Source organism: Leopardus geoffroyi, chromosome B1, assembly GCF_018350155.1.
Source record: "Leopardus geoffroyi isolate Oge1 chromosome B1, O.geoffroyi_Oge1_pat1.0, whole genome shotgun sequence".
NCBI lineage: Eukaryota > Metazoa > Chordata > Mammalia > Carnivora > Felidae > Leopardus > Leopardus geoffroyi.
The window spans coordinates 107582422-107654510 of record NC_059327.1 but is presented as its reverse complement, the minus strand read 5'-3'; the positions used below and the strand labels follow the sequence as shown (position 1 = coordinate 107654510).

At 34.8% G+C, this 72089-nt stretch overlaps 1 long non-coding RNA gene across 1 annotated transcript; it reads right to left on the bottom strand.

Moving 5' to 3' along the window:
- Positions 1–12587: 12587 nt before the first annotated feature.
- LOC123583121 lies at positions 12588–25405 on the bottom strand. The gene is made up of 3 exons (XR_006704739.1): positions 25292–25405; positions 15340–15343; positions 12588–12600 (listed from the first exon to the last, which is right to left on the bottom strand). It is a non-coding gene; the product is annotated as an uncharacterized LOC123583121 (long non-coding RNA).
- Between the last annotated feature and the right edge of the window lie 46684 nt (positions 25406–72089).

The window sequence follows — 72089 nt, the reverse complement described above, 5'->3', positions numbered from 1 at the left end:
CCATAATACCTAAACCTTTTACAATCATTTTATTATGTATTTGTATTAACCAGGTATATTTTTTAAATAAGTATTCATTGCCAATTAATTTTACTTCTGCTATATTTCCTCATTATTATTCTTTCATGATGCAAAAACTTTCTCTTCTACAAAATTTCATTACATTTCAAGTTATACAATTTATTTAGGCTAAAATATGCAACATTTATACTACATTTAAAGCACTGCTAAATGTCCTTACATATTTATAAGGTACACTCAACATGGAAGAATGGGTTTTATCTTATATTCTGGTGTGAAATGTGAGGTATTAAAAATTTAAATATGTTTGAGAATGAAATAAAATATGTTCCATATTATGGATGGGTTTATTCAAGAAATACTTTTTATCTTAAAATATATATAAAAATAAATCCGTTTACTTGTTTAATTTTCTAGCTCTTTTCTGTTAAGAAATTCGGTGCTATTTGATCTTTAAATGTGAGTGAATTTGTGGAATTAATTAACTGAAATCATTATTGCACTCAAACGTTATAGAGCACTTTCCCATATAATTATCTCATTGACCTTATTTGATATGATATAGTAATCTAGCTCTTGTAACCTTCATGGGAGAATTTTGAATTTTTTTTTTTTTACTATTTTACCATAAATGATGAGGATAGAAAAGAAGTTTGAGGAAACAAAACAACAACAACAAAAAACAGTCATTTTGTTCTGATCTGGAATTATTAAACAGAGTATATGTTAGCATTAACAAATTTTGTCTCACTAAGCAAATAAAGTGTGTGGGAGATGTTGTTTCTGCACTGCAAATGTCCTGTCAGCATTTCAATTTTTTGTCCCTTTCAGACTGACTTAAAACTACCCCCTTTCAGTGCCTCTTTCCCTGAGGGTGTTCGCTGCCTCTGCAATCTGGTATGCCCATGTCACATGGAAGTGCCAATGAATTATAATGCCCCTGGTAGCAGCTCTAATCAGTGACTGATAGGAATTGACAGTATATATCACAGGCCCCTTGCATGACTTAACTCAGCTGTGTGCTCTAAACGGAGTCCCTTTGCTTCAAAGCAGGATTTGTGAACAAAGCATTTGTTCACAGTAGTAACTTGCTTAATAAGGCACCCTGTATTGGCTTCTAGTCCTTCATTTCTCCTGTTCCCTCCTATTGTTTCCTGGGAACACCTTATAAATAAACCAATTTTATGAAAATCCTCATATCACAGTCTTCTCCTGGGGAAACCCCAAATAATTCAAATCAGTTAAACCAATAAAAAACTATGGGGCGCCTGGGTGGCTCCGTCGGTTAAGCATCTGACTTTGGCTCAGGTCATGATCTCACAGCTTGTGAGTTCGAGCCCCGCGTTGGGCTCTGTGCTGACAGCTTGGAGCCTGGAGCCTGCTTCAGTTCTCTGTCTCCCTCTCTCTCTGCCCCTACCCTGCTTGTGCTCTCTGTCTCTCATAAATGAATAAATGTTAAAAAAAATAAATAAATAAATAAAAAAAAACAATAAAAAAATACATCCAAATTTCTGTCAAATAGACCTTAATAATAAATAAACCATGGAGAAATAGGATTGCTTCTTATTTAAGAATACTGGAAGACTTAGATCAGCAAAACATGCCCAACTTCTACTATCTGTCAGAGAAAGCACTGAAAGAATCCTGGTCAGAGGAGGAGATTCCCTCATGAGTCTCTTGATTTGCTGGAAGCTAAGAATTTATTCCACTCATCACTTTTCCCTTTTTGAAGAAGTGACTAAAGATAAAAGCTAGCCATAAGCAGTTAATACAATCTGCTATAATTTTTACTCTAGGAAATGAAATATTAAGACATGATCATCCCCTGAAAAAATCCCGTTCTTGTCTTGATTCAGTAGATTAGTTTAAAGTGGCTGGGTGGAATTATTATTTTTTTTAATTAAAAAAATATATTTATTTATTTACGTATTTATGTATTTATTGGGAGAGAGGGAGAGAGAGAGAGAGTGAACAGGGGAGGGGCAGAGAGAGAGGGAGACACAGGATCCAAAGCAAGCTCCAGGCTCTGAGATGTCAGCAGAGATCCTGACATGGGGCTTGAACTCAGGAACCGCAAGATCTGCCCTGAGCCGAAGTTGAACACTTAAAATGTCTGAGCCACCCAGGCACCCCTAAATGTTTATATTTAATTTTTGAGAGAGAACACAAGCAGGGGAAGGGCAGAGAGAGGGGGGCAGAGGATTCTAAGTGGGCTCTGCACTGACAGCAGTGAGCTCAATGTGGGGTTCCAACTCAGGAACCAAGAGATCATGACCTGAGCCAAAGTCAGATGCTCAACCAAATGAGTCGCCCAAGTGCCCTGAGGTGGAATTCTTAATTTTCAGTTTAATGCAAACAATGTTTTGTCTTGAAGTAGAAATTTTTCTTTCTCAGTAAAAAGGACCTCTAACCCAACAAAGCCCTAAGTTTTTAGGAGTAAAATGAAAACGAGAGACTTTTGGGTACTAGGGAAAAGAAGCCATGTCTTCTTCCAAGCCTTTGGTTCCCAGACCTGTGTGTTCTGGCTTTTATGGGACAAATAATACCATATATTGGTTGCTAGTTCAGGGCTTTTATAGTACCCAGGATGTGCTTCGGTAAAATGTCATTCAACTAATTCTGTTTCTGAATCTGTAGTAGCTAATTGCATAATTTTAGCTGCCATTTTTTTAAAGGGTGACGGACCATTGGTGCGTATGAGCCTCTTTCTTTGGCTATACTCTTTAGAAGCAGTATCACAGAGAAGCATGATGACAAATAATGGATAGACTCAGTAATTGCAGGAATAGTACTGGGAGAAGAATTGTAAGCAATGCATAACAAAAGTTTATTTCGGTGAGAAGGTGTTCTCTATCTATCGAAACTATCTCCAAGCAGCAGGGAGATTGTAGATTTTCTTGCCCCACCTCTAGAGACTCTATCAATAAACAATCTGAGTCTAGATAGATTTAGACAGTTTATTACTCTTAGCATGAATGGGAGCAAAGGCTTCATGTTTATATCCTTTTCCCTTGCCCCTCAAGTCTCACACATTTGAATCAGAATGAGCCCACTTGAATGCTATGCACAAAGATCTTTGTTAAATCCAGAGAACAATGAGCTTTAAAGGGGACTGAGAAAAACAGCCTGATATTTGCCCTGGAGGAAGTCTTTTATATTTGTTTTGTTGGCTAGGAAGCAAGTCTGCCCTCTGACCCAGAAGAAAATGCTATCTTTAGCTTTCAAGGGTATTTGCTGTGGAAATATCCTTGAAAGATATTCTTGAAGAACAGTTGCCATGCTATGAAGCATTTCCTTCAACACCCTCCAAGATGGAGTCCAATGTAATTATCCTATTGCTAGGCTCTGGTAAATTGTGTCATACAAGATGATTACTTTTGGTTTCTGTTTTTTGAAAGTTGGGCCATCAGCAATCAAAGGACCAGAAATCATGATGTGCAGAAGCCTGTATTGTTAGCCCATGCATTATTTCAATTTCAGTCCTGCCACTGTCACCACTTTGTCAATGATCATATTGAGGAACACTGGGGTGGGGAAAGAGACCAACTGATATCAAAGAGTTTGAATCATATTTCTCACCTTATTATTATTAAGAGCCTCATCTGCAGGGCATGTCCTTTGCTGGTCATCCTTATACCTTGTTCCCGTTAGTAAAGGCCCATCTTTACCCTTCTTTCTCAGTGCCTATTGTCACTGTTCCCTCAGTCTTGTTCTTCCAACACCCTTGCCGTCTAGGCTAAACATTAGTGACTGTCCATGGATTTAAGTGGATCCATAGTTCTGGTCAACTCTAATTATAAACAACCAGGTATATATTTCACAGTCCTGCTCATTCTGCTTTAGGATCATCACTGAGCAGGGGGATAATGTTCCTGAAGTCTACATGCATGGTGTCAGCATTCCTCAGACATTTGTACATAGGAAGCCACATGAGGCCAATAGGGATGGTTGAGGGAAAGGTGGCAATGCAAAGGCAGTGGGTATTATCTGTGCTTCAGGCACTTGACTATGCCAACAGAATCTACTTTAATCTGTGTTTTACTTTCACATAGTATTGGAGTGCTGCTGTATATACTCCATATTTTAGCTTGATGAGTCAGTTCATGGGGTGAAGCTCAGATTGCATGGCTTTTTGGCAACACAAGTTCAGAAGCTTAGTTTTTACCTGGCTCAACATCAAACGTGGGACTCTCAGGAAGAGAATAGTTATCTGGAGAATTCTATTTTATTGTAGCTTTCCAGAAGCTCTGTGCACCAAACACACATACTACAGAAAATACAAGGGACATTATATCTGTTGAGTTATTAAGTCAGCTTGACAGAGTTCTGCATTGCTATCAGGGCCTGCTGAAGAATGTTCTCTTGCTTTGGGCTCCAGTAAAAACTGGCAACAGTAGTCTTTTTCTAAGATCTCCAAAAGATTGTCACAGGAAATCTAGGACACAATGCCCAACCTAAATAATCCCATCATCCTTTCTCTTCCTCTATATCTGAACAGAAAAATAAGTGGAAAATTTTGAATAGCCTGAAGCCAGGAATCACTCCATATGGGCTTAATCCTTTTTTAATTTGGAAAATTTATGAGGGCATAAAAACTTTTATCACTGAAATTCCTATTAATGTATAACTACTAACTTTGAGACACTTTGGGAAATATAGAATAACAGAAATGGATATTTTTATTGCTATGTAGAATTATTCTGTGAGGAAACACCTGTAAGCAATTATCCATCTGGTATTTGATACCAGTGGATATCAATCCAGTGGTTTATTAGAATAATTTGTAGAAAATTGCCTTTGCCCATGCCCCAGCACAAATGAGTATGATTATATAAATACAAAGGTGAAAGCCGGGTTATAAAAAAAATTATACATATATTTAATATTTATACTTAATGAAACTATCATTTATTGAAGTGTGTGAACAGTTGCTAAAATAAATGTGAATTTTAAATCTTCAAATAATATTTTCCCCCTTGATAAAATACATAATTTTTCAATGGAAGTGAATGCTCTGATGCAAATATTACAGTGATTCTTTTCCATGGCTCACAGAAAAAAAAAAATAACAACTATTCATGATATTCAAAGCCACTGGTAAGTCTTTCTTTATATTCTCTTTTAACAGTTTATGGGTCATCGGAACACAACATTCAGAGGTCTGTGAGACTGCCTTAATGATAACTGCTCATGTGCTTAGTGTTTCAGAATCCCTATGAATACAGAAATCAATTATGTGAACAGATGCAACCAAGTTACTAGGTTTTATGCTCACTGGGACATCACAAACACTTAAATTTGATAAAGTTAATCCACAAATATGTACTTTTATACACAACAATAAGTTAATATACATTCATGAAAATGCAAATATAGAAGTCAAAGCTTGGAAAGTGATTAAGATTGCTTTTTAGCAAATTGAGACAATAATTTCAGTTCCATGCAAGATTGTTTCTACAGATGGAAACAGCACTGAAGCAAAAATAGGTTCTTATTTTTCCCAACCACATAGGTTTTGTTCATGTGAACCCTGCGTATTCCCATTAGTAAGAAAAGTAAAAGCAAAAAATATTCTGTAATCAAGTCCTTTAAAAATTATATGCAATAGAGCAAAATCTATGATTTATGTTATCAAAATGTTAAGTAAAACTAAATTTCTAAAAAACTAGATTATTAAACAAGTGGTTTTTTTTTTTAATTTTTTTAGCGTTTATTTATTTTTTTGAGATAGAGAGAGACAGAGCATGAACAGGGGAGGGCCAGAGAGAGGGCGACACAGAATCTGAAACAGGCTCCAGGCTCTGAGCTCTTAGCACAGAGCCCAACGCGAGGCTCGAACTCACAGACTGCGAGATCATGACCTGAGCCGAAGTCGGCCGCTTAACCAACTGAGCCACCCAGGCGCCCCTAAACAAGTGTTTTTAATTTGTAATTAAAAGAACATAAAACATATAATCACATTCTACTGAATCTGATTAATATGATTCACTAAAATATTCCTAAGGAGAAATGGTAGAAGTAAAAAAAAATACTAAAAATGGCATTATCTTTATTAATTTTAATACTCTCGAAGTACCTTTATTTTATCTCCTTAATATTTTTTTATTGTTTTTAAATGTTTATTTTTGACATAGATAGAGACAGAGTGCAAGCAGGAGAGGGGTAGAGAGAGAGAATCTGAAGCGGTCCAGGCTCCGAGCTGTCAGTACAGAGCCTAACACAGGGCTCGAACTCACAAACTGCAAAATCATGACCTGAGCTGAAGTCGGACACTTAGCTGACTGAGACACCCAGGCACCCTTGTTATCTCCTTAGTACTCATGCATAATTTCAGTTGACTGAAATGAAAAGAAAAAATGAGAAAGCTATTATAGCTATTATATAAATAATACAAGAAATACAACTTTATTGTCAGGTGTTATCAATAAAACAATGCAATTAGAATATGTAAAGTTATTGAATCAAACAGCATGTTAACTGAAATTTTTCTAATATTCCAGATTCTAAACAACTTATCTATAAAACTTACTAGAGTTCACTAAAATAGACAAAAAAATGCTCTTAAATATCTCTCAGCCAGTCTTCTCTCCACCTTACAGAGTCAAAATGCTGTGAGACATTCCTTGCAATATTTTAAAAATTTTTCTTATCTGACACAATGGGTCTAAGATATATTTGTTAAATCATTCTGAGGTCTCAAGAAGGATCTTCTATCTGTATACCTGGGTGTATTTTACTCTTTTACTATTATTATTTATTATTATTATTATTACTACTAATATTGTTAATTAATATCCAAGTTAACATATAGTATAATAATGATTTCATGAATAGAATTTAGCGATTTATAACTTACAGTTATATAACATCAGTGCTCATCCCAACAAGTGTCCTCCTTAATGTCCCTCACCCCTTTAGCCCATTCCCCCACCCAACACCTCATAAGCAATCCTCAGTTTTTTTTCTGTATTTAAGAGTCTCTTATGGTTTGTCTCCCTCTCTGTTTTTATATTATTTTTGCTTCCCTTCCTTTATGTTCATCGGTTTTATATCTTAAATTCCTCAAATGAGTGAAGTCATATGATATTTGTCTTTCTCGGACTTATTTCGCTTAGCATATACACTCTAGTTCCATCCACATTGTTGCAAATGGCAAGATTTCATTCTTTTTGATCACCGAGTAATATTCCATTGTATTATATACCACATCTTCTTTATCTATTCATCAGTCGATGGACATTAGGGTTTTTTTCATACTTTGGCTATTGTCCATAGCACTGCTATGAACATTGGGGTGAATGTGCACTTTTGAAACAGCACTTCTGTATCTTTTAGATAAATACCTGGTGTGCAATTGCTGGTCATAGGGTAGTTCTACTTTTAATTCTTTGAACTCCTACTGTTTTCCAGAGTGGCTGCTGAACCAGTTTGCATTCCCTCTAGCAGTGCAAAAGGGTTCTTCTGTCTCTGCATCCTCACCAACATCTGTTGTTGCCTGAGTTGTTAATTTTAGCCATTCTGACTGGTATGAAGTGGTATCTCATTGTGGTTGTGATTTGTATTTACCTGATGGTAAGTGTTGTTGAGCATTTTTTCGTGTGTCTGGTAGCCATCTGGATGTCTTCTTTGGATAAGTGTCTATTCATGTCTTTTGCCCATTTCTTCACTGGATTCTTTGTTTTTTGGGTGTAGAGTTTGGTATGTTCTTTACAGGTTTTGGATACTAACCCTTTCTCTGATATGTCATTTGCTAATATCTTCTCCCATTCATTGGTTGTCTTTTAGTTTTGCTGATCGTTACCTTCACTGGGCAGAAACTTTTTGTTTTGATGAGGTCCCAATAGTTCATTTTTGCTTTTGTCTCCCTTGTGTCTGGAGACATGTCAAGTAAGAAGTTGCTGTGGCTGAGACCAAAGAGGTTGTTGCCTGTTTTCTCCTCTAGGGTTTTGATGGCTACCTGTCTTAGATTTAGGTCTTTCATCCATTTTGGATTTATTTTTGTGTATGGTGTAAGAAAGTGGTCCAGGTTTATTCTTCTGCATGTCGCTGGCCAGTTTTCCAAACATCATTTGCTGAAGAGACTTTTTTCCACTGGACATTTTTTCATGCTTTGTCAAAGATTAGTTGGCCATACATTTGTGGGTTCATTATTGGGTTGTCTATTCCATTCCATTGGTCTATGTGTCTGTTTTTGTGCCAGTCCATACTGTCTTGGTGATTACAGCTTTGTAATACAGCTTGAAGTCCGGGATTGTGATGCCTCCAGATTTGGTTTTCTGTTTAGGAGTTTTTTGGCTATTTGGGTCTTTTCTGATTCCATACAAGTTTTAGGATTGTTTTTTCTAGCTCTGTGAAGAATACTGGCATTATTTTGATAGGGATTACATTGAATATGTAGATTGCTTTGGGTACTATCGAGATTTTAACAATATTTTTTCTTCCAATCCATGAGCATGGAATGTTTTTCCATTTTTTGGTGTCTTCTTCAATTTTTTTAATAAGTTTTCTATAGTTTTCAGTGTATAGATTTTTCACGTCTTTGGTTAGGTTTATTCCTAGGTGTTTTATGGTTTTTGGTGCAATTGTAAATGGGATCAATTTCTTGATTTCTCTTTCTGCTGCTTCCTTATTGGTGTATAGAAATGCCACAGATTTCTGTACATTGATTTTATATGCTGTGACTTTGCTGAATTCATGTATCAGTTATAGAAGTTTTTTTGGTGAAGTCTTTTGGGTTTTCCACATAGAGTATCATGTCTTCTGCAAGAGTGAAAGTTTGACTTCCTTCTTGGTGATTTGGATGCCTATTATTTATTTGTGTTGTCTGATTGCTGAAGCTCAGACTTCCAACACTATGTTGAATAACTGTGGCAAGAGTGGACATCCCGGTTTTGTTCCTGACCTTAGGGGGAAAGGCTCTCAGTTTTTCCTCATTGAGGATGATATTAGCAGTGGGTCTTTTGTATTTCGTTTTTATAATCTTTAGGTATGATCCTTCTATCCCTACTTTCTTGAGGGTTTTTATCAAGAAAGGATACTGTATTTTGTTAAATGCTTTTTCTGCATCTATTGACAGGATAATATGGTTCTTATCCTTTCTTTTATTTATGTGATGTATCACACTGATTGATTTTCAGATATCAAACTAGCCCTGTATCCCAGGACTAAATCTCACTTGATTGTGGTGAATAATTCTCTTAATGTATTTTTGGATCCGGGTGGCTAGTATCTTGTTGAGAATTTTTGCATCCATATTCATCAGGGAAATTGGTCTGTAGTTCCCCTTTTTAGTGGGGTTTTTGTCTGGTTTTGGAATCAAGGTAATGTGGCCTTGTAGAATGAATTTGGAAGTTTTCCTTCCATTTCTATTGTTTAGAACAGCTTCAAAAGAATAAGTATCAACTCTTCTTTAAATGTCTGGTAGAATTCCCAAAGGAAGCCATCTGGCCCAGGAGTCTCATTTATTGGAGGTTTTTGATTACGGATTCAATTTCTTTACTGGTTATGGATCTATTCAAATTTTCTATTTCTTTCTGTTTCAGTTTTGCCTCTAGGAATTTTATGCCTCTAGGAATCTGTCCATTTCTTCCATTGCCCAATTTGTTGGCTTATAATGGCTCCTAATATTCTTTTATTATTGTTTGTATTTCTGCAGTGTTACTTGTGATCTTTCCTTTTTCCTTTATGATTTTATTTATTTGTGTCCTTTTTCTTTTTGATCAATCTGGCTAAGGGTTTATCAATTTTGTTAATTCTTTCAAAGAAGCAACCCCTGGTTTCATTGATCTGTTCTACTGTTTTTTGTTTGTTTATTTGTTTTTTAGATATTATTGATTTCTGTTCTAATCTTTATTATTTCCCATCTTCTGCTGGTTTTAGGCTTAATTTTCTGTTATTTTTCCAGCTCTTTTAGGTGTAAGGTTAGGTTGTGCATTTGAGACCTTTCTTCCTTCTTTAGGAAGGCCTGGATTGCTATGTACTTCCTTCTTATGACAGCCTTTGCTGCATCCCAGAGGTTTTGGGCTGTTGTGTTTTTATTTTCATTGGCTTCTATGTACTTTTTAATTTCCTCTTTAATTTTCGAATTAACTCATTCATTCCTTAGTAGGATGTTCTTTAATCTCAGAGTAGTCATGGTCTTTCCAATTTTATTCTTGTGGCTGATTTAAAAAAAAAATGTTTATTTTTGACAGAGTTTGAGCAGGGGAAGAACAGAGAAAGAGAGGGAGACACAGAATCTGAAGTGGGCTCTAGGCTCTGAGTTATCAGCCCAGAGCCTGATGCTGGGCTCAAACCCATGAACCATGAGCCGAAGTCTGACGCTTAACTGACTGAGCCACTCAGGCACCCATTCTTGTGGTTGATTTTGAGTTTCATAGCATTGTGGTCTGAAAATATGCAAGGTTTGATCTTGATCTTTTTGTACTTGTTGAGGGCTGATCTGGGCTGGTCCCAGATCTCTTCTGGAGAATGTTACATGTGCACTTTAATAGAATATGTATTCTGCTGCTTTAGGATGCAATGTTCTGAATACCTCTGTTAAGTCCATCTATTCTAGTGTCATTCAAAGCCATCGTTTCCTTGTTGATTTTCTGCTTACATGATCTGTCCATTGCTATAATTAGGGTATTAAAGTCCCCTACTATTAAGGTACTATTATCTATGAGTTTCTTTTTGTTTGTGATTAATCAATTTATATATTTGGGTGCTTTCACTCACATTGGGGGCATAAATGTTTGTAATCGTCAGATATCTTGATGGATAGACCCCTTAATTATAATATAATGCCCCTCTTTGTCTCTTGTTACAGTCTTTATTTTAAAATCTAGATTGTCTGATATAAATATGGCTACTCCAGCTTTCTTTTGGCAACCATTAGCATGATAGATGGTTCTCTATCCCTTTACTTTCAATCTTTAGGTGTCTTTATATCTAAAACAGGTCTCTTGTAAGCAGCATACAGATGGGTCTTGTTTTCTTACCCACTATGATACTCTATGTCTTTTGATTATAGCATTTAGTCCATTGACATTTAGAGTGAGTACTGAAAGATATGAATTTAGTGCCACTGTGTTGCCTGTAGAGATGGAGTTTCTGGTCATGTCCTTTTTAGTCTTGTTGCTTTGGTCTTTTTTATTTTGTTTCATCTTTTCTCCACTTTCTCAAAGTGTGCCCCTTAAAATCTCTTGCAGGGCTGGTTTAGTGGTCACTAACTCCTTTAGTTTTCATTTGTTTGGGAAACCCTTTATCTCTCCTTCTGTTTTGAATGACAGCCTTGCTGGATAAAGATTTCTTGGCTGCATATTTTTTCAATTCACTATGGTGTATATATCCTGCCACTCCCTCCTGGCCTCCCAAGTTTCTGTGGATAGGTCTGCTGCAAACCTGATCTGTCTTCCCTTATAGGTTAAGAACTTTTTTCCCTTGCTGCTTTCATATTTTTTTTCCTTGTCTGTGTATTTTATGAATTTGACTATGATATGCCTCAGTGATGGTCAGTTTTTGTTGATTCAAATGGGATTTCTCGGTGTTTCTTAGATTTTGATACCTGTGTCATTCACCAAATTAGAAAAGTTTTTGGTATAATTTGCTCACATAAGCCTTCTGCCCCTTTTTCTCTCTCTGCATCTTCTGGGACTCCTATGATTTGGGTATTACTGCTTTAAAATTTTTTTTTAACATTTACTTATTATTGAGAGAGAGAGAGAGAGAGCATGAGAATGGGAAGGGCATAGAGAGGAGGAGACATGGAATCAGAAGGAGGCTCCAGGCTCTGAGCAGTCAGCACAGAGCCCGATGCGGGGCTCAAACTCACAAACCATGAGATCATGACCTGAGCCAAAGTCAGACGCTTAACCGACTGAGCCACCCAGGCACCCCATGAATATTGCTCCTTTTTAATAAGTCACTGAGTTCTCTAAATCTTGTATCATGCTCTTTTTCCTGTTTTCTTTTCTTTTTTTTTTTTTTTTTTTTTTTTTTACCTGTTTCATTGTTCTCCATAATTTTGTCTTCTTTATTGCTCATGTGCTGCTCTACTTTGTCCATCCTGGCCACCGTGGCATCCATTCAAGATTGCATCTCAGTTATAAAATTTTAAATTTTATCCTGACTAAATTTTACTTCTTTTATCTCCGCGGAAAGAGATTCTATGCTTTACTCAACCCCAGATAGTATTCTTATTATCGTGGTTCTAAATTTTAGTTCAGGAATCTTGCTTATATCTCTGTTGATTAAGCCCCTGGCTGTCATTTCTTCTTGAAATGAATTAACCTTCATTTTGTCCTTTTGGAGGAAGAAAAAAAAATTAAATTAAAAATTAGAAAGCAAACAAAAAATCAAATAAAGGAAGCTAGATCATAGGCGTGTTTTGGTCTGTTTGTTGTAAGAAAAAAGGGAAAGAAAGAAAAGAAAAAAAACAAAGGCAAGAATAAATTTCAAAATTAAAACAAATTATGTAATAAATTAGAATAAAATGAAATATAGAAAGTGAAATAGAATTAAAAAATTGCAAAAAATAAACATAGCAAAAAGATTTAAAAAATTTAAAAAAAAATTTAAAAAGAAAAATAAAATTTTCTCTTTCTGTATACAAGAAAAAGAAAGAAGGGACAAAAAACAAATAATTTAAAGACATAAGCAAAACAAAACAAAATAAAAGAATAAATGAACCAGCAAACAAATGAAACCCAAATGAGGTTATATCCAGTTTCCCCTAGAACTCAAACTAGGAAGCACTCTATAGCCCATATATTAAGTAGGCAGAAAGACTTGTGCTGTTCTCCTAGGGGATGTGCTTGCAGCATATGGTTGGGTAGGGTTTGGTGTAGTGGCTTGGTTCTCCACTTGGTGGCACTGCTTAGCTTACTGGGGTGGATCAGTGTGGGGCACATGCACGGGCACATGTGTGCGTGTGTGTGGGAGAGGTGGAAAAGGTTCTACCCGGCTCCCTAGTCTCTGGCATAAGAATGTTGCCCTCTCACTCACCTGTAATCAAGCACCCCTCCTTTGTCTCAGGCCTTTGTCTACTCCCTGCCTCTACCCTGTCCATGTTCAAGCCACCAGCCAGCCAGGTGGCACCTCCCTCCAGAGTTTTATCTCAGATGAGGTTGTGTTTCAAAACCCCTCACTTCAGAGAACCCTGCAGAGTAGGGGAACCATGCCACGCTCTATCAATAATTTACTCAGTATCCTTAAGTAGTTTGCCAATGACCTCCTTGAGAAGCTTCCAGTTTTTATTACTGCCCATTCCCTAATGTCATGTATATAAATTGTCCCGTCATCTCACTAGGGTCACTAACTTCTGTTGGAGTTACCTATTGCTTTGTAACAAAACAGTCCAATACTTAGTGACCTAAAAAAGAAACATTTTGTCTCTCAGGGTTCTGTGAATAAACTGGGTTCCTCAGGGCAGTTCTTGCTTGGGTCACCAATGTGTTTTGATGCCAAATAGCAGTGAGTGCTAAGAGGAGTGAAAAGTGGTGCAGCTGCTGTGGAAAACGGTGTGGTCATTCTTCAAAAAGTAAACATAGAATCCATGTAATCCACAGCAATTCTACTTTTGGGGTTACACCCAAGTGAATCGAAAGCAGAGGCTATAACAGATATTTGTACACCTATGTTCATAGCATTATTCACAATAGCCAAAAAGTAGAAGCAACCTAAACGTCCATCAGTGGATGAAAAGATAAACTAAATATAGTAAGCATAGAAAGTGGAATTCAGCTTTAAAAAGGATGAAATTTGAACTCATGCTACAATATTTAAGAATCTGAAGACATTATGCTAAGTAAAACAACCAAGATGTATACGGACCAATATTGTATTGTTCCTCTTCACAAGGGCACATGTTGTAGGGTTCCACTTAGATGAGGTACCTTATGTAGTCAAATTCATAGAAACAGAAAATAAAATAGTGGTTGCCAGGGACTGAGGGAGGGAGGGTGGGAGGGAGGATTAAGAAGTTAGAGTTTAATGGCTGCAAAATTTCAGTTTAAGAAAACAAAACATTTCTGGAGATAGATTGTGATGATGGTCAGGCAACAATGTTAATGTACTCAGTGCCACTGAATTGCACACTTAAAAATGGTTAAAATGTTAAAATTTGTGTATATTTTACCACACACACACACACACACACACACACAAACTGGAAACATGTTATGCCTATATGTTGTCACATGAAAAGGTATTCAAATCATGTAGCTAAGCAAATACTTAAAGCAGATAACAACCTATATGTCAGAAAGTGATACATATGAAAATGCATGGGAGGTACTAAACTGGTGGGAGAAGAGAGGTGAGATTTTGCATTTATATTTGCTGACACATTTTTCTCTATTTTGGTGTCACAGTTTGAATCTCTTAATGATAAAGTAGTCCTATCTTATTTTTACAATTAAAAAGAAAAATGAAAACAAACAAATCACTATAATATAAAATACTTTCTTACCAACACACATAATAACAATGACATTTTAAAAATCCTACAACTGCAGGAAAAGGAAAATAAGACAGTGTTTCAGGAAATTTAATCACATTTATTTTTATACTTTCAGGAGGATGGGCACATTTCCCTTTCTAATTTTCACAAAAGATGACTATTAAAATTAATGGTCAAGTGATCAAGAAATATTGATACAAAACTTCTTTTTGAAACATCTTCATGCATGACCTTCCTGTTAGACCCAGAAATTATTTCTCTGGAAACTGGAAAAGGGAAAAAAAAAAAGCCAAGCCAACCAACCAACCAAACAAACCAGCAAAAACCAAACACTAGAAACAAGAGCCTGGAGGCAAAAACCAGGAAATGCTAGGGACTTCACTGTCATATGAATCATGGAACACAACATACAAGGGGACTTCAATATCAAATCGACTTTTGTAGTTACAATTGTCTTCATCTTGTGTTTGCTGATCTCAGTGAAGTAAGTTTAACACTGAACGGAACTAATACTCTTAACTATGCCAAATTGTTCTAAACTAAGGTCCTTTAAAAACAAAGATGTGAGCCTTTCATCTATTTGGATCAGTGTGTCTAAGTATCTTGTTGATCCTTCTTAGCCTTCTTTAATCTGAGGACATAGTTCTGTCGACTGGTCTTACATTCCTGCCAAATGCATCTGATACATTTCTCTCCTTAGAGAAGCTCTCTAAAGAACCCCTGCTTCCAAACAATCAGGAAAACTTATAGGCTCTTACCTAATGTTTCTGCAGTGGTGGTATCAGGGGTGGGGGAGGTTCTGCCAAAAACTGCTCCTAAGTTTTTGTAGTCTGTATCCCACTAATCTTTGTATCAAAGAGCTGGTGTTCTATTACAAAGCTGCATATAGAAACATAGACATTCAGTTATTTCGTGAACTATGGTAACTTGAAGAACATAAAAGTGTGTATTAACACTTTGGGCTTGCCTGCTTATTGATTGCTTGATTGATTGATTGACTGCAGAAGAGGGGCAGAGGGAGGGTGTGAATCTAAGCAGGCTCCATGCCCAGTGCAGAGTCTGATGAAGGGCTCAGTCTCACTGATGTGAGATTGTGACCTGAGTGGAAATCAAGAGCGGGATGCTCAACCAACTGAGGTACACAGTCACCCCTGGCTGTTTATATTATTGCAATTTATGTTATTTTAATAGCAACTCTGTCCCCAGATAACAATAATGATGCATTCTGAAAGTATCAAACATACTACAACTGAAAGCTACTTTCTGAGGGAACAAGATTTTCGTAAGTTTATTTTCCCTGAAGATGTCACCTGATTCTCTTAGAAATGGTTCTAACTGGTTAAAAGAGTGATATATATTGATTAGGAAAAATTTGAAGTAGGTGGGGGAGCAAGCCAGTAATCAAGTATTACATATGCCTTGGTATTTCAGCCTCCATCAGTTTAATTCTATGAATAACTAGAGTCAGTTACACTTTTTCACCTGCAGACATTTCAACAAAAAGAATTCCATTTTTAAAACTATACGTAATGCTTTTTGAAAATCCTCAAATGTGAGTTACTAAAAGAAAGTTTATGGTGTAGGAAAGGGAGCTATAAAAGTTTGAAAAGAAATAATAAAAGGACGAGTTTTATTTTGTTTTTATTCTTTTACAAGGTGCAAACAGGGTTCAAATCATTGCATAGAGATTCACCTTTTTAAAAAATTTATTTGAGACAGAGAATGAATGGGAGAGGGGCAGAGAGAGGGGGACAGAGGATCCGAAGCAGCCTGTGTGCTGACAGCAGAGAGCCCAATGGGGCTAGAACTCACAAACCACGAGATCATGACCTGAGCTGAAGTCAGATGCTTAACTGACTGAGCCACCCAGGTGCCCCTAGGAGATTTTAAAAAAGCAGTTTCCAGTGTGTGAGCAGTTGTTCCTCTGTCTACCTTAGTCCCAAATCTTTTAAGTAAATCCTGTTTGGTCGAGAGTAATTAGAATGAGTTACCTCTTGTTAGTGGTTAATTCAGAAGTAAGCAGTGACCCAATTTTAGCTTTTGGAAAACATTATGTCACCCTTAAAGAAGAAATGAAATCAGAGGAAGGAAGCATTTTCTATCTTTGGGCATTGATATGTGGGAATGTAGCAGCTAAACTCTCCTCTGACCATAAAAGGAGATGGCATTATGGAAGATGGTAAAGGGACAAAGCAGGCAGTATTTGAAGACACCCTTGAGTCACTGAATTGACCAAACCCTGCTCTACTTAGGAATATCCTGGGTTTTTGTTTTTTGTTTTTTTTTTTGATACAATACACTTATTATTTGCATTTTCTGTTATAGATGAAATGATTCTAATAGGTATATTAATAGACCAACATTTATCAAAAAACTGACTGTAAATTAGAATCACTTGGAGCATTTAAAAAAAAAAAAAAAAAAAAAAAGCAATGCCCAAGCTGCACGTAACACAAGGTAAATCACAATCTCCAGGCATCAGTAATTTTATAATTCTTCCACTTGACTCCAAAGTTTCGGCCAAAGTTGAGGGTCACTGAATAGACAGGTAAGTTTTCTCTGCAGTTTTATATGCCTCTTTCTTTGACTGCCTCCTGCTGATGAATAACAGTACTGATTTTGGGGTCTGTGTAAATATTTATTAATATTCTCTGGAAATTAGAGGAGCTGGCTGCCCTTTATTTTTGGCAAAGCCACTTTACTTTTATCCCACTTCCTCCATTGATAGACACTTTTTGCTGGTTTTCCTTCTGGCAACGTTATAATGGACAGTGTTTACTTTATTAAAAAAATAGTTATTTAAGCTTTTATTAAATGGCACATCATTTCTGACAGATGTTGTATATTCATTGGGAGAAGGAAGGACCAAAACAACACTGGAAATTTGTTCATTAGGAAATAATTGACTTTATCATTTGACAATGATAATTATCCTAAGGGCCTTAGGTCCATGTCAGTTTTGTAACATGGAAATTTGCATGAGTTCCACAGGAGGAAAAACCCTGCTCTTATCATTTCAGAAACTTAAAATACGGTACCTCTACTCTACCTTTTATGGCAATCTAATCCCTGCTTTCTAGGAAAAGCCCAAATAATTGACTAATTGATAGGTTTCTTTTTTTTTTTTCTGTTGTTATTAATGTTTATTTGTTTTTGAGAGAGAGAGAGAGAGAGAGACAGAACATGAGTCGGGGAGGGGCAGAAAGAGGGAGGCAGAGTCCAAAGCAGCCTCCAGGCTCCGAGCTGTCAGCACAGATCCCAATGTGGGGCTCGAACTCACGAATCGTGAGATCATGACCTGAGCCAAAGTCAGAGGCTTACCCGACCGAGCCACTCAGGCTCCCCTATTTACTTACAGTTTTTTTTCCTTCTTTAGAACTGTTACTTTATTTATATTTTCATTGTCGATTCAATAAGACTTTTGGAAGGAGTGCTATGAGGTGTGTTATGTTTATGTTTGAGTCATTTCATGTTTCGTTGTATATTATAAAACTAGAACTATAACAGTAATTTTGATTTTACCAATAATGAGCTGTTTATTTGTAACAAATATAACTAAAACTGTAATAATAATTGTATATACATATTGTGTATATATGTGTGTGTGTGTGTGTGCATATGAATATACTATATATAAAGTAGGTAACTTGATAAGATTCTAGCTAGAGATGCCCCCCCCCCCCCCCCACCAAATGAGGATTCTCTCCATTTCCCCAGGCAAGTTATTTTCCCAAACACCACTTGGGCAGATATGCCTTGGTTCTTCTGGCTACTTTAACACTCAGATTATTTTATGCTAAGACGTAAAGTCCCAGTAGGCTACTAGATGTGTATTTACTTTACAGTGGCCCAAACCCTATGAATATAGAACTGGAGCATCTCTGCAGATGCTTCTGGGTGTGTACAGAAGTAACTAGGATTGAAACCAGGTCTGCGTATTCATTTTTCTGTTTCTCCTTGCTCAAAGTCAGACACAGAGTGTGGATGTGCCTGGCCTCCTTCATGGGGAGAGAAGTTATACAAAGCCAGACAGATGCTGACTAGGCCGTGCCTCTCTGTTTGCTAGCACTGTGCATGCGTGGTGCTTTTCTGGGGGCAGCTGGCCAAGAGGTTGACCACAGTAAAGGAAGAGTTTCCAAGTGTACTTCTTTACATCTGCTTTCCAAGCTGGACCCTGAGCTCCTCCAAACTGGGAGTTAGAGGATTCTTTTCAGGGTTATTTTATTAAATTTCCATGGTTCAATATTATTTTTGATGGGGGGATATTCTGTAGTAAGTTTTGGTGTCTGTCTTTAATATGCACAGGTCAGCGAAATCATTAAAACTGTACATTGTGAAAGTCATATGCAGGAGTTTTCCTACTTTAATATTCTTCAGTAATTTACATTGTTATTTGAGAGCACAAAAATTAGATATCTGGGCAAGTTTTTAATGAATATTTATGGTGTACTTGTGGTCATTCTATTACATGTACATGTGTGCTATTTTCTTATTTTTATTGCATTTATATACATCTTAATACATACCTTTTATTTCTAGAGTTAGGACATAGCAGAATATCTCATTTACTTATAAATTTCTCTTTGGTATAGCCTGCAATATTCTTTTATTTAAATATTTAAGGCCAAGCACAGACAACAGGCCCACGAAAGAGGGTAGGAAGGGCGGGGAGGCAGTGGCACTGCACAGACTGGCGGGAGGGAGCTGGGGCGGAGGGGCGGCCCGCTGGCCAAGCAGAGCCCCCGAGTCTGGCTTGCAAAAGCGGAGGGGCCAGACGGAGTGTGTTCCGACAGCAAGAGGGACTTGACTTCTGGAAGCTAACAGCTCTGCTCAGACAATGGGAGAGCTGGAGGACAACGGGAGGGAGAGTTGCTGAGCCCCGGACGACAGCGCTCAGTTTGGAGGGGAACAAAGGGGCTCGCCAGCGCCATCTCCCTCGCCCATCCCCCAGCCAAAATCCCAAAGGAAACCAGTTCCTGCTAGGGAACTTGCTTGCTCCGCGCAAACACCCAACTGTGCTTCTGCGGATCCAGCCCTGCGGGGGGTCTGACTCCCTCCCGCTGCCACAGGGCCCCTCCTGAAGTGGATTACCTAAGGAGAAGCGAGCTAAGCCTGCCCCTCCTACCCCTGTGCACCTTGCCTACCCACCCCAGCTAATACGCCAGATCCACAGCACCACAAGCCTGGCAGTGTGCAAGTAGCCCAGATGGGCCACGCCACCCCACAGTGAATCCCGCCCCTAGAAGAGGGGAAGAGAAGGCACACACCAGTCTCACTATGGCCCCAGCCGTGGGCTGGGGGCAGACATCAGGTCTGACTGTGGCCCGCCCACCAACTCCAGTTATACACCACAGCACAAGGGAAGTGCCCTCCAGGTCCTCACTACTCCAGGGACTATCCAAAATGACCAAACGGAAGAATTCCCCTCAAAAGAATCTCCAGGAAATAACAACAGCTAATGAACTGATCAAAAAGGATTTAAATAATATAACAGAAAGTGAATTTAGAATAATAGTCATAAAATTAATCGCTGAGCTTGAAAACAGTATAGAGGACAGCAGAGAATCTCTCGCTACAGAGATCAAGGGAGTAAGGAATAGTCAGGTGGAGCTGAAAAACGCTGTAACCGAGATGCAAAATAAAAGGGAAACGACCACGGCTCAGATTGAAGAGGCAGAGGAGAGAATAGGTGAACTAGAAGATAAAATTATGGAAAAAGAGGAAGCTGAGAGAAAGAGAGATAAAAAAATCCAGGAGTATGAGGGAAAATTAGAGAACTAAGTGATACACTAAAAAGAAATAATATACGCATAATTGGTATCCCAGAGGAGGAAGAGAGAGGGAAAGGTGCTGAAGGGGTACTTGAAGAAATAAGAGCTGAGAACTTCCCTGAACTGGGGAAGGAAAAAGGCATTGAAATCCAAGAGGCACAGAGAACTCCCCTCAGACGGAACTTGAATCGACCTTCTGCACGACATATCATAGTGAAACTGGCAAAATACAAGGATAAAGAGAAAATTCTGAAAGCAGCAAGGGATAAATGTGCCCTAACATATAAAGGGAGACCTATGAGACTCACGACTGATCTCTCTTTTGAAACTTGGCAGGCCAGAAAGGATTGCCAGGAGACCTTCAATGTGTTGAACAGAAAAGATATGCAGCTGAGAATCCTTTATCCAGCAAGTCTGTCATTTAGAATAGAAGGAGAGATAAAGGTCTTCCCAAACAAACAAAAACTGAAGGAATTCGTCACCACTAAACCAGCCCTACAAGAGATCCTAAGGGGGACCCTGTGAGACAAAGTACCAGAGACAACACTACAAGCATAAAACATACAGACATCACAATGACTCTAAACCCGTATCTTTCTATAATAACACTGAATGTAAATGGATTAAATGCACCAACCAAAAGACATAGGGTATCAGAATGGATACAAAAACAAGACCCATCTATTTGCTGTCTACAAGAGACTCATTTTAGACCTGAGGACACCTTCAGATTGAGAGTGAGGGGATGGAGAACTATTTATCATGCTAATGGAAGCCAAAAGAAAGCTGGAGTAGCCATACTTATATCAGATAAACTAGACTTTAAATTAAAGGCTGTAACAAGAGATGAAGAAGGGCATTATATAATAGTTACAGGGTCTATCCATCAGGAAGAGCTAACAATTATAAATGTCTATGCGCCGAATACCGGAGCCCCCAAATATATAAAACAACTACTCATAAACATAAGCAACCTTATTGATAAGAATGTGGTAATTGCAGGGGACTTTAATAATCCACTTACAGAAATGGATAGATCATCTAGACACATGGTCAATAAAGAAACAAGGGCCCTGAATGACACATTGGATCAGATGGACTTGACAGATATATTTAGAACTCTGCATCCCAAAGCAACAGAATATACTTTCTTCTCGTGCTCACATGGAACATTCTCCAAGATAGATCATATACTGGGTCACAAAACAGCACCTCATAAGTATACAAGAATTGAAATCATACCATGCATACTTTCAGAACACAATGCTATGAAGCTTGAAAAAGTCTGGAAAACCTCCCAAAGCATGGGGGTTAAAGAACACCCTACTAAAGAATGAGTGGGTCAACCAGGCAATTAGAGAAGAAATTAAAAAATATATGGAAACAAACGAAAATGAAAATACAACAATCCAAACATTTTGGGATGCAGCAAAGGCAGTCCTGAGAGGAAAATACATCGCAATCCAGGCCTATCTCAAGAAACAAGAAAAATCCCAAATACAAAATCTAACAGCATACCTAAAGGAAATAGAAGCAGAACAGCATAGGCAGCCTAAACCCAGCAGAAGAAGAGAAATAATAAATATCAGAGCAGAAATAAACAATATAGAATCTAAAAAAACTGTAGAGCAGATCAACGAAACCAAGAGTTGGTTTTTTTAAAAAATAAACAAAATTGACAAATCTCTAGTCAGGCTTCTCAAAAAGAAAAGGGAGATGACCCAAATAGATAAAATCATGAATGAAAATGGAATTATGACAACCACTCCCTCAGAGATACAAGCAATTATCAGGGAATACTATGAAAAATTATATGCCAACAAACTGGACTACCTGGAAGAAATGGACGAATTCCTAAACACCCACACTCTTCCAAAACTCAATCAGGAGGAAATAGAAAGCTTGAACAGACCCATAACCAGCGAAGAAATTGAATTGGTTATCAAAAATCTCCCAACAAATAAGAGTCCAGAACCAGATGGCTTCCCAGGGGAGTTCTACCAGACGTTTAAAGCAGAGGTAATACCTATCCTTCTCAAGCTATTCCAAGAAATAGAATGGGAAGGAAAACTTCCAGACTCATTCTATGAAGCCAGTATTACTTTGATTCCTAAACCAGACAGAGACCCAGTAAAAAAAGAGAACTACAGGCCAATATCCCTGATGAGTATGGATGCAAAAATTCTCAATAAGATACTAGCAAATCGAATTCAACGGCATATAAAAAGAATTATTCACCATGATCCAGTGGAATTCATTCCTGGGATGCAGGGCTGCTTCAACATTCGCAAATCAATCAACGTGATACATCACATTAACAAAAAAAAAGAGAAGAACCATATGATCCTGTCAATCGATGCAGAAAAGGCCTTTAACAAAATTCAGCACCCTTTCTTAATAAAAACTCTTGAGAAAGTCGGGATAGAAGGAACATACTTAAACATCATAAAAGCCATTTATGAAAAGCCCACAGCTAATATCATCCTCAATGGGGAAAAACTGAGAGCTTTTCTCTGAGATCAGGAACACGACAGGGATGTCCACTCTCACCGCTGTTGTTTAGCATAGTGTTGGAAGTTCTAGCATCAGCAATCAGACAACAAAAGGAAATCAAAGGAATCAAAATTGGCAAAGATGAAGTCAAGCTTTCGCTTTTTGCAGATGACATGATACTATACATGGAAAATCCGATAGACTCCACCAAAAGTCTGCTAGAACTGATACATGAAATGAGCAAAGTTGCAGGATACAAAATCAATGTACAGAAATCAGTTGCATTCTTATACACTAACAATGAAGCAACAGAAAGACAAATCAAGAAACTGATCCCATTCACAATTGCACCAAGAAGCATAAAATACCTAGGGATAAATCTAACCAAAGATGTGCAAGATCTGTATGCTGAAAACTATAGAAAGCTTATGAAGGAAATTGAAGAAGATATAAAGAAATGGAAAAACATTCCGAGCTCATGGATTGGAAGAATAAATATTGTCAAAATGTCAATACTACCCAAAGCTATCTACACATTCAATGCGATCCCAATCAAAATTGCACCAGCATTCTTCTCGAAACTAGAACAAGCAATCCTAAAATTCATATGGAACCACAAAAGGCCCCGAATAGCCAAAGTAACATTTGAAGAAGAAGACCAAAGCAGGAGGCACCACAATCCCAGACTTTAGCCTCTACTGCAAAGCTGTAATCATCAAGACAGTATGGTATTGGCACAAAAACAGACACATAGACCAATGGAATAGAATAGAAACACCAGAACTAAACCCACAAACGTATGGCCAACTAATCTCTGACAAAGCAGGAAAGAACATCCAATGGAAAAAAGACAGTCTCTTTAACAAATGGTGCTGGGAGAACTGGACAGCAACATGCAGAAGGTTGAAACTAGACCACTTTCTCACACCCTTCACAAAAATAAACTCAAAATGGATAAAGGACCTGAATGTGAGACAGGAAACCATCAAAACCTTAGAGGAGAAAGCAGGAAAAGACCTCTCTGACCTCGGCCGTAGCAGTCTCTTACTCGACACATCCCCAAAGGCAAGGGAATTAAAAGCAAAAATGAACTACTGGGACCTTATGAAGATAAAAAACTTCTGCACAGCAAAGGAAACAACCAACAAAACTAAAAGGCAACCAACGGAATGGGAAAAGATATTTGCAAATGACATATCGGACAAAGGGCTAGTATCCAAAATCTATAAAGAGCTCACCAAACTCCACACCCGAAAAACAAATAACCCATGAAGAAATGGGCAGAAAACATGAATAGATACTTCTCTAAAGAAGACATCTGGATGGCCAACAGGCACACGAAAAGATGCTCAACGTCGCTCCTCATCAGGGAAATACATATCAAAACCACACTCAGATATCACCTCACGCCAGTTGAGTGGCCAAAATGAGCAAATCAGGAGACTATAGATGCTGGAGAGGATGTGGAGAAATGGGGACCCTCTTGCACTGTTGGTGGGAATGCAAATTGGTGCAGCCACTCTGGAAAGCAGTGTGGAGGTTCCTCAGAAAATTAAAAATAGACCTACCCTATGACCCAGCGATAGCACTGCTAGGAATTTATCCAAGGGATACAGGAGTACTGATGCATAGGGGCACTTGTACCCCAATGTTTATAGCAAAACTCTCAACAATAGCCAAATTATGGAAAGAGCCTAAATGTCCATCAACTGATGAATGGATAAAGAAATTGTGGTTTATATACACAATGGAGTACTACGTGGCAATGAGAAAGAACGAAATATGGCCCTTTGTAGCAACGTGGATGGAACTGGAGAGTGTGATGCTAAGTGAAATAAGCCATACAGAGAAAGACAGATACCATATGTTTTCACTATTATGTGGATCCTGAGAAACTTAACAGAAACCCATGGGGGAGGGGAAGGAAAAAAAAAAAAGAGGTTAGAGTTGAGAGAGCCAAAGCATAAGAGACTCTTAAAAACTGAGAACAAACTGAGGGTTTATGGGGGGTGGGAGGGAGGTGAGGGTGGGTGATGGGTATTGAGGAGGGCACCTTTTGGGATGAGCACTGGGTGTTGTATGGAAACCAATTTGACAATAAATTTCATATATTGAAAAAAAAAATTAAAAAAAAATATTTAAAGCAGTTTATCTTACCCTTCCCCACAAAATATCTTTTTTTCTTATAGGTATAATCTATGAGTAAATGATACATAAATTGCAACATATACCTATTAATTCAGTGGTAATACAAAGGTTAATATCTCTTCAATCCTATGTTTATAAATTGTATACCTATTAAATTATTTGAAATTTTTATCATCACTCTATAGTTATTTATTTTGAACTCATGAAAAATTTCAAACACATGAAATTAAAGAATATTGTAATTAATGTTATACATACTACCCAAGTAAAAATATGGCGCTTTTTATAGTTAAAATCTCCATGTATCATGGAGATTACCTTTCCATCTTTGCCTCCATATTAAATGCTTTTTGTCTCCATATTAAAGATTACCTTTCCATCTTTGCCTCCATATTAAATGCTTTTGTTTAACTACATAAAGAATAATTCTAGGGGTGCTTGATGGCTTAGTCCGTTGAGCTGCCAACCCTTGATTTCAGCTCAGGTCATGATCTCATGGTTGTGGGATTGGCCTCTCATTGGACTCCATGCTGAGCTTGTAGCCTGTTTGGGATTCTCTCTTGCCCTCTGGCTCTGCCTTTATCCTGCTCACACATGTGATCTCTCTTTCTCTCTCTTTCAAAATAAATAAAGTAAACATTAAACTTCACCTAAAATATTTTTAATTATAATTCTTATTTTTATTATTCTTTTTTTAGTGATTATTTATTTTGAGAGAGGGAAAGAGAGCACCTGTGAGAGCATGTGAGAAGTGCAGGAAGAGAGGGAGAGAGAGAGAATTCCAAGCAGTCTCTGCCCTGACAGAATTGAGCCCAACGTGGGGCTTGAATTTATGAACTGGGAGATTATGACCTGAGCAGAAATCAAGAGTCACTGACTGAGCCACCCAGGCTCAGTAATAATTCCTAATCCAGGATGAATAATTCCTATTAATATATGCTATCATTTTTCATGTTCTAATTTCTTTGAAAAAAAATTTTTTAATGCTTTTATTTTATTTTTGAGACAGAGAGAGACAGAGCATGAGCAGGGGAGGGGCAGAGAGAGAGGGAGACACAGAATCTGAGGCGGGCTCCAGGCTCTGAGCTGTCAGCACAGAGCCCGAGGCAGGGCTCAAACTCACGGATCGTGAGATCATGACCTGAGCTGAAGTCGGACGCTTAACTGACTGAGCCACCCAGGTGCCCCTAATTTCTTTATAACTGTTACTTCATATGAACTTTCCTTTAACATTTAAAAAAAAATCATATTTAGGTAAATCATGTGACTTGGTGATAATATTGATTATTTTTAATGATAAATAGTATTCCATTTTATCTTGGTATAATTTATTTGACTTTTTTTCATAATTTACCTCATTTCTTTTTCATTTTTATTTTTTATTGAAGTACAGGTGACATACAATATTATATTAGTTTCTAGTGTAAAACACAGCAATTTGATATTTATATACATTATAAAATGATCATCATAAGTTTAGTTACCATCTATCACTATAAATTTATTACAATATTACTGATCATGTTCCCTATGCTGTAATTTACATCCCTGTGACTTATTGATTTCATAAGTGTGAGTTTGTACCTCTTAATTCCCTTCATGTATTTCACCCATTTCCCCACCCCTTTCCCTGCTGGCAACCACCAGTTTGTTCTCTGTATTTAAAAATCTGTTCCTTTCTTGTTTGTTCATTTGTTTTGTTTTTTAGATTCCACATATAAGTGAAATCATACAGTATTTGTCTTTTTCTATCTGACAAATTTTACTTAGCATAATACTCTCTAGGTACATCCTAGAGGTTGTTATGAATGGCAGTCTTTATTTTTAGTAGTTGAGTAATATTCCTTTTTATATAAATATACCATATCTATCCATTCATTGATCATTGAACACAGGTTGCTTTCATATTTTAGCTATTATAAGTAATACTGCAGTGAACACAGGAATGCATGTATCTTTTGAATAAGTGTTTTGTTTTCTTCAGAAAAATACCCAAAGTGAAATTGCGGGACCAGTGGCACCTCTATTTTTAATTTTTTGAGAATCCTCCATACCGTTTTTCATAGGAGCTATACCACTTTACATTCCCACGGAAAGGGCATAAGGGATCCCTTTCCTCCACATCCTCACCAGCACTTGTAATGTCTTGTCTTTTGAGACTAGCCATTCTGACAGGTGTGAAGTGGCATCTTATTGTGGTTTTGATTTGCATTTCCCTGATGATGAGTGACGTTGAGCATCTTTCCATGTGTCTGTTGGCCATCTCTATTTCATCTTGGGAAAATGTCAACTCAGGGCCTCTTCCCATTTTTCAAATTGAATTGTTTGGTTTTTGGGTGTTGAGTTGTGTGACTTCTTCATATATTTTGGATATTAACCCCATATATTTCATTTTCAAATATTCTTCCACTTAGTAGGTTGTCTTTTCAGTTTGTTGATAGTTACCTTTGCTGTGCAAAAGTTTTATAGTTTAAAATAGTTCCAATTGTATGTATTTGCTTTTGTTACTCTTGCTTGAGGAGACAGATCCAAGACAATATTGCTAAGATACTTTCTTTTAAGAGTTTTATGGTTTCAGATTTCATATTTAGGTGTTTAATTCATTTGGAATTTATTTTGTATATGGTATAATAAAGTGGTCCAATTCCATTCTTTTGTATGTAGTTGTCCAGTTTCCCCCCAATTGTTTATTGGACAGACTATCTTTTCCCCATTGAATGTATTTGCCTCTTTTGTCATATATAAATTAGACCATATAAGTATGAATTTAGTTTTGGGCTTTCGATTCTATTTCATTGATCTATGTGTTTGTTTCTGTGGCAGCACTGTTTTAATTACCATAGTTTTGTAGGATATACACTCTGTTGGTTGCCTCTGTCTCCCTCTTGTGGCTGGGAAGTGACTTCTGTGAATGTTCTGGTGGGCAGGGCCAGGCCCCGGTGTGAATGGCTGTGTGACCTGGCTGTGACTATCATTGGTGCACTGGCAGTTGGGGCTGGTACCTCTTGGGTGGGGGCCACTTTGATGGTGTACCAGTTTTGACTGGAGTGGCATGCTAGGAGACACTGTTGAGGAGTATCTGCTAGAATAGGCAGATTGGCCTGGGTGGGTCTGCAGGGGAACATCAGAGTGGGGTGGGGGTGAGCAGTTGCTAGCAAGGTAGATGGAGAGTACCAGAAATGGAGCCCATCGGTGCAGGACAAAATAAGTAGAAGGAAAGTAAGAAAAATGACACTCTCCTGAACTTCCAGTCCTGGAGAAAGTTCCTCTAGATCCCTGCCCCTCTAGTACAAGCCCTAAAATAAGTCAGTAAATTTCCATATATGGCCCTGGTGCTTTTCAGCCAGCTGCCTTTGTTCTGGGTCTCAGAGAAAATCAGTTTATGCATCCACTCTGTAAGAGCAAAGTTTCAGTTTCCCTTAGTCCTCCAGCTTTCCTAGAGTTAAGCCAGACTGAATTTTCAAAAGTAGACATTATGAGGGCTTGTCTTGGTGCAGGGCCCCAGGGTGTGGATGCCTGAGGTAGAGCTTAAGCCTCTAACTGCTCAAGAAGGACCTTCACATTTGTGCCATCCCTCTCATTTGTGGCTCACAGCACTGGGGATGTGGGTCCTGACCAGACTGCTTCTTTGCCCCTCCTCCTTGTTTCAATGTGGCTTTTTCTTTATGACTTTATTAGTGGTTGAGCTGTTCTGCTAGTCTTTAGGTTGTTTTCAGAGAGAAGTGTTCCACGTGTAGTTGTAGTTTTGGTGTGTCTATGGGAGAAGTGAGTGCAGGATTTTCTACTTCACCATCTTGGTTCAAAAAAAATGTTTTTTTCAATTTGAAACAATGCCATTAATACTATAATATTGCATCTCCTCATTTATGCTTTATGAGAATTATGGTGGGTATGTAAATTGAAGACTGATTTTTGTATTTAATATATGTGTATTTATGCACATGTTAAATTTTAGTACATTTTGCTAAATTGTGTCTTAATGTTTTCAGACATTAAGTTTGTCAGTTTTATAAGTGTAAAATATTGTCTCACTTTAGTTTTAATTTTCAGTTTACTTCTTACTAGAGAGGCTTAACACATATTTAAAGTTATCATTTATCCAAATTTCTTTTTGTGTTATTTATTCATAGCTTAAGCCTGATTTGTCTGTTTTCCATTTGAGTTTTAGAATTGTTAGCATATATGTATGCTTATGTTGTTTGTCCTGATACCTATATATGTTTATGTATTTACATACATATTTCATATATTGCAAACATCTTAACTCTATGATCCTCATGTCTTCTCTCTCGTAGTGTATAATAGAAAAGTAAGCTAATTTATCAATATTTCCTATTTGTGGTTTTTGCTGTTTGTACTTTAGCATTATCTTTCATGAGTCTAGAGCTTCTGGTGTTTTTTTTTTTCCTAAACATTTTAAACTCTTGCCTATATATTTTTCTGTTATACACCATTTATTGAATCACTATTCTTGTCTCACTGTTATTCAAAAGCACTGTGTTACATGATTTTTTCGTATACTGCTAATTTGCTTCCGGGCTCTTTCCATGCATCAGTACCACACTTAACTTATTAACAGAGATGTAATAAAAATCATGCTGTTAGGAATGTTCTCTCTCATTTCTTCTTTAGGAAAAAGGCTCTTGCACGAACACATGAATTTTATCATTTATTTTCTACGATATCTGAGTAATTCTTTAGGTATTTGTTGGCATTTAATTCAAGAGATAAGTCATATTTATTACACGCAAGTTTAAAATTATTCTTTTTGAAATGATCCTTTCAATCTATTTATCCAAAATATTTTTTAAAAAGGTTTTATATAGGCATCTTGGTTTCTCTTTTGGTTGGTTTTTCCAAGTATTCTCTATTCTTATATTTAGCATTTGTCTTTTTATTGTTGAAGTTGAGATACAATATTATATTAGTTTTAGATGTAGAATACGGTGATTCAACATTTATATACATTATAAAGTGATCCCCACGATAAATCCACTTACCAGTTGTCACTGTAGAAAATAGTTACAATGTTATTAACTATATTAGCTATGCTGTACATTGCAACCCCATGTCACCTTTCTTTTATAATAGTAAGTTTCTACCTTTTAATTTCCTTTCCTTTTTTTGCCCATCCCCTCATCCCCCTCTGCTCTGGCAAATACCAGATTGTTTTCTATATCTATGTTTCTGTTTTATTTTGCTCTTTTGTTTTTAGATTTCACACTTAAGTGAAATTATACAATGTTAGTCTTTCTCTGACTTATTTCACTTAACATAATATCCTCTAGGTCTACCATTTTGTCACAAATGAGATCTCTTTATTTTTCATTGCTGAGTAATATTTCATTGTACGTATATTCCACATCTTCTTAATTCATTCATCTATCAATAGATACTTGACCTGCTTCCATTTCTTGGTTATTGTAAATAATGCTGCAATAATTCTAGGGGTGCATATATCTTTTCAACTTCATGTTTTTGCTTTCTTCAGATAAATACCCAGAAGTTTAATTGCTGGATCATATAATTGATTATATTTCTAATCTTTTCAGAAACTTTCAAACTGTTTTCTATAAGGGTTGCAGCATTTTGCATTTCCACCAGCACTGTACAGGGATTCACTTTTCTCCACATCCTTGCCAACACTTACTTTTTGTCTTTTTGATACTAGCCATTCTGACAGGTATGAGGTGATATCCAGTTTAGTTTTGTTTTGCATTACTGATATTGGGCATATTTTCATGTGTCGTTGGCCATTGGTATGTCTTTTTTGGCAAAATGTCAATTCAGGCCCTCTACCCATTTTTAAATTGGATTGTTTGTCTTTATGATATTCGGCTGTGTGAGCTCTTCATTTATTTTAGATGGTAGACCCTTATCGATTACATTATTTGCAAATATTTTTTCCCCATTCAATTAGATTGCCTTTTTGTTTTGTTGGTTTCCTAATGTATGTTTCTTTTAATATTATATACTGTTAGACTATATTTTGAAACATCTTACCATCTGTCTCTTAAATTATAAATGTATTCCATTTATAATATTGTGATTATTGATATACATGGACTCTTACTATCATTATATATTTATTTTATCTAGTTTTTTCTTGTTCTTGCTATCAATGAGATTAAATGAAAGTTAATTTTTATGTTTCTTTCTTGTTATTTCCCCCTAATAATAAATTTTATAATTTCTCTTTAAATACAGATAACAAACTGAAAATTCCTGGAGGGGCGGAGGGTGAGGGGATGGGTTAAATGGGTGATGGGCGTTAAGGAGGGCACTTTTTGGGATGAGCACTTGGTGTCAGGTAAGAAATGAATCACTGGGTTCTACTCCTGAAGCCAAGACTACACTGTATGTTAACTAACTTGAATTTAAATAAAAAATAAGAAAGTTTTACCATTTACATTTAAATTTACTTTAAAACATCGATTTTTCACTCACATGTCTTCCTGATAATTTAGAATATTCAAAAATTTTTAACTCCTTCCTTATATGCTATTATTATCAGTAATTTAATTCTCCCTTTGAACTTAACACAGTACAAAATCAGTAGAACAATCTTTGTTGGGATAAATTTGTGTGATCAAACATTTTTTTTTCTTACCAACTTACTATTTTTCATTAATTTCAGAATTTTTATTATTGCTTTAGTAAATACTTCCACTTTTCCAAATGGGTGTACCAATTTTATGTGCAGAGTATAAAAGTTTCTGTTTTTTCATGTTCTTGCAAAACTTCAGTATATTCTACAATTTTCCACTTAGAGTGAAATGTAGTGAAAATACAAGAGCATCTCATTATGAATTTAATTTATATTACCCTGAATATATTGAGCATTCTTTCCATTTTAATTGGGCATTCTGAGAGCTCCTTTGTACTGTCTAATTTTATGGCATATTTTCATAGGATGTTCTGTCTTCTTGTTGATTTAAACAGTGTATTTTTTCCCTATCAAAAGTCATTTGTCAGATAGATGTACTGTGATTATTTTCTTCTTCCATTTTGTTGGATGCCTTTCACTCTGTCAGTAGTGTTTGATAAAACGAAGTTTTTAACTTTGTTATTGTCCTATTTACCAGTCTAAATGGGTAATATTTCAAGCTAGAGTTAGTTTCAGAGACGATTACTTAATGAAGATTCCCATACATTTGAACCATTAAGGAGCTGTTCCCAGGAGAAAACACTTTAGGACTAGAGAAAACAGGACAAGAAAGGTGAAGGAACCAATAAGAGTGTAGTATGGGACAAAATTCTGTAATGGATAGTTTTATTTGGATTCCATAGAAGAAATGTGGAGCATAAATTATAGCTCAGAACTGTCCAAAAAGTAGGCAAGAGAATTTTGTAAATTATAAAATAATTTTGAAACTGTCAATAATTACTAAGAGACATTAGGAAAAGTGTTAAAAATGCCTCCAACCTTACTTTGTGCAAAGCCTTAAGCAAAAAACTCATTGATCACTGCCCTTGGATCACTGGCCTCTCCACAAAGTAAATGGCCGCTAAAGTTTTCTGCAATCATAACTCTTTTCTTTTTTTTTTTTCTTTTTCTTGTAACCATTGTCTTTAAATGTTGCCCTTGAATAGAGCTGTAGAATATTAACAATCAAGGGTGCCTGGGTGGCTCAGTGGGTTAAGCATCTGACTCTTGGTTTGGCTCAGGTCATGATCTCATGGTTCATGGGTTCAAGCTCTACATTGGGCTCTGCACTGACAGTGTAGATCCTGCTTGGGATTCTTATTCTCTCTGTGCACTTTCTCTCCCCTCTCACTCAAAATAAATAGATAAATTAAGAAAAAAACAGGAATAAAACAATAAAGTTTTTGTTTGTACCAACATACAAAATTTACTTATGAGGAAAGTACAGGATTCTCCACCCTCCACCCCCCCCCCCCCCCATCAACTGGTCATAAGGACACATCCATCAGTGCATTCTGAGGGAGGGCATCTGCTGACAGAGTGATAAGGGAATATAGGTCACCTTCTTAAGATGTCCTTTTGGACTTGTTAACAGCAATTCTATCACAGATAAACCACTATGACAATAACCGGAATATATAAGTAAATTTGTTCATCTCAGGAGAATGCTCACTGTTTTTGATCTTTCTTCCTGATGGCTATATGGTGATTTGATTGGATCAGTAGTATCACACCAAAAACCTTACCATAGGCTATGTTGATTTATTCCATTGGTGAATGGAATAAATCCTAGAATGTAGTGTTGTTTGTTGATTATTTTCATGTATGTGCTGTTGCAAGTGGGCTGCTTTAGGCTCTTCCACTTTGCCTTTGCTACCATGATAGTTCCTTACTCCAGAAGATAAAGAACCAATATGAGACTTCAGTCACACCTAAGTGTTTCCAACTCAATTTATGCTTTTAAGAAAAGAATGAACACTGGGTGTGTTTGTACCTATTTGATCCACTATAGACATCCAGCGCCAGGACTCCTATTTCTTCTCTATGCTCCACTCTAATACAAGGTCCAGTGTTAGCTCAGATACTTTATTTAATAGTTGTAAAAAAAATCTTAGAATTCCCATTTTTCCAACATAAAGTGGGCAAATCACCCTCTGGAAAAGGCAATTGCTACACTTGCTCTGACATTGCATACTTCTCCAGAGGGAGATGACCTTTTCTTTATTTATGTGTTTTGTGTCCCAGAACTGGCTAAGGATCAAAGGTGGGTGAAAGATTTTTACTTTCCTTTGGGGCAGCTGATAGGACCCTTATGCTATTCCACACTTGATTTGTTTATTATGTAAAAAAAAAAAAAAAAAAAAACAGTAGTCTTTTGAACTGACCCACTATCTTATACCAAAAAGACCATGATTAGCTGTATTAATATAACCCTGTAGATCATGCTCCTCTACTTGCCATTAGGATACTGCAGATTATATAGAAATTTCATTGCCTTGTTTTTGATAAATTAGATGATGAAACCTGAGACCTATTACCCACACTGGTATTAGGAAAACTTGTTCACAGTATTTTTTACTATAAATCCCAAACAGCAGTTGACAATACTGAGTCAGATTCTCAGTGATGACTATTCTCCTCCATACCAAACCAATAGCCTTTCTCTTGTTTCCTTAGTAAATGAAGAATCTTCCATGCCCTCCATCTTTTGGGTTATTGGGTCTTATTTAATAGGTCCATGTTACCATTTCTACTTGTAAGATTTTTGATCCTTAGCTCAACACTAAGAAAATAGTTGTCATCTTCACTTAATTTATAATTGTCCTTCATTTTTTTCACTCTCTGGGGAGTCTTCTCTAAAGCAATTTTATAGCTATTTTGGCATGCCCATACTAGATTGTTAAATACTTGAATAATGGAGGAGTGTCCTACCAACAACTCTTTTACTCAACCTTAGAGGATCCTACCCATTCCCCCTCTCTCGTACTGCATGACTAAGGCCTATTCCCAGTCATACTCTACCAGTTTCCAGAAATATATTATAAGGGACATATTAATGAATAATCTCTTTTTTCTTTTACCAGACCCAGGATTTCACCAGTTGGTTCATATTGGCATTTGACCTTATTTATTGGAGAATGGCTAAGAGCTAAGAACAATGCATATCTCAAAGAGGGGAAATATTTTCTTACAATGAATCTGGCTTCTTTAATGCCTTTATAATAACTTAAGGCAAAAGTTGGAAATGGGAGGGTTGTTGCTATTCTCCAGACTATGAGAAAATCATTTCTGCAGGCTAAAAAAATTTAACAAAATATTGGTTTAATGTTCTCAAACACATCAACCAAGATATCCAAAGTCCCAAAACTCAGGGTCATGCTTCTTTCCTATTAGAGCTCTAATGCTGGTGTGGAATTTTTGTCAAGATATGAATTGTGAATTTAGCCTTCCAAAAATTCTCTTTTTACATTCAAACCCTAGAACTGGTCTTCACAGTCCAGCTTATGGGAGCATAAGATGGAGGTCTTCTGACTAACACATTTAATTTAGATTTTGGCTTAGTTGAATCTATCATTTTCTTTATCACAAAGATGTACTTTCAGCAACCACTCAATTCCACAATTCTTTTTTTTTTAAAAATGTTTATTTATTTTTGAGAGAGAGAGAGAGACAGAGTGTAAGTGGGGAATGGGCAGAGAGAGGGAGACAAAATCTGAAACAGGCTCCAGGCTCTGAGCTGTCAGCCCAGAGCCCGACACGGGGCTTGAACTCAAGTACAGCCTGATCATGACCTGAGCTGAAGTCAGATGCTTAACCAACTGAGCCACTCAGGTGCCCCATCAATATTCATATTCATAAAAACATATTCATAAATATGTGTGAGATAAAATTCTACTTGGTCTCTCTTACACTTCTTTAGCATTCACCTTTTATTTAATCATTTGAGAAAATACATGTGTTTTCCTCTTTTCTAGGACAAACATGCTCTCTTGGCAATTTTTCAGTTTCTGTTTATTTTTATTTACTTTCCCCCCATTGTTTTCATTCTACCAATTTCCATTGCATTGACAATTCTCAACTCATCTTAATTTTCTGTGTTTATTTCCTTTTACATTTACAAAGTTTTCTCCATTTCCTTTTTAGAACTTCAGGAAGAAATTGGTAACTTTTCTCAGGCTGACAGTCTTTTATTGAGGAATTTCATAGAACTATTTTTTTTCTTGCAATTTCCTGATTCTTTAACTCCTTACTCACTCTTGTCTTTGCTCTTAGTGTCATTTGAAATTAATGAAAACAATCCGTTTCACTAAATTTCTCCAGTTTTAATTTCCCTCTTCACCCTCTCCCTCTACCCTTTGCCATTCCCTTTCCTTTATTTGCTATATGTTCCTAGGCTTCTTCTTCTATTTTCAGATGCTCACTACAATTTGATTTTGAGGTAGGTGAGATGAAGAGGATTAAATTAAGAAGAATGTGCTTGTTTCCATTCAAGATATCTGTCAAAAAAATGCCCTTTCACATGGATTTTCCACCTTGTTCCTTGAATTGGGGTGCACATTGCTGCACACATAATACCCTATTTCTTTTTTCTCCCTTCCTGTACTTTATTACAAAAATTACTTAAAGGATTCCTGAAGTACTTTATATATACATACAATAATCTTGGGTAGTTAATATCTTTTTAAGTGTCTTAGGACCACAATGCATCCTTCCTTTGGTTTGCAAATATTTTCTCAACTCTTTGTTTAAATATTTTGGTAAATTGCTTTGTGTTCTTCATATAAAAGACACATTAAAAACATTTTTAAGTGTATTTATTTATTTTGAGAGAGACAGCGTGAGTAGGGGAGGGGCAGAGAGAGAGAGACAGAGAGAGAATCCCAAGCTGGCTCTGCACTGTCAGTGCAGAGCCCAATTAGGGGCTCCAACTCATGAAACTTTGAGATTATGACCTAAGCCCAAATTGGATGCTTAACTGACTGAGCCACCCAGGTACCCCTAGCAGACACATTTTTAAATAGTTTGGTATTTTTTGTTTTTTTTTTGTTTTTGTTTTTGCCTCATTTTCCATGAAATTATTTCATCTTATATTTTTAAATAAGCTATTGCTTAAATGTTTATTATCCCTTAGACTTTTATCTTGTAAATGTTTATATTGCTAATGATTTTGTTTTATTCCTGTGTTTATAAGTCTGACTTCCTACAAAATTTCAAATATTGATACTTTCTTTTCCACTTTATTGACTAGAATTTTCTATTTAAAAAAATTTTTTTTTTTAACATTTATTTATTTTTGAGACAGAGAGAGAGCATGAACAGGGGAGGGTCAGAGAAAGAAGGAGACACAGAATCTGAAACAGGCTCCAGGCTCTGAGCTGTCAGCACAGAGCCTGACGTGGGGCTTGAACCCACAGACTGCGAGATCATGACCTGAGCTAAAGTCGGATGCCCAACCGACTGAGCCACCCAGGCGCCCCGTTGACTAGAATTTTCTAAAAATGATTTAGTGATTATAGTAAGATAAACAATTTCCTTAATTTTTAAATGAAAATATATATTATAAGACATAAAATTATCTCTGAATTGTTTTGAGATATTTTTTATCATATTGAGTGAAGCATTCTTAAATTCCTTATTTAAATCCCTCTATTATTAAAATGTATATATTATGACCCACGATGTACCTTAATAAGAAGTGGGTGTTATATTTTAATGAATATCTTTCCAGCCTTCTTTCCTTAAATTTTCCTTTGTTCCTCTACTACTAAATAACTCTTTACAGTGATATATGGCCTTTAAAATGTTGAGGTACATTCCCTTTCTACCCACTTTGTTGAGAGTTTTTATTTAAGTGGATGTTAAATATTGTCAAGTGTTTTTTCTACATCTCTAGAGATGATCATACGATTGTTATCCTTTATTTTGTTAATATGGTGTACCATGTTGATTGGTTTACAGATGTTGAACCATCCTTACATCTCTGGAATAAATCCATTTGATTGTGGTAATGATCCTTGTAATGTATTGTTAGGTTTGCTAACATTTTGTTGATGATGTTCAGAGATATTGGCCTGTAATTTTCTTTTCTTGTGGTGTCCTTGTCTGGTTTTGGTTCAGGGTAAAGCTGGCCTTGAAAAATGAGTTTGGAAGTGTTCTCTTTATTTTTTGGAAGAGTTTGAGTTAATAACAATTCTTCTTTGAATATTTGGTAGAATTCTTTGTTGGGATTTGTGTTTTGATTACTGATTTCATCTTCTTATTAGCAGTAGTTTATTTTGCATTATTTATATAACTTTTGATTTAGTGGATTAATCACATTATATAACATTCTACTAAATAGCTGGTATTTTGTCTGTCAATATTGTATCAATAGCCATTCATGTGGCTTACAAGAAAGGTTTTTAATTTTTTAAAGTAATTTAATCAAAACAAAAGTCAAGAATTTGATAGAATTTTTTAAGGTATAATTGATACTCAATAGTATATTTGTTTCAGGTATATAGCATAGTGATTTGACAATCCTATACAGTTAATGCTCACCACAGTAAGTATAGTCACCATTTATTACCATATGAGGTTATTATAATGTTGGTTATATTTCCTATCCTGTATATTTCATCTCTGTGACTTATTTATATTAGAACTGGAAGTTTGTACCCATAATTTCTTATACCTATTTTACCCCCCCCCCACATCCCCACAGACAGCCGCCAGTTTGTTCTCTGTATTTAAACTACACCAAAATAAAAAGCTTTTGCACAACAAAGTAAACCAAAAAAAAAAAAAAACAAAAAACAAAAAACAAAAAGCCAACCTACTGAATGGGAGAAGATATTTTATTTTATTGATTTATTTTTTAAATGTTTAGGTTTTATATTTATATTCTTAAGGAAAAAAATTTTTTGATATGAAATTTATTGTCAAATTGGTTTCCATATAACACCCAGTGCTCATCCCAACAGGTGCCTTCCTCAATGCCCATCACCCACTGAATGGGAGAGGATATTTTAATTGATATATTTGATAAGGGGTTAAAATTTAAAATATAAAAAGAACTTATATAATTCAACAGCAAAAAAATAACGATTCAATTAAAACATGGGTAGAGGACCTGACGGGACATTTTTTTCCAAAGATGTACAAATGTCCAACAGACTTAAGATGTTCAACATTAGTAAATGTCAGGAAAACAAATCAAAACCATAGTGAGATCACTTCACACAAGTCAGAATGGCTACTCTCAGAAAAACAAGAAATCATTCTTAGTTAAGATGTGGGAAAAAGGGACACCTCATGCACTGTTGGTGAGAATGTAAAGTGGGGAAGCCACTATGGTAAACAGTGTGAAGGTTCCTCAAAAAATTAAAAATAGAAATACCATATGACCCAGTAATTCCATTTCTGGGTATTTTCCCAAAGAAAATGAAAACACTAATTCAAAAAAATATATGCAGGCTTGTGTTTATTGCAACATTATTTATAATAGCCAAATAGGGAAGTAACCCAAGATGAATGAATAAAGAATACACAATACATATATGATATGTACATATATGATAAAGAATATGTTACACACATATACAAACAATGAAATATTACTCAGACATAAAAAAATGATGAATGTTGCCATTTGCAACAACATGGACGGACCTAGAGAGTATTATGTATGCTAAACGAAATAAGTCAGAGATAGATATCACATGATTTCATTTATATGTGGATCCTAAAAAAAACAAAACAAAACAAAGATATTTTGCTAGTTTTATTCAATACAATGCGTTTTACTCTCCAGAATAAATTGTATAAGGAAGTTATGATAATGTATTTATGAATGTTGAAATCATTTACACTAAAAATAATCTGAGTTTGGAAATTTTTATATAATTCTTTCACATATTATTTAATTTTGTTCACAATTATTACCTTGTTAAATTTATTTTATTCACAAAATTTTGGATAAGTCTAATTTTTTTCTAGAAATTCATCCATTCATTTATCAAGATTTTCAAATTTAGAAAATAGTGTTTCTTTTTAACTTCTCTCTCTCTCTCTCTCTCTCTCTCTCTCTCTATATATATATATATATATATATATTATTACCTCTTGTTTATTTCTTCTTATGTTCTCATGTATGTTTTTCTTAGATCTTACAATATTTTTATAATAAAAAATAACAATTTGTTTTTACATCCTCCTCTGCCTAAACACCCACAATGTTCTAACAAAATATATCCACATTTGGTGTTTGGATTCAAGTTAGTTTTGTATCTAAGTCAAGTTACAGTATTTTTTTTCCTCTTGTACTTCTTTTGGTTTAACCCGTATAAATTGAGCACTAACTTTTTTTTTTGATTATTTTACTGACATCACCTTATGTGATCATATATAAAAAGACTTAAAGATCCAAATAAGTAACACTGGAGGCAAAGTAAAACCAGAGTCCTTTTAGGTTAATGCAGTGCTATTTCCAGTATATTATAGCATACAATACAGAAAGGGAAATATGCTTTATAGTAATATGCTTTAGAATATAAACAGGTACAAACAAGTGTCTTTCATTTTCAAAATATGTCAGAATTAATGAATTTGAAATCATAAACCTAAATGTGGCAGGTTTTTTTTTTTCCCTGAGAGAGAGAAAGAGAATGAGAGGGGATGGGGAAAAGGCAGAGGGAGAGAGAGAGAGAGAGAGAGAGAGAGAGAATCTTAAGCTCTACGATCAGTGCAGAGCCAGACATGGGCTCCATCCCATGACCCTGGGATCATGACCTGAGCTGAAATCAAGAGGAGGATGCTCAACTGACTGAGCCACCTAGGGACCCAACGATTTTATTTCTAAATCTCTAAAATTCAGTACTAGTCAGGTTTGTACTGATGCCAATTCCTAAATTATTCAGACAGAACACTACTTATCACTTTTGCCTGAAATACCCAGATGCTACAAGAAAAAACAAGTCTTTGCCCCAAATTATCATGGCACTTAGAGCTGTGTGTACTGGACCATAAAATCAATTAACAGATGTTTTCATCAGCTCAATAGTGCTTTCTTATTTGCATACAAAGTATTACACATTCTGTTACATAGGTGATTCTTTTTTGATTACAAGAGGAAATGTATTTGTAAAAAACATACTGGATTTAAGCATTTATTTATTTTTTACCATAAAATCGTTTCTTTTTCCATTATAATATTTACTTCTCACATCTGTGAGAAGCACAGATCATGAGCATCATCATAAGAATATAAGTTAAATACTAATATCTAAATATGTTCTTAACAATTCCAGGTGTATTTTCGAAGATATAATTTCCATGAAGTTTGAAAGCAAAATCTTTTCATTGATATGTTTGACGTTTTCTCCATGAGTGTAAATATTACATGTAGCCAGATTCATTAATTTTTAATGTATTTTCACATGTTTTATTATTTTCTTCTTATCACCATTCTCTCCCCCTCCTTCCCTCCTCCTCCTATCTCTCTCTCTCTCTCTCTCTCTCTCTCTCTCTCTCTCTCACACACACACACACACACACACACACACACACACACACAGATATCTGTATGTATATATTCCCTAACAAGAGAGTTGCTTGCCATCCCATATTTCAAAGGATAGGGATAAAGAGGAGAAAAAAAAATGCAGTCATTTTGTTCTGTAATTAATCTAAATTTTAAGTTATAATGTTATTATATACACAAAAATTGACTGTATACTTGAGTAGAATCGAATAAAAGCAACTCTATGTAACAGGAGAAAGTGGAAAGCTTCTTATGAGGTACAGGATAAATCAAATATATATGTAAACAGAATATTTGCAAAAAAGATTAAGATAATGACTTATATGGCATTCATGTAATTGGAAATTACTTTTATGAAATAAAGATATCCTTAAAGCCTCTTAATAAATGTCCACATGTATGTCCAATATACGACATTAAGTAATATTCTTCAGTATCCAGCCACATCAGAGACATCGGAAAGGAGATCTTAAAAGGCTAAATACGTGAGTGTTCACACCAAGGCCTGTTTAAGCGAGGGTATTATTACCTGTATGGTAATTGGCATACCTGAATTTCCCTTAATTAACTTTATAAATTTTGGGGCGCCTGGGTGGCTCAGTTGGTTAAGCATCTGACTTGGGCTCAGGTCATGATCTCGAGGTTCGTGAGATGGAGCCCCGCGTCGGGCTCTGTGCTGACAGCTCAGAGCCTGGAGCCTGTTTCAGATTCTGTGTCTCCCTCTCTCTGCCCCTGCCCCGCTCATGCTCTGTCTGTCTCTTTCTCTCAAAAATGAATAAACATTAAAAATTTTTTTTAATTAACTTTATAAATTTAAATATATTTAAGAGGCTTTATGATGAGAGGAAGGTGACCAATATATAATGAAGAATAATGAGCTTCTGTGGTGGAACATGTTGAATGAATCATGTCTTTAAAAATGTAGTCTTTGTGACTTTAAGCAAGGTAACATTTCTTCAGTTTCCTCATCTATTAAAATAAGATTTTAATAATATATGTAGATCTTTAAATAAAAAAGTATAATATTTCTAAAGCTTTTCAAAGCATGGGGACCATAAAATATTATTATTTCTCTCAAAATGGTTTTACTATGTGAAAATAGTCCTCAAATAAACCATTTACTAATAAACACGTAACTTTGATTTTTCTATTTCTCTTCACATTATCAGAAGGGATTTATAAGATTTGTTTAAAATGCATCTTCAAATATGTTGTAAAAATTATTTTAAAAATGGCTGTAGATTTTTTTCAGAAGTCGTATAAAGAACAACTCTTGATTCACAAAATGAATGTAGGCAGCACTAAAAACATTAATAAAAATTTTTAGGGACAAAAAAATAAAGAATGCTACCTTCTTATCTAAATTTTTTTTTTTTCAACGTTTATTTATTTTTGGGACAGAGAGAGACAGAGCATGAACGGGGGAGGGGCAGAGAGAGAGGGAGGCACAGAATCGGAAACAGGCTCCAGGCTCTAAGCCATCAGCCCAGAGCCTGACGCGGGGCTCGAACTCACGGACCGCGAGATCGTGACCTGGCTGAAGTTGGACGCTTAACCGACTGCGCCACCCAGGCGCCCCACTACCTTCTTATCTAAACCTTAGCCAACATACATGCAGATTTTACCAATATTCTAGCAAAGAGAAATGAATAGATACATTCAGAACAATATTATATCTGCTTGACATTTATAATTTAACCTAGATTTATGTTAAAATTCATAACATCCTGGGGCCCCTGGGTGGCTTAGTCAGTTAAACATCCAACTCTTGATTTTGGCTCAGGTCATCACCTCACGGTTTGTGGGTTCAAGCCCCATATTAGGCTCTGCAATGTGCAGGGCCTGCTTTGGATTCTGTGTCTCCATGTGTCTCTTTGCCCCTTCCTGCTCACATACTCTCTCTCAAAACAAAGAAATTTAAAAAATTAATAACATCCCATGGAATAAGGACAGTTATTTTTGTTAATACTTATACATTATCTAGAAAATCCTAAGGTAAAAGCCCTTCTTCAGTTATCAGAAGTACCAAAATTATCAGTAACCAACCAAATAGTGACTCTTCTTGTGCAGTGTTCATTTATAAGAATCTTGGTGTTTCCATATTTATCTTTGCAGTGAGAGTCCATAAATGTAAAACTGACCACCTTCATTTCTATCAAAGATTAGTCATTAAAACAGGTACTCATTTTATATCCTAAATTAACAAAATCTTGAACTAAAGAATAATAAGAGTATAGTAAAAAATAGCAATATGGCTATTGTTGTTATTATTATTATTATTATTATTATTATTATTTAATGTTTTGTTTTTGTAATGTATGACATGGGGCTCAAACTCACGAGCTGTGAGATCATGACCTGAGTGGAAGTCGGATGCTTAACTGACTGAGCCATCCAGGTGCCCCATGAATCAATTATTTCTAACACTGAAATGACTATATAGCAGAAATAGGTTTAAATGCACATTACTAGATTGTATATTTTATTATACCTAAAATTACTTGAATATTACATTAGATTAAACTTGAATATCAGGTACTATATATATCACCAGTATTTTATTTCTTAACAAATTAGTTTTACAAACTACAGTCATCTGTGCATTCAGGTCAAGAAATATTGTTCAATTCATGATTATATTTCCATAAGATGTGCAGTAGGAGCTTTTGAAATTTCTGTTAAACATCTGAAGATGTGATGCAGTGCATTCAATATGGAACCCTGGGGAACTCTAAAAATAATCAGAAGCCATCTGGCAAATATTGAAAGAATTCAAGAAAAGAGAGGCTTGAGAAAATATGACTTCAATATGTTTATCAGTATGCACCCAAGGAAACAAACTGAAGCTTCTAAATTGCAAAGATAATGTATACACCATAGAAGATATTTTTAATGTAGATATTGAGATCAAATTCAAACATTTAAAAAATAATTTTGATTAATTAGTTGATTCTTTTTTAATTACATGGAAGATGACAAAATCATTGGGACTACATGCCATTACATTTAGAATGAAGTTGACATCAACTTTTCCACATAATTTTTTCAATATTTAGAAATACGCTTTAAGTAATCCAAACTCTTCTGAGAAAAATTAGGTCAGCAGTGGTCCTAGGACATGCTTACTGTTGAATTTTCTTTTTTTTTCTCTATTTAATATTTTGCTTATGTAATGTTTAGTGATCATTCAGAATCTATGCTAATGAAAGCTGCCTCCTTTAAATCCTGGAACTGAAGAGAAGCAAAAGCAGCAACAATTTACATATAAAAACTAAACAAAACACTTTGGGCCACAAGATGTCACTGTAGCTCAAGCAAGACATGGTTTTCTTGGAATTAAATAGAAAGAATATATTGGACTTAATTTGTATATTTAATCTGCTTTTGATTATATTCTAGATATTTTTTATAATGGACAATAAAATGAAGATAAAGCAAAGAATAATTTTTACCTGGAGTAATTTTCATCTAATTTTCTAGGAGTTGTGGTGATAGATGTTAGAGAAAATAACAAGTCACTTCTTTAACCTTTATGAAAAAAAGAATTATAATGAACAATTATAACAAGAACAAATGAGTTGCTGCTTTTAGTCTTAATTTTTATTTGCATAGTACAGTGTAATATTCAGGGTATGAGATCTTAATTTAGACTGCAAGGATTTATATCATTGTGTTTTCTCAACCACTTTTAGACTAACTTATCTCATTCAACAATAAAATGGGAATAATGTAATTATCTTATAGGGCTCCCCTGGGTTAAATAAAAATGCTTCTACCCAGGCCTTAATGTAAAATTCATTTTTAAAAATTGTTATCTAGTATTTGAGAAACCAGAAAACCTATGTACTCCAACCACCTGTATTTTTTTCACATTTCAAATGTCTCTTATGGTGCCTCAATTTTTAGATATGTAGTTTGAACACAAAATAGATTATAAAGCTCCTGCAACTATGAACCTTGTCTTATACTCCTTTCTTCTCCAAATCACCTATTTTTGCAACATATACATGGTAGGAGTCAACAGCTATGCAGTGTTTAATTAGGATTCACCTAATTCATGCCTGTTTAAAAGAAATGTTTAATATCTGTACTGTCAAAAACATAAATATAATATTTAGCTAATACAATGTATTACCTTATAGAGGAACATTTTTCAAATGTTTTGGAAGTTAATTAAAACATTTATTAAATATTTTTAATAATATCGGTAGTGCATTTTAATTCTCAGTACATTAGTTACGGATTTGAAAATTTCAGACTCAACAAAGTAAAAATTAATCTTTAAATTACATCTAAATATATTACTGATGATTGTTCTAAAAATGACCTCTATGTTTACAAATTATTTTTTGAATGAAATGGAATATACTATATTTTCTTATTTAATATATATTAAATTTTGAAAAACTCAATTTAAATTGAAATTTTATAGGTTAAAAACCCTGTTTTCCCATGGATTTACTTACCAAAATAGAGCTAATTACCAAGATAAAATAATTTTTTATAATGTAATAAGGAAAAGGAATGAGTGTTTTATAATATAATATATTCTTGGTCTTACCCTAAAATGTCTCTTTTAGTAAAGTTTTGTGTTTATGATTCTGAATATATAACAACATATAACTGAAAGTAGAAATCCAAAGTTAATGGATATTTATTGATATTCTACCTATTTACACAGTGTCTAATTTTGTTGAAATAATTAAATATTACTGTGTAAATAGTTATAATAATAGATATAGGCATGAAACGGGAAATTTAGTTTGTAATATAAATATAAATAAGTATAAATAGATATAGAAAATAAAGTTCATATAAAAAATGCACAGGTGTTAAGAACCTAGTTCCTAAAAATCATCATAGTATTATAGATATATCGATATGAATCTTAGTAATAAAAATTATGGCTAATATTTGGTAAGCCTTTTTTGTGTATCAGGGAAAGTGCAAAGCATGTTACATTATCTCAGTTCATTCTCAAAGGATTCTCATAAAGCAGATATTGTTATCTTCATTTTACTGATAAAGTAAATTCTCAGAGATGGTAAGTAATTTGCCATGCATTACTCAGCTACTAGTTGAAGCAAAATGCCACACATAATATATTAAAACTGATATAATCTTTTCTAGTAATTAATCCAAGGGACAAATCCCATGAGTCAGTCACTGAAATTCTGACAAAATCAACAATGAAAAAGGAGAGTGGTATATTATTATCATAGTTTTACATAGTAGTAATTATGGAAATGTCATAAAAAGCTACTTAAATTTATTTAACATGTTGAATACAAGAGTATAAAATTAAATATACTGTTGTTTTCAATGAAAGATACTATAATGTATCTATACAGTGGTGAATACTACAAGATCTGTAACAATTTATAGGCTCATACTTTGCTATATAATAAATATTCTGTTTAAAATTACTTTTGGAGCAGCAATTACATTCTATAATATGGATTTTTAGAATCTTGTGAAACGGTACACATATGTCATTTGTTTGATTCTTAGTTTTGTAAATGTACACCTTCTGAGGCCACTGCAACTGAGTGTTAAAAATATTATGGCTAGGATTCCTTCCCTGATTTTTGTCTACCCCAAATTTACTCTCACCAATCGCCTATGAAGCAGAAGGAATAAGTATCCTCTTTACACCATTTCACAAATTAGAATCTTCATACTCCTGGTAATCTGCCCATGTAAGAGGCAGACAAAAGGAGATAGAGATCAAGAGAATGAATGGGTGATAAAGAGAGGGAGGTCAAAATCGAGAAGTTTTATCATCCTTTTATTTTTTATTTTTTTAATGTTTATTTTTGGGAGAGGGGGAGAGAGAGAGAGAGAGCAGGGGAGGGGCAGAGAGAGAGGGAGATAGAGAAACACAAGCAGGCTCTGCACCATCAGTGAGATCAAGACCTGAACCAGGGGGGCATCTGGTGGCTCAGTCAGTTAAGCTTCCAACTTCAGCTCAGGTCATGATCTCCTGGTTCTTGAGTTCTAGCCCTGCGTTGGGCTTTGTGGTGACAGCTCAGAGCCCAGAGCCTGCTCAGATTCTGTCTCCCTCTCTCTGCCCCTTCCCCTCTCATGCTCCGTCTCTCAAAAATAAATAAAAGCATTAGAAATTAAAAAGAAAAAAGACTTGAGCCGAAATCAAGAGTCACTCAACTTACTGAGACACCCGGGCTCCCCGTTATGATCTTTTACTGCAACATGAATTCTAAAAGTCAGTGATCACACACTGGCATACGTGCGACACACACACATACTCTTGCCAAATAGCAATTTGGTGCCTGCCTCTCAAACTTGAATGGACGGTCAGTCATCAACTGATGGTTTGAAGGACCCACCCTGAGACATAGAAGATAAAAACCAAGAACAAGGATATGATCTAAATGATTATCATCAGCACATTCTTGTCCTACTTTTAGATGGGCAGCTTAAGAGAAATTTTTACTGCTTAAAAATGTTTCAAATGATTTTTTTCAGACCACGCCAGCATTAGTTTCAGGATAACAGCTACAATTAGCTTCAAAATTTCTAGATTGAAGCGTGAACATAATACTTTCTTAGAAGTCAGAAGATCAAATGTGAGATGAAAGACACCAAGCAAAATGTTTCCCAAAGAGGGCTTTTTGTTGCTTGTTTTGTTTTGTTTTGGTTTTGTTTTCCCCCACTTTACAAAGTTTGGGCTTTAATACTAACTAGTTGTTGGTCCCAGGTATGTTATCTAACCATTTGAACTACATACTCCACATTTCCAAAACGGGGATAACAAATTTACTTTGTTGGATTCTTATATGAATTTACCAGATAAAATATGTGCAGAATATAGCTCCCATCATAAAAAAATTCTCACTTATTGAGAGTATAAATAATGTTAACATTTGAGTTATTTTGCCAAACTACATGTTTAGAATAGAGTGCATCATGATAAAAATATTGAGAATGTCTTGACATTGTCTTAATCTCTTGTAAACATTTAAAATTAAATGTGTATGTCTAAAAAGTAAAGTGGGATAAGTTGGGGAGAAAACATTTACCTTCCTCTTTGCATTTTTAGAAAAGTTAGAAAATACGCCAGATCCTTATGGATACAGTCTTTTGGAAATTCTTAACAGAACAAAAAAGATACAACAGATATTAAAAATGCCATGGGGGTTTCCTGAGGGAAAATATACAGTAAACATTCAGTGACTGTGTAACCTATAAAAGATATATTTGGGGCCAGTACAAGTGACAGTCTTTTTTTTTTTTTCTTTTTACATTTCATTGCTTGATCAAATAGCTATTTTTCTTTATACTTTTATCTTAGGCTTCAGTTATATTTAGGGACATTCATCATGCCTGCCCTTCCCATCCCACTAAAAGAATGCAAAATCCTTCCTAAATGAATATGATGTAATATAATATTATTTACCTTCTTTTTAAAACATGAGCTTTATGTTCAATATAACAACTCCTAGTAACATGAAGATGCTAAAGGAATATAAGTTTGAAGGGTAATATTTTTGTTCACAAGATGATTTATTTAAAAAAAATTTAATGTTTATTTATTTTTGAGAGCAAGAGAGAGAGAGAGAGTGCGAGCATGAGCAGGGGAGGGGCAGAAAGAGAGGGAGACACAGTATCCAAAGCAGGCTCTAGGCTCTGAGCTTTTAGCACAGAGCCCAATGTGAGGCTCAAACCCATAAACCGTGAAATCATGACCTGAGCTGAAGTTGGATGCTTAACTGACTGAGCCACAAAGACGTCCCTTCAAAATGATTTATTTTGAAGATTTTAAATTGGTGGAAAAAATAAGCAGTTGCTGATTATGACGACCATTTAAAATCTTTTATGCTACCATCTTAAATTTCAAAATGTTTTCAGTAGTTCAGTTAATATGATTGTTCTACATAAATAAATTGAAAGGTTGGGAAAGAACAAAGCAGAAAAGGGGAAAAAAAGAAATATAGGAAAAATATGCTGTGTCATTGATGCCAAAATCCCTGTAGTTGATGAGGGAAAAAGGTCATAGCAGATGGTGAGGAATTAGGAAAATATGAGGAGGAAAAGATATTAAAAAGAGAACAGAAATAAATCCTAGTTGCAGGATTCTCATATTCTTTAAAATTAACTTTTTTTTTAGCCTAAGATATGTTTCCCTCCATGCATAACTCTTAAATTCAAAGACTTGAAGATAGGTAGCAACTAGCTAAAGTTGAATATGACCCACAGCCAACCAGCCTTATGGCATTATTTTCTGAAACTCATCTGTTTGTCTGCATGTGCTTCTATTAATGATACTCCAGGAGTCTGTTATTTTGGCTGTAATCTAGTAGAATCTGGCTTAATGTATCCACTCTGATGTAAAAAATAATGTTAGGTGGAAACTATCAACTAGGAATAGTGAGGTGAGGCAGAAGAGGGAGGGCGGGAGGGACTGAGAAGATGAATTTGAGGTTTCAAAATAGGATCAAAAGCAGATTGACTAAGGTTAGTGATATTCTCCCAAGCAAGCACTATTTCTCTCTTAATTATTGTATTTGCTCTTACTTTTTTCAACTTTATCCAGCTTTTTAAAAAAGTTTGTTTATTTGCTTGTTTATTTATTTATTTATTGAGAGGAGGGGCAGAGAGAGAGGGAGAGAGAATCCCAAGCAGGCTCTGTGCTGACAGCAGGGCTCAATCCATGAATCATGAGATCATGACCTGACCTGGGAAACCAAAAGTCAGACTCTTAACTTACTGAGCCACCCAGGCACCCCTAACTTTATCCTGATTTGTGATAGACACTCCCTTCTCTCTTCTTAGGGTCGCTCTCATAAGTTAACAGAGTTAAAAAGTAAAATAGGTTTTTGTAGAGTATGTCAGGACCTTATGAAGTTTTTCACTTATACTGAAAAATAATAAAAATATCTGTTACCATGTGTAAAACAGGAAATATATGTTCTTCATATATTCTTTATGGATATTATTGATGGAAAAGTAATATTTTTCAGTTATAACCTGTAACTTTTATAAATGGGATATATGCCCTTCCCCTTTAGTTTATTTTAAGGGGAAAATATATGTTAACTAGATAAACTATGAATTTTTCCTTCCCTGAAATAAATTCTTGTATTTGTTAAGAAAACCCATTAATTATGTTTATAAGATTGCATTTAATATAAAAGTTATTCAGTTAATTATTAAGCTGGGACATTCAAGACAATTTTCATGTGATCATGTGGTTGTTTCAATTACCTAATGATGCATAAAAAACTACCCCAAACTCACTGGTTCAAAACAATAGTGATTTGTTTCTTCATGAATTTTCACTTAGGTCTGGCTTATCAGAGATGGATGGTTTATGCTCCCTCTGATGTTATGATGTTGACTAGGCCAGCTCATTTGGTTCTGGAGGACATGTGCCTTCACTCACACATCTGACATCTCACCTAGATTGCTGGATGGCTGGAATAGTTTGTGCTTTTGTCTTTACCTAAACCGCCTTTCAACCTGTGGTCTCTACAAGTGGTCTTGCTCTCCAGTAGGTAATTAGAATTCTTTACATTACAGCTCACTTCTCATGTAAGACAGGAAACTTCAACCATTTTAACACCTAAGAACTGAAGTCACACATTGTCATTTTCACACATTCTGTTGATCAAAAGAAGTCTCTAGGATAGCTCAGATTCAACAGGAGTGAATTTTTGTTCTTGATAGGGCAAGCAGCACAAGTACACAGGTATGGGAGCAATTATTGGTGGCCATTATGTAGATAACACACTACATGGTTCAGAATAGGAATTGCTAATAATTTTAAAAATTAACACATAGGGGGCACCTGGGTGGCTGAGTCAGTTAAGTGACTGACTCTTGATTTTGGCTCAGGTCATGATCTCATGGTTTGTGCGATGGAGCCCTACTCTGAGCTGTCAGCACAGAACCTACTTTGGATTCTCCCTCTCCCTCTTACTCTGCCTCCCCTCTGCTTGCCTGCACTATCTCTCTCTCTTTCTCTTAACAAACAAACAAATTAATAAATTTAAGTTACCTACGCTTCTGAAAAAAAAATTAACACATCATTTGAGGTTAATGAAATATATTTGCCTGTGACAAAATAATACTATATTTTTTCTTGATACTTTGATACTTGATTCTTGATACCCTCTCATTTCTTGATACTTCACATTATTTCTCTTCTATCGTCTTTATATATGGGTCATGGCTGAACTAAGTCTTAGGAGATATTTGACCTTTTGTTAGTTTTTTCATATATAAGTTTTAATTGCCATAGGAAGAAGATGATAGATTTCATTTTGTAAAGAATAATTCACATATGTGCTGTTAAGATTCTCTCTGTGTGTATAAAGTTTGTTATGATTGTTCTTTATGTCAACTCCAGTGGGGTGGTAAAGGAAGCAGGATTGGGCAGAGGAAGCTCAATGGAGGTGTAGTCACACTAGTGATTCAGTAGATACTATGAGGAGCTCAGGAGCTGAATAAGAAGTATCTTGAATTTAGGCAAGCCAACTCAACCATTAGCCCCTGCACAGAAGAATTATTATCTGTGATCTTCTTTGGACAAGGAATCTGTTTTTAGCTAAAGGCAAGATCCAGAGAAGGAATTAGCTGAGGGTTTTTTTCTGCCAAGACTTCAAACAAATGAAGGATGCACATTTTAGTTCTAGAAGGGAAGGTAATCTCCTGGGTGTCATATCACATTGTGTACTATAGGAACAAAGAGCTTAAAGAATTAATCCAATGTATATTAGAAATTAGCATATATTCATTTCACTATATTACACTGTCAATAATAGTGACATAAGACACCAAACATAGCATATTTATATTAAAATGTAAGCTCTAAAAGTCTTCAACTCTGAAGTTGTCTTACTACTTTGAGTAGCAGTATTATATGGTAGCCAAAGCAATTAGGTTAATCTCTCTCTGTCTGTCTCTCTCTCTTTCGGTCAATAGTCTTCCTGGTAAGTGGTGAGAGAGAAAACACTAACTTTACAAAATTGTATTTCATAATTCAAAATCGATTATTCTACTAATATAAATAATCCTTGAGATAAAAACTGTAGAAAACAAAATTATTTCACACAAATTCATTTACATAGGCTAAGGTACAAGATAGCTAAGCCTACATCATCTTTGTTACCTATGCTTTGTTATAATTTGTTACTTATGATTCAATATCTTATAATTAAATAATTTAAGTTCTATTACTGATGTTAGAAGAATTAGCTATAATATACAATATTGGTAATCTTATAAAAATTTGACATTATCAAACTTTTAACATTATCAGAGTCAAAATGTGGCATCTGAACAAATTAGAAAAATAAAACACTAAGCACTTTGCATTCCATAAATAATCAATATAGTTATTTAGTTCTTTAATGTATTAAAAGGAAAATCAATTTGCTAAATATCAAATACCTACAACTAACACATGTAATGTTGAAACACTAAATGCTTTCCCTGATAGTCAAAAATAAGACAAGAGTGCTTATGCTCCATGCTGTTAATCAAAATAATACTGGAAGTTCTAGGCAACACAATCAGGAAAAACAGAGAAGCCATATGTATTGGAAAGGAAAAAATATAATTTTCATATGTGCAGATGATATGATGGTCTCCTTAAGTTATCCTAAATAATTTAAAAAATCCTGGAATTATTGAGTTTAGCAAGGCCACAGGCTACAATGTAAACATATAAAAATCAATTATATTTATATCTTTACAATTAACTCATGATTTTTTAAAATTAAAATACAATGGGTTGGGTGGGGAGTGCCTGGGTGGCTCAGTTCGTTAAGCCTCCGAATTCAGCTCAAGTCATGTTCTCGTGGTTTATGGGTTGGAGCCCCTCGTGGGACTCTGTGCTGGCAGCTCAGTGCCTGGGGCCTGCTTCGGATTCTGTGTCTCCCTCTCTCTCTGCCCCTCCCCCACTCTTGCTCTGTCTCTCTTTCTCCTTCAAAAACATCAACAAAATTTAAAAAAGTAAAATAAAATAAAATAAAATGAAATAAAATTTCATGGGGTGCCTGGGTGGCTCAGTTGGTTAAGCGTCTGACTTTGGCTCAGATCACTATCTCATGTTCCATGAGTTTGAACCTCTGTGCTGATGTCCGGTTCTGTGCTGACAGCTCAGAGCTTGGAGCCTGCATTGGATTCTGTGTCTCCTTCTCCCCCTGCCCCTCCCCTGCTCACGTTCTGTCTCTCTTTCTCTTAAAAATAAATAGACCTAAAAAATTTTTTAAAATTTCAATATTTTTTACAACCTATCAAGAGGTTGAAATACTTAGATGAGAATCTAGAAGAATATGCATAGAATCTGTATGCTGAAAATCACGTAACACTAATAGAAGAAACCAAAGAAGATCTAAATAAATGGAGAAAAATTCCATGTTTATGGAGGTGTTTTTTTTTTCAGTAAAAGAAGAATAAACTAAAAGGAATTACACTACATAATATTAAAAACTACTATGCATTCACAGTAATACATACCCAGTGGTACTGGTGGAGGGATAGATAGATTAATTGAAAAAAAAATAGAAAAGTCAGAAATAGACTCACACAAATTTGCCAACTGATTTTGACAAAGGTTGAAAAGAAATGCAATGGAGGAATTATACCTGTTCAACAAATGGTATTGGAGCAATTGGATAGTAATGGTTCAATAACAAAACAACTGCTGCTTACATCTTAATAAAAAATTAATTTAAAACGGATTCAATGAAAATATAAAACTATAAAACTTTTAGAAGATAATATGGGAGAAAACTTTCTGGACTTATGACTTGGTGAGGATCATATCTTAACGTGGTAGAAATGCATGAATAAGAGAAGAAAAAAACTATAAATTAAACCATCAAAATTAACTTTTTTTGCCAAAGATTCTTTTAAGAGAATAAAAAGACTACAAACTGCATGAAGATATTTATAAACCATGATTAAACACAAACATGTACCTATAATATATAAAGAATAGTAAAAATCCAACAATCCAGTTAGAAAATAAGCAAAAGACATGAAGGGACATTTCAATGGAACAAGTAGAATGTTTCCCATTAGGTGATGGTTAAACAAATTATATATTCAGATCATGGAATGCTATTCAGCCAACAAAAAAAAACAAGCTATTCACTCAATAGTTTGGATTGATCTTACAGCCATTATACCGAGCTAATAAAATAAATATCAAAAGATCATATGCTATATAATTTATATAACATTCTTAAAATGGCAAAATTCTTAACATGGAGATCAGGTTATTGTTACTGGGTAGGGTGGTGGAGTTGAAGTGTATTGTATGACTAAAAAGGAGCTGGAATAGTGACAGAATTGTTCTCTATCTTGATTGTGATGATTATTACACAGATAAATACACACAAATTGTGAACACACCAGTTTCCTGGTTTTTATATTGTATTAATGTAAGATGTAAGCCTTGGGGGAAACTGAGTGAAGGGGCAAGATCTCTCTTTATTATCTTTGCAACTTTCTGTGCATCTGTAATTATTTCAAGATAAACTTTTTTTTTATAATTTTTTTTTTCCAATGTTTATTTATTTTTGGGACAGAGAGAGACAGAGCATGAACGGGGAGGGGCAGAGAGAGAGGGAGACACAGAATCGGAAACAGGCTCCAAGCTCTGAGCCATCAGCCCAGAGCCCGACGCGGGGCTCGAACTCACGGACCGCGAGATCGTGACCTGGCTGAAGTCGGATGCTTAACCGACTGCGCCACCCAGGCGCCCCAAGATAAACTCTTTTTAAAAAGAAAATAAATAAGGCTTTTACTTCTAAGATAAAGTAACAGGAACTAGATTTACTACTGTGTGAAATAGTTCCAAGATGGATAAAATATGTGAGACAACAGCAGTTAAGACACTGGACATCGGGTAATAAAGGAAACTGCTTACTGAGAAGAGAGGCAATTGAATAAAACCCTATAATTGTCCCAGTTTACTGCCTTGACAGAGTTTCTAGGAAATGATGCCTGGGGCATGTTGGTTGAGGGAACTCAGGCAAAGCTTGATAGGTCCCTTGAGTTGAGGAGATGGAGCCAGAGGCCACGGCAACAAGAATTCCCAGGCAGAATCCTGAATAGAGAGATACTCCTAAAATGAGAGGGTGCAAAAATTCTCTGTACATTAGAGTGGGTACAGAGTGACCCATGGGTGTAAAGCATCTTTTGAAAACACAGTACTCAATATTAGTGAAGAATACTCAAGAAGACAGTCTTGCAAAGGGATAAATTTGGGGGATCTACACATCTATTAAAAACATGAGATTTTTAAAAAAAATTTTTTTAACGTTTTATTTATTTTTGCTACAGAGAGAGACAGAGCATGAACAGGGGAGGGTCAGAGAGAGGGACACACAGAATCTGAAACAGGCTCCGGGCTCTGAGCTGTCAGCACAGAGCCTGACATGGGGCTCAAAATCACGGACCATGAAATCATGACCTGACCTGAAGTCGACCGCTTAACCGACTGAGCCACCCAGGTGCCCCGAGATGTTTTTTTTTTTTTTTTTAATTTTTTTTTTTTCAACGTTTTATTTATTTTTGGGACAGAGAGAGACAGAGCATGAACGGGGGAGGGGCAGAGAGAGAGGGAGACACAGAATCGGAAACAGCCTCCAGGCTCTGAGCCATCAGCCCAGAGCCCGACGCAGGGCTTGAACTCACAGACCGTGAGATCGTGACCTGGCTGAAGTCGGACGCTTAACCGACTGCGCCACCCAGGCGCCCCCCGAGATGTTTTTAATAAAGGTGGATACATTAATGCAGCTGGTATAAAAAAATACACAAGCAGAACATAGAAGAGAATTAAGAAACATCCACTTTTTAAAAGCTGAATACTACACTAATGTGTGATATATATACATGTTTTATATATATAATATATATATAATATGTATATGAATGTATACATAATATGTATATGTATGTAAAGATATGTGTATGTGTATGTCGTGTGTGTGTGTGTGTGTGTGTATATATATATATATATATATATATATATATATATATATAGTTGTACCCCTTAGTTATCCCTCAGTAAGGCTGAAGAAAAAAAAGAAAAATAGACTCATACTTGGAATATATTCAGTTTATAATTTATTTAAGGTCTACTTTTATTGTCATTTAGTGGGAGATTTTTTTTCAATTAATGATGGTAGGTCAATTGGATATTGATATTTTTAATAGTTGTTAACTATTCTCTTTTGTGAAGAGCCAGTTTATCTCTCCCATTATTCTATTTGATTTTCTATTGTTTCTTCCTCCTCCTCCTTCTCCTCCTCCTTTTTTTTCGATTTATAGTTTTACTTAATACCTTGTGGTTGTGATACTATGTGACGATTGCTCCCACATAACCTTGCCATGTCAATTTTTATTGGCTGCTCGATGGGAGTCAAGGCCCCTCTTACTTTTGGATCATGTTAATACTACCCTGGGGACATCTGGAAAGTACCAATTGTTTCCTTGGAAGAGGGTGGTGTTGTGGAAGATCAGCTTCTCCCTCAGTGCTGCTGAAGCCTTGGAGTGTGGAGTGCATTTGTTCTATTGGTGTTAGGCTGGAAAGGATGGGTGTTAGTCAAAGGATATTCTGTTTTTTTGCCACCCTTTTCTCAAGGCCTTTGGCTTGGGTAAACTTTTCTTGGTGGTGGTGGTGGTGGTCGTTTTATGTATGGTCTGTGCTCGTTCCAGTTTGAAGGCTCTTTTCTGGATATATGGGAAGCAGTCTAGAAACCCAGAGAACTCATTGGAATGTTGTGTTGTTACCCCAAGTCATGAGTTCCATAGACAGTTGGCTTCTTTCTACTTTTGTTCATTTGGTTATATCTAGAGTTTTTAATTGTATAGGTGGGGATCTGAGAGTAAAGAGGCTATTCCAACTTTGTGGAAGCAGAAATCAACATTTTGAAGTAAATTTTTTGAAGTTTGAAGTAAATTTTGAATAATCTTTGTGACAAGGAAATTGGTAGATGAAAAAATAGATGTTCAAAAATTCAAATAACTTCAAATTTATGATATTTTTCTAAAATGACTTTCGTGAATAATTAAAGATCCTTCTTTGATTTTCAAATCAAGTATCATCTCCTTTAGGAATGATTTTGAAACAGTGCTTTCCCTGAATCAGCACATCTTTTTCAAATATATTTGTCTAATGTTAATATTACAAAGACTATGTATTTATGTTTTTCCCTTCTACAAAATGTTGGCGTATGCTATTATGGTACAATTATGTGCTTCACTTGATCTTAATTAAATTCTAACAAGTGGTTTGGCCATTGTTTTTTTAAATAAGATCTGTGAACACGGTAACAAAACAGGATGTTATTTATGAGAAAAATAAACTTATTCACATACATAATAAAATTTTTACTTTTCATTACTATTTTTCCCTTCAATATCATAGGTTTTTCACAATTGATATGAACTAAAACCTCTGTGAGTCCAAAAGCTCTTTCAAATATCTAAAAAAGTAACACTTTAATTATTTCTTATCTTTCTCACTACCTTAATACTCCCAAACTACCATTTTATTTTTAGTGTATCTTTTTAAAAATTTACTTTAAATAATTTGCTTTAATTTTTAAATTTAGAATTTACCTTAAAATTTATTTTTGATATATAATTGGCATATACGTTTGAGGTATATAATGTGTTTGATACATTTATATATTGCATTATGATCATTATGGTAGAGTTAGCTGACACCCCAATCATGTCACACAATTTGAATAAAGTTTTTTACTTTGATTCTTGTGTAGTTAACATACAGTGTAATATTAGCTCCACAATATAGTGATTCAAAATTGCATACATCACCCAGTGCTCATCACAGCAAGTGCACTCCTTAATCCCCATCACCTATTTTCCCCATCCCCTACCCATCTCCCCTCTGGTAACCGTCAGATTGTTCTCTATAGTTAACAGTCTGGTTCTTGATTTGTCTCTCTTTTTCTTCCTCTGTTCATTTGTCTTGTTTCTTGAATTCCACATATACGTGAAATTGTATGGTATTTGTCTTTATGACTGAGTTATTTTGTTTTGCTTTATTTTCAGTGTAATATTTATCCCTAGATGTTCTACCAAGGGATATGTTGCAAGTGAAACTCACATATTTCATATTGATCATGGTTTTGTTTCTTTTTTCTTTTCTTTTTTTTGGATTTATAAAGCTTGTTTCTTTTTTTTTTTTCTTTTTGAGATATACAGTTATACTATGGTATAGTAATACATTTTGTTAGTTTCAGGTGTACAACATAGTGCATAGTGACAGTATTTGTAGATGTTGCAAAATGACCACAATATGTCTTGTTAATATCCAATATTATATACAGTTACAAAATAATTTATTCTTCTTGTGATAAGAACTTTTAAGATCTACTATCTTAGTACATTACAAATATTCAATACAGTATTATTAACTCTAGTCACTATGCCATACATAACATTTGCATGACTTATTTATTTTATAACTGGAGATTTGTACCTTTTGACCTCTTTTACTTATTTCTCCCATATCCCCATCCACCTTTGTTTTTTGTTTAAATCCCACATGTAAGTGAGATTGTGCAGTATTTCTTTTTTCTGTCTGACTTATTTCATTTAGCATAATGCCATCAGGTCCCAACTATGTTTTCACAGATGGCAAGATCTCACTCTTTATGACTGAATAATATTCCATTGTATATACATACTACATCTTCTTTATTCATCCATCAGTAGACATTTAGGTTATTTTCATATCTTGATTATTACAACAGAGGGTCATATATCTTTTCAAGTTAGTAGTTTTATTTTCTTCAGATACATACCTAAAATAGAATTGCTGGATCGTATAATAGTCCTATTTTTAATTAATTTTTTAAATATTTTTATTTTATTTTATTTATTTTTATTTTTTTTTTAATTTTTTTTTTTCAACCTTTATTTATTTTTTTTGGGACAGAGAGACAGAGCATGAACGGGGGAGGGGCAGAGAGAGAGGGAGACACAGAATTGGAAACAGGCTCCAGGCTCTGAGCCATCAGCCCAGAGCCCGACGCGGGGCTCGAACTCACGGACCGCGAGATCGTGACCTGGCTGAAGTCGGACGCTTAACCGACTGCGCCACCCAGGCGCCCCTTTTTATTTTATTTTTGAGAGAGAGAGAGAGACAGAGTACGAGCAGGGGAAGGGCAGAGAGAGAGGGAGACACAGAGTCTGAAGTAGGCTCCAGGCTCTGAGCTGTCAGCACAGAGCCTGAGGCGGGCTTGAACCCACGCACTGAGATCATGACCTGAACCAAAGTAGGACACTTAACCGACTGAGGCATCCAGGCACCCATATTTTTAATTTTTTTAGGAACCACCATACTATTTTCCATAGTGGCTACACCATTTCATGTTATCAACAACAGTAGGTTGAGGGTTCTCTTTTCTCCACATCTTTGCCAACACTTGTTGTCTCTTGTCTTCTTGCTAATAGACACCCCAACTGGTGTGAGGTGATAACTCATTACAGTTTTGATTTGTGTTTTTTTTTTTTTTTTCAACGTTTATTTATTTTTGGGACAGAGAGAGACAGAGCATGAACGGGGGAGGGGCAGAGAGAGAGGGAGACACAGAATCGGAAACAGGCTCCAGGCTCTGAGCCATCAGCCCAGAGCCTGACGCGGGGCTCGAACTCCCGGACCGCGAGATCGTGACCTGGCTGAAGTCGGACGCTTAACCGACTGCGCCACCCAGGCGCCCCTGATTTGTGTTTTCTTGATGATTAATGGTGATGAGCAACTTGTTGGCCATCTGTATGTCTTCTTTGGAAAATGTTCATTCATATGCTCTGCCCATTTTTAATTGGATTATTTGTTTTGGGAGGTTTTTTTTTTTTTTTTTTTTTGCTGTTGAGTTATCATAGATATGTTTTCAATATTAACTCCTTATCAGATGTAAAATTTGCAAATATTTTCTCCTATTTGGGACATTGATTTTAAGGACTTTTTGATAATCTTCTTTGCTGTTCGTAAGCTTTTTAGTTTGATGTAGTCCCACTTGTTTATTTTTGCTTTTGTTGCCTTTGCGTTAGGATTCAGATTCAAAAATCTATCACCATGACTAAGTTAAGAAGCTTACTGTCTTTAGCAGCTTACTTCTTTTAGGGCCTCTATGGATTCAGGTCTTGCATAAAAGTCTTTAATCCATTCTAGGTTAATTTTTATGTATGACATAGCATAGTGGTCTTGTTTCATCCTTTTGCATGTTGTCCAGTTTTCCCAATACTATTAAAGAAACTGTACTTTCCACACTGTATGTTTTTGGTCGCTCCATTTCTTTGCCTCTAAAATGATTATTTTCTTTTTATCCCCTCCACTTACTTTATAGGATTGTGCAGCTAATGAAGTGTTGTAAGTGAAAGAACCTTACAATTGTAGACTATTGGGTAGTTCAAGCTTTAATGAAATAATGGATGGACATTTGGGAGATATTGCAAATTATGAGTTATAAATATAAATATAGCATTTATGAATTATGTTTATGACCATGATAAATATAAATTAACAAGATGTTATATTTTCATTGTAATACTGCAAAGACTTTATGAGAAGACAAACACAATAACAATAATATATAATGGAATGTTGTGAGTACTTTGCATAGGATAATTTTAATAAGGTTTACTGAATGAATGATAACAAGCTCTAAAATCATATTATGTATAGCAACTTAAAAATATATAGTTTATCTAAAGATTATATAATTATTATAAACTGATATATGAGAATACATTTGATTTTTTAGTTATTAATGTATTTTCTCCAGAGCATCAGTAAAACAGCAGTGTGCCAATAATTCTAAATGATACATGACTGTTTATATAAGTAATTCGATTTAAAACAGAATTACAACAAAATCTTGTCTTCGGCCTTCAGAATATATCGTATTTATCAGCACATATGAAAAGAATTTGTACAATTTATAGACTAAAATATAGCTGTAGTATGCTCTACAACTCTGGATGACTTCTGATAGACATATATCTTAATTTGTATTTCTCATTCCTATACTTTATTTTTCTAAAGTCAAACTTAGTCCCTCAAAAAATAAAGTTTAGTAGAGGTACTAAATAAAGTTTTGTACCTCTAAGCATACATACAACTTCCAAGTTTTACTCAAATATATTTCTATGTCTAATGTCTTGGTAAATATGAATAAGGTCCCAGAATTTAAACAAACATATCATCACAGTGTATTAAATCACAGGGAATAATCATCAAGGGAGGGAAAAGGGAATTTTTTTTCCCCCTCACTGTCACTTTTGGCCATATCCTACCCTATTCTGTCCACCCTGAGAGGCAATAAGACTTCCATACAGGGCAGTTGGCAGTGGGCAAAGGAATGTTAAGGATTACCAGTTAGAGTTGAGAGGCATTAGTCAAGAATCTCAAGGCAAGAGAGTCCCTAAAGGAGAAAAGGTGGATGTCAAACTTATACCAAGTCCAGAAAGCAGTGATCCTTTATTCCTCTACCCTGTTTCATCCTCTAAAGTCAAAATACATGAGTTGCAAAGTAGAGGAGGCAGAGGAGACAGAGGACGCCTGAACTTTCACTATGTCAACAATAACCTTACTGTTCATAACAGTTACAAGGCAAGGGAATGGAGATAATGCATAACTATATGAAACTGGATATTCTGATTACTGACTTGTTTTTTTCTTTTAAATGACCATAGTAGTTTTGCATTCCTGACAGTAATTAATATATGATATGAGTAAATCTTCATCCTGGGGTTAGAGGAAAAAATGTAAATCACAGAACACAAATTATAAGTCATCATAAGAACAAAAATAGTTTTGTCATATGATGGCCTGTAACTCTTGCTTGATAAACATAGAATTTACGTACATATATGTAAACAAATACATCAACGTATATGTAAATATAATAATGTTTTATCTATGTGTCTTTATCCCTAGGGCTGTATTAATATCTACTTTTAGAAGAGTAAATATCTATAGGGTTTTGGATAGGCAGCACTCCAGAAGTTGAAGTGATAGAATTTGGAGTTTTCTTCTGTAGTATTCTAGACTGTTTAATTTTTATACCTTTTTACTATTTTCTGTATGTGTCTTAAACTTTTTTCAGTATTGGATATTATTTCTTAATAATGATAATGAAATAATGGATGGACATAATGGACAAAATAATGGATGGAAAATAATAGATAGGCATATAGGTATGCCTATACCTACAAACATGCTTTTTTCATCTCAAATATATTCTTGTAATTTATTTACATATTTTACCTATTACTTTTTTATTTTAATATTTTTTGTAATTTAAAAATGTTGAAGTAGTGAAATAAGTAGTGAAGTAAATGAAATCATATGGTATTTGTTATTCTTTAACTTACTTCACTTAGCATGATACCCTTTAGGTCAACTCATGGTATTGTAAATTACAAGATTCCGTTCTTTTTATGGCTGAGATATATATATATATATATATATATATATATATATATATATATATATGTATGTATGTGTGTGTGTATATATATGTGTGTATATATGTATATGTATGTATTTACATATGTACATACATCCATATACACCACACCTTCTTTATCCATTCACTTATAAATGGACACTTAGATTGCTTTCATGTCTTGGTTATTATAACTAATGCTGCAATAAACATAGGGTGCATATATCTTTTCAAGTTGCTGTTTTCATTTTCCTCAAGTAAGTACTCAGCAGTGGAATTATGGAATTACTGTATGGTATTTATAGTTTTGATTTCTTGAGGAACTTCCATACTGTTTTCCACAGTGGTTGCACCAATTTAAATTCCCATAAATAGTGTACAAGGATTCTTTTTTGTCTATATCATGGCAAACACCTGTTATTTCTTGTACTTTTAATACTAACTATTCTAGGTGATATCTCACTGTTGTTTTGATTTGCATTTTCCTGATAATTAGAGATGTCTGTTGGCCGTCTGTATGTCTTCTTTAAAAAAAACATATGTCCACTCAGGTCCTCCACCCAGTTTTTAATAAGATTGATTTGTATGTGTGTGTGTTGAGTTGTATGAGCTCTGCAAAGTCTTCTACCATTCAGTATGTTGGCTTTTGTTTTGTCGATTTTTTTTTTTTTTTTTTTTTTGCTATACAACAGTTTTTAGTTTTGGTATAGCCCCAATAGCTTGTTTTTGCTTTTGTTTCCTTTGCCTGAGAAGACATATCCATAAATATGTTGCTAAGACTGATGTCCAAGAGATTACTGCCCATATTTTCTTTTAGGAATTTTATGGTTTCAGGTCTCACATTTAGGTCTTTAACCCATTTTTAGTTTATTTTTGGGGATGATATAATAAAGTGGTCTACTTTCATTCTTTTGCATGTAGCTATCCAGTGTTCTCAACATCATTTATTGAAGAGACTGTCTTTTCTTGAATCCTTTGTCACTGTTTAGTTAACTATATAATCATGGGTTTATTTCTGGGCTTTCTATCCTGTTTCAGTGATCTACATGTCCATTTTTGTGCCAGCATCATACTGTTTTGATTACTATAATTTTGTGTAGTATATTTTGAAATCTGGGATTGTAGTATCTCCAGCTTTGTTTTTCTTTTTCAAGATTGCTTTGACTCTTCAGGGTCTTCTTTGGTTCCATACAAATTTTAGGATTATTTGTTCCAGTTCTATGAAAATACTATTGGTATTTTGATAGAGACTGCAATGATTCTGTAGATGCTTTGGGTAGTATGGGCATTTTAGCAGTTTTTTTTTTTCCAGTTCATGATCATGGTACATCTATCCATTTGTTTGCATCATCTTCAGTTTTATTCCTTAGTGTCCTAGAGTTTTAAGAATATAGTACTTGGGTTGCCTGGGTGGTTCAGTCGGTTAGGTGTCCGACTTTGGCTCAGGTCATGATATCATGGCTTGTGGGTTAGAGCCCCACATAGGGCTCTGTGCTGACAGCTCAGAGCTTGGTGCTGCTTCAGATTCTGTGTCTCCCTCTCTCTCTCTGCCCCTCACCTGCTTGTGCTCTGTCTCTCTGTCTCTCTCTCAAAAAAAATAAAAAATAAAAAAGAATATATCACTTTTGCCTCCTTGGTTAAATTTGTTACTAGGTATTATTTTGGGTGCAATTTTAAATGGGATTTTTTTCTTAGTTTCTCTTTTTGATATTTTGTTATTACTATATATAAGTGCAACAGATTTCTGTATATGAATTTTGTATCCTATGACTTTACTGAATTTGTTTATTATTTCTAATAGTTTTTAGTGAAGTCTTCAGGGTTTTCTATATGTAGTATTACATCATCTGCAAATAGTTACAGTTTTACTTCTTCCTAACTTGGATACCTTGTTTTTCTTTTTCTTGTCTGATTACTGCATTCTAGTACTTCCAGTTCTATCCTGAACTGAAGTGGCCAGCCTGGCTATCCTTGTTTTGTTTCTGATCTTGGAGCAAACGTTTTCAGTTTTGTATTGAGCATGTGTGTTTTTCATATATATGGTCTTTATTATGTTATGATACATTTCCTCTAAGCCCATGTTGTTGAGTGTCGTTATCATGAATGAATGTTGTATTTTGTCAAATGCTTTTTCTGTATCTGTTGAGATGATCATTTGCTTTATTTTTATCTTTCCTCTTGTGAATGTGATGTATCATATTGATGGATTTGTAATATTGAGCCAAACTTGTACCCCTGAGATAAATCCCACTTGATTGTGGAGAATGATTATTTTAATGCATTGTTGAATCCAGTTTGCTAATTTTTTAAAGATGTTTGCATCTATGTTCTTCAGGGATATTGGCTTGTTTGGTTTTTAGTGTCTTTGTTTGGTTTTGGTATTACAGTAATGCTGACCTCAAAGAATGAATTTGGTAGTTTTTCTTCCTCTTCCAAGTTTTTGGAATAGTTTGACAATAGGTATAAAGTCTTATTTAAATGTCTGGTGGAATTCACCTGTAAAGCCATCTGGACTTGGCCTTTTGTTTGCTGGGAGCTTTTTGATTACCAATTCTATTTCACTATTAGTAATTGGACTATTCAATTTTTATTCATGGTTCGCCTTTGGAAGATTGTATTGCTTTTTGTAATTTTTGAAAATGGATAACCCTAATACATTTTTAACTTTGATGTGTCTATGCAATTCCAGCCTGATTCATTCCCTTGTTTTTGAAATAAATTGCTTATATTTAACCTAATTGGGTATAAACATGATGATAAGTAGATCAAATATTGTCAAGAAATTTTATTTATTTGGTTTTCTTTCCTATATTCTATGTGAATTGTATTATTTGAAGTATGAATTAAATTTAGTAGTTTGAACTATTATAATTTTGTAACAATTGATAGGACAGAGCTCTGTATCACAAATGTACATTTTGTCCGTGTTAGAATGTTAATTTTCTCAGTTAATTTTTTTTCTCTTTGGTCCAAACAGCATTACTATATCAAATATTGTTTTTCTATCACTGACAAAATATGACAATGACTCTAGCCATTTGTGATTTTGTTAATGATCAGAAAATTCAATAATAATTGGGAGGAATTCCTTCCAAAGATTTAACTTGTTAATGTTATTTTAAAAGCCTAAATGTTGAAAGTCATGACCATGTAATCAAAATGTTGATGAAATAATAGGTAAGATAAATACTTATTAATCAAAGAGTAAGCAAACATATATTCAATAATTAATTTACAATATGGATTTTCAAGCTACCTGACTTCTAATCACTGGCTTGACAAGGATTGATCCCTGCCTTAAGCCATCCATTAAGGATATACTTTGTATTGGGCCTCTCTAGCACAACAGTCCTTGATTATAGAATCTCTTTTACTTCACCATATGCCAGCCAATACCTGCAAAATTCTCTTCCCATTGTATAATGCGAATAAAGGTGCTTAGTGACAATGGTCCCCAAGAAGAGGATGGAATTATATTAATAGCTTTATAGTTTATAGTAGAAATATACATTCATAAATTATAAAAGAAGGAAGTTTAATAAAATCAATGAAATACGACCATGTATATTAGATTGTCATTTGTATTAAGTGGTTATTTTACTTTAATTACTGTCAGAATAGTAGGTTAAGAATATTTCTATCATTTAAAAAGAAATAGAGTGTACTTTAAAGCTCAAGTCAAAAATGGAGAACTAATATTCTCACTACTTTAAGAAAATGCACTGCTCTTTGGAATAATGAAATTTAGTAATAAATTATCATTTGCCTTCAATCTTTATTGTTGTGAATTCAGGTAGTTCTAATGGCTTTTAGAATGAATGAGTCCTTAACAAGGGATTTGAAAGGTAATATAATTAAAGAGGCAAAGAACAGTCATTTCAGTTTAGAGTGGTATATAATGCTGTCAAGCCAATTCATGGAATAATATTAGAATAAAGCTCTAGTCCAAACCAACAAAGGTTTGCATTGTAACAAAGGAAAGTAAGTCACTACGATCCTTCTAGCACAGTATCTGCAACACAATGTGATACTCTACAGTACAATTGATAGCAGTTGTGAAAATGACAGAAATATGAGGGATCAAACATGCCAGCATACTCGTGCATATGTACTTTGAATATTATGGCAAAAACTTGGTACATGTAAAAAGATAATCATGGCAAGAATGCTTAGATATGTGAATAAGCTACACTTACATTTTTCAAAACTGAATACTTAAATCCAAAGCTTTATATTGTTTTCTTGTACTTACCCAATCATAAAATAATCAAATGGAATACTTAGTATGTGTCAGAAAATAAGTTTGCTGGATTTAAGATGCATAGCTGATATGTGTCCTCAAAAATTTAATTTTTACTATGTGGCTTCCTATGGTATAAAACATAACTTTTCATATAGTCCCAGTCACAAAGTATCTGTTTGCTCCCTAAACAAATTCCATTTTCAGTATTTCTAGTTCAGAGGACATTGTGGGCATTCACTAGACTCAGCCATCTGACTTAACTGTCAAATAACCTTACGTTTTCTTCAAATAAGTTTTAAATCTATTATAAAAGAATTAATGCAGGAGAAATTCACATTAGAAATAGATGTTAAGGAATCTACATGATCTATATTTCTGTGCATTCAAGTTCCACCTATGAACACTCATAAAAAAATATAGACTATCACTATTTATATGTAACATCAAGTATATAAATTAAAATCAGAAAGTATAAAGACAGTCAAGCCCAATCTACTTAACAGTGTTTATGGAAAATTACTAGGTTTTAACTATTTCTATATTTTATTAGTGTTCTATTTTTAATAAACTTACTGTCCAATTTGTAATAAACATGTACATATTTCTATATCTTATTATAAGTATATTTTTTAAAATTTAATTATAATTGAAAATCTTACAGAAAACATTTCAGTTAAATTCATTACCATATTAGGTGGTTTCTGAAGCTGACTTCCATATGGCCAGTCTGAAGTGAAAAAAAAACTGTATTTGGGCAAAATATAAAATCATTTCCTTTAATATGGAACAAGATTAAAAAAAAGGATTTCTTACCAGTATGTTTAAGAAAATAGGGTAAAATGAACACATATTATGTTAAAAATAAAGCATTTCTTCAAAAAACCAGGAGCTATTACCAAACATAAGTGTCTGAATAAGTGTCTGCTGATAAAATGCTTCACCGAGGCAGAATTCTTTATGTTCAACACTGATATTTAAACATAAATGTTTGCTGAACAGCTTCCAATTATGCAAGTGTTTCATCACAAAATTACTGACTTTCAGGTGTGAAAAACATGTTTGACAATCAGTAAAATTTTAGGGATATCAACTAATGAACAACGACTTTATAAAACATTAAGATAATAATGCTTATATAGAAATCAGTTTTTCTGGTAATTCCTATTAATTATTTTCATAATTTGAAAATTTCTAAATTAATAAATTGAAATAGTTGAATGAAGAACAAGAAAATATTTAAATATATACATACACACATATATACAAACACAACTTTCTTGTGTTTACTTTATGATTGCCTTTGAGTAGTTTTATTACCACTGCACTGCCTTTTAGTATAATTCTGAAGGTGCAGATATGGACAAATATTTATGTGGACATTTAGTATATTAGTACTAAAATTAAATTTATAGTATGATCTTCGATCAGTAAGCCATAATAATAACAGAATTCTCTGAAAATTTAGTTTGAAAGTATTTTATAAAACCTTCAAAATTTACTTAAATTTTCAGCAAATTTAAAGCACGCACACACACACACACACACACACACACACACGCCTTCAAACAATTATTTATCTGATATAGTAAGGATAATTTTCTATGTCTATTAACTACTTCTATGAAAATCTAGCTTGTTTGTTTGTTTGTTTGTTTGTTTGTTTGTTTATTGTCTAGCTTATTTATTTATTGTCTCATCACCAAGCATTAAAGTTCACATTTGCAAATGAATTTGGTTTATTCTTTTTCATATACGGTACTCAAAAATATGTTTTGCTTTTTTATTTTTCTCAGAAGGTATAATAGTCATGCTGTCAGGTACTTTGATTAAAAGTATCCATACTGGGTGCCTCAGTTGGTTAACTCTCCGACTCTTGATTTCAGCTGAGGTCATAGCCTTGAAATTTTGTGAGTTTGAGCTCCACATTGGGCTCAGCACTGACAATGCAGAGGTTGCTTGGGATTCTCTTTCCTCTCTCTCTGACTGTTCCCCTGCTCTCTCTTTCTCAAAATAAATAAGTAAACATTAAACATTAATTTTAAACATTAAAAAAAGAAGTCTCCCTCAAGTGCCTGGGTGGCTCAGTCGGTTAAGTGTCCGACTTCAGCTCAGGTCATGATCTTGTGGTTCGTGAGTTCCAGCCCTGAGTCGGGTTCTGTGCTGACAGCTCAGAGCCTGGAGCTTGCTTCAGATTCTGTGTCTCCCTCTCTCTCTGTCCCCGCCCACACTCACACTCTGTCTCTCAAAAATGAATAAATGTTTAAAAATAAAAAAGTCTTCCATATTGAAAGTATCTTTAAAATACTGTTTTTATGTACTCTGTTGTAGAAGTTACAAATATTTAGCTTTATTTTCCCTTGTCAAGGCAAAATAAATACTACCTTCATTGTTGAATTGGGTATTGCACTAGGACTACAACAGAATGTAAAATTGATATTGACAATGACACATATAAGGGAAGCATACATTGTATTTATCACCTTATTTTTAAATGTACAAAGATAGTTTTTCATTAAGATTTATTAGTTTTTTTTTTAAATTTTAGAATAACAATAATTTAAATGATAAACAGCACCTACATAGGAAACATAGTGTAGTACTTTATTTCTTAAGTGTGCGTGATGTTCAGTTTTAATACTACAAAGCAAATGAAGTTGGAAAAAACAGCACATGCATGTTTCTCTTATTCACATTTGATTCTCTTATTCACACTTGAAAAATAAATCCTGTTGTGTAGGTGATATTTTCCTTTTTTTATATATGAAGAAATTGTGGCTCAGAGCATGTAAGTAAATTTTCCAACGTTTTACAATTAATAAATTGGTCTGACTGAGTGAGCATATTTGTCTTTCCACAACACTGTGGGGCCCAAGAGAACACATGTTGTCAAAATGCATATACAGTCTTCTCATATGGAATCCCATAGGCAGTATTGTGCAAGCAAATGTGCATGTATAGATATAGACAGTCTCTAGACTGACACACACTTTTGTTTGCATTTTAACCTAATTTTGCTGTTAAATCTTTCAAAAATAATTTTTTCTCAATAGCAGAAATTAAAATGTTTCTCTACCTCAAAGCTACCCACTGATATGAATCTTTAATGAATTCTTTATAGTCAGTAACACTTATTCTCTGAATTATTAAGTGTATACCCAATATATATTTGCCAAATATATACAGAGCCAACATGATGTAATATAGCAGGCACAGGTTGTGGAGAAAGACCAAAACGGATCTAACTCTTGCCAGTTGGGCTACTTTTAGTAAATCTCATATTCTCACTTATACTAATGACAATCACTTATAAAATGAAGATGATAATATATAACTTACCATGTGAGTTGATATTGCATATTACAGATTGCATGTGCCTCGTGAATGTTACTTACTATCATCACAATAATAATCATCATCACCATCATAATAATCAATAGTAGCCATTATCATTGATCAAAAAATCAGAGTAAAATTTATACCAGTAGATGGGAGTTATATTTTGGCTTAACATATTCCTATTCCTAGATCCCAGAAGAGACATGTAGTCTTCTGAGAGACCCAGGGATCCTAAAGCTAAAAAAGACTATTTTCTCTGATTATATTTTCATGATAATTACCATACCTCATGTGTGATAATATTATATTTTATAATATAATTTAATTAATTTAATTAATTTAATATAAATAATTTATATTTTACTAAGTGCTGTTAACTTACGTAACTTCAAAATAGTATGTGATTTAAATAGGAATAGGTCTTATAAACATTTTATATAGGGTGAACAGAGGTTCATAGGCATGAAATTTCCACTTAGTTCTCTATGTTCCTAGAAATCTAGGAATGAGGTGTTCCTCTTAAGTATTTATGTTTACATGACCATCAACCACTTAACCTATCAGTATTCTTATTCTCCCTTTGTAGTGCTGAGAGTTCACAAGTAAAATTGGATTACACTGACTATGCATTACTATTAATTTTTTGATCTGCATGAGGTACCTACACTAACATACACTTAGCACATAGGTAAAGTTGGCAGAGTAGGATCTCTGTTTTCCTCTACATTAAACAAGGAATGGCTCCAGATTTGTCACAAGCGTCAACTTGGATCCAGAGTTGTGCTTAACTTTTTCTTTTCTCTATTTGAGACTCAAAAAAAATAAGTTTCTCCATAGATTCTCCCTTAAGTTGAATTGATTTTTTTATTATAAGGCTTTAAATATTTATTTTTCAATATATGAAGTTTATTGTCAAATTGGTTTCCATACAACACCCAGTGCTCATCCCAAAAGGTGCCCTCCTCAATACCCATCACCCACCCTCCCTTCCCTCCTACCCCCCATCAACCCTCAGTTTGTTCTCAGTTTTTAAGAGTCTCTTATGCTTTGGCTCTTTTCCAATCTAACCTCTTTTTTTTTCCTTCCCCTCCCCCATGGGTTTCTGTTAAGTTTCTCAGGATCCACATAAGAGTGAAACCATACGGTATCTGTCTTTCTCTGTATGGCTTATTTCACTTAGCATCACACTCTCCAGTTCCATCCACGTTGCTACAAAGGGCCATATTTCATTCTTTCTCATTGCCACGTAGTATTGTATACTACGCCATTGTGTATATAAACCACAATTTCTTTATCCATTCATCAGTGATGGATATTTAGGCTCATTGCATAATTTGGCTATTGTTAAGAGTGCTGCTATAAACATTGGGGTACAAGTGCCCCTATGCATCAGCACTCCTGTATCCCTTGGGTAAATTCCTAGCAGTGCTATTGCTGGGTCATAGCAACATGCTTTAAATATTTTTAATCATGCACCCTATTAGTAAAACATTTTGACATGTGCTCCAAATGCAGATGTGTTCATTTATAAATTGTCATATCTAAAGTTACAATATCGTATAATGTACTTTAAAATATTTCTTTTACTTTGGGATTAATACATAGTAATGACATTCTATAAATTTCTTGTTGGACATCAGCAAGTCTTTGTGATTTCTAGGATTCACTTATTTTTTTCTTGTATACAACTGCCTTGAATCAAAAAGGAGGGGATTTGCTGGACTATATTTATATTGTTCCTACTCTCTGATCTTTAATGGGTTCCTATAGTTGTTCAATCATGTGAGGCATCGGAGAGCAGAATTTGGTTTCAGCCAAAGTCTTCAAAGATGGTTTGGATGCTTTAAAACTATTTGGGGGCTCCTGACTGACTCACTCTATAGAGCATGTGACCCTTGATCTCAGGGTTGTGAGTTTGAGCACCACATGGGGTATAGAGATTTCTTTTTAAAAAATTATATATATATATATATATATATATATATATATATATATATATATATATATATATATATATAATAAAAATAAAATGTACTTTGGAAAAAAAGTGGTCTGAGGACACCAACCCTAATGATGCTACTCACCTAATTTGGTAAAAGTAATAGCAATTTGCATTATTAATATTTCACTATTTTATATATTTACTTATTTAAGAGAGAAAGACACAAAGATCGGGGAGAGTGGCAGAGAGAGAGGGAGAGAGGGAGAAAGAGAGAGAGAGAGAGAAAG